The sequence below is a fragment of the Hordeum vulgare genome, chromosome 6H, assembly GCF_904849725.1.
Source record: "Hordeum vulgare subsp. vulgare chromosome 6H, MorexV3_pseudomolecules_assembly, whole genome shotgun sequence".
In the NCBI taxonomy this organism is placed as follows: Eukaryota; Viridiplantae; Streptophyta; class Magnoliopsida; order Poales; family Poaceae; genus Hordeum; species Hordeum vulgare.
Window position 1 is genome coordinate 12,618,489 of NC_058523.1, and position 71,771 is coordinate 12,690,259.

General features: G+C 44.4%; 2 protein-coding genes, 6 non-coding genes and 1 pseudogene across 8 annotated transcripts; 8 read left to right on the top strand and 1 right to left on the bottom strand.

Moving 5' to 3' along the window:
- Positions 1 to 17,748: 17,748 nt before the first annotated feature.
- LOC123404892 lies at positions 17,749 to 20,909 on the top strand (annotated as a pseudogene).
- A 14,961-nt stretch (positions 20,910 to 35,870) lies between these two features.
- On the top strand, positions 35,871 to 39,122 carry LOC123402129 (60S ribosomal protein L37-2-like). The gene is made up of 4 exons (XM_045096010.1): positions 35,871 to 35,980; positions 36,067 to 36,202; positions 38,615 to 38,716; positions 38,816 to 39,122. Exons 1-4 carry the CDS (start codon positions 35,978 to 35,980, stop codon positions 38,854 to 38,856), a joined length of 282 nt encoding a protein of 93 aa, XP_044951945.1. The 5' UTR covers positions 35,871 to 35,977; the 3' UTR covers positions 38,857 to 39,122.
- On the top strand, positions 36,497 to 36,597 carry LOC123406587. The gene has a single exon (XR_006612257.1). It is a non-coding gene; the product is annotated as a small nucleolar RNA R64/Z200 family (small nucleolar RNA).
- Positions 36,729 to 36,810, top strand: LOC123406550. The gene has a single exon (XR_006612223.1). It is a non-coding gene; the product is annotated as a small nucleolar RNA Z199 (small nucleolar RNA).
- On the top strand, positions 37,000 to 37,078 carry LOC123406554. The gene has a single exon (XR_006612226.1). It is a non-coding gene; the product is annotated as a small nucleolar RNA Z199 (small nucleolar RNA).
- On the top strand, positions 37,419 to 37,519 carry LOC123406588. The gene has a single exon (XR_006612258.1). It is a non-coding gene; the product is annotated as a small nucleolar RNA R64/Z200 family (small nucleolar RNA).
- Positions 37,660 to 37,743, top strand: LOC123406553. Its single transcript, XR_006612225.1, has one exon. It is a non-coding gene; the product is annotated as a small nucleolar RNA Z199 (small nucleolar RNA).
- Positions 37,930 to 38,007, top strand: LOC123406555. The gene has a single exon (XR_006612227.1). It is a non-coding gene; the product is annotated as a small nucleolar RNA Z199 (small nucleolar RNA).
- Positions 39,123 to 41,012: 1,890 nt separating the features above from the next.
- Positions 41,013 to 43,206, bottom strand: LOC123402130 (epoxide hydrolase A-like). The gene is made up of 4 exons (XM_045096011.1): positions 42,535 to 43,206; positions 42,263 to 42,439; positions 41,548 to 41,783; positions 41,013 to 41,470 (listed from the first exon to the last, which is right to left on the bottom strand). The coding sequence occupies exons 1-4, from the start codon at positions 42,949 to 42,951 to the stop codon at positions 41,209 to 41,211; spliced, it is 1,092 nt and encodes a 363-aa protein (XP_044951946.1). The 5' UTR covers positions 42,952 to 43,206; the 3' UTR covers positions 41,013 to 41,208.
- Positions 43,207 to 71,771: the final 28,565 nt, after the last annotated feature.

Genomic DNA, 71,771 nt, shown 5'->3' on the forward strand with positions numbered 1-71,771 from the left:
GCTTCTGTAATGAGGGGAACATTCACTGAGGCGGAGCAACTCTAGATACTTGGTAGATAAGAAGGCTGGCGAAAGTCGAAAGAAGTGTATTTGATATACATGATGTTGATGTGTACTTTACTAGTACTCCTAGTAGCATGAGGGTATTGGATACCGGTTCGGTTGCTAAGTGATTAGTAACACGAAATGAAAGCTACGGCATAAACGGAGACTAGCTAAAGGCGAGGTGACGATACGTGTTGGAAGTGTTTCCAAGGTTGATATGATCAAACGTCGCACGCTCCCTCTACCATCGGGATTGGTGTTAAACCTAAATAATTGTTATTTGCTGCTTGCGTTAAGCATGAACATGATTGGATCGTGTTTATTGCAATATGATTATTCATTTAAGGAGAATAATGGTTACTCTATTTTCTTGAATATTCACCTTCAATGGTTTATTGAATCTCGATCGTAGTGTTACACATGTTCATGATATTGGTGCCAAAAGATACGAGTTAATGATGATAGTACCACTTACTTGTGGCACTGCCGCTTGAGTCATGTTAGTATAAATTGCATGAAGAGGCTCCATGCTGATGGATCTTTGTACTCACCTGATTTTGAATCACTAGTGACATGCAAATCATACCACATGAGCAAGGCCTTGTTTTCATTGAGATGAAATAAGATAGTAACTTGTTGGAAGTGATACATTTTGATGTATGCAGTCCAATGGGTGCTGAGGCACGTAGTGGATATCATTATGTTCTTACTTCACTGACGATTTGAGTAGATACATGAGTATTTACTTAATGAAGTTTCAGAGTGAAGTTCGTCGTAACAAGAGGATAAACTGTCTACGATATGATCATGGAAATGAATATCTGAGTTACGAGTTTTGGTACGTAGTTAAGACAATGTGGAAATTGTTTCGCAGTTCATGCCACCTGGAACATCATAGTGTGATGATGTGTCTGAACGTCATAGCCACGCACTATTTGGTATGGTGCATACTATGATGTCTCTTATCGAATTACCACTATCGTTTATGGGTTATGCATTAGAGACAACCGCACTCACTTTAAATAGGGCACCGCGTATTTCCGTTGAGATGACACAGTATAGACTGAGGTTTAGAGAAATCTAAACTGTCGTTTCTTGAAAGTTTGGGGCTTCGACACTTATGTGAAAAAGTTTCAGTGTGATAAGCTCGAACCCAAAGCGGATAAATGCATCTTCATAGGATATCCAAAACAGTTGGGTACATCTCCTATCTCAGATCCGAAAGCAAAGTGTTTGTTTCTAGAAACGGATCCTTTCTCGAGGAAAGGTTTCTCTCGAAAGAATTGAGTGAGAGGGTAGTAGAACTTGATGAGGTTATTGAACCATCACTTCAATTGGTGTGTAGCAGGGCGCAGGAAGTTGTTCCTGTGGCGCCTACACCAATTGAAGTGGAAGCTGATGATGGTGATCATCAAGCATCGGATCAAGTTACTACAAGCCTCGTAGGTTGACAAGGTCGCATACTACTACAGAGTGGTACAGTAACCCTGTCTTGGAGGTCATGTTGTTGAGCAATAGTGAACCTACGAGTTATGGAGAAAGCGATGGTGGGCCCAGATTCCGACAAATGGCTGGAAGCCATGAAATCCGAGAGAGGATCCATGTATGAAAACAAAGTGTAGACTTTGAAAGAACTACTTGATGGTCATAAGACTATTGAGTAAAGATGGATCTTTAAAAGAAGACAGACGATGATGGTGATAAGTCACTATTAAGAAAAGCTCGACTTGTCGCAAAGATGTTTTCGACAAGATCAAACAGTTGACTATGATGAGACTTTCTCACTCGTAGCGATGCTAAAGGTCTGTTAGAATTATGTTAGTGTTGATGCATTATTTATGAAATATTGCACGTAGGATGTCAAAACATTGTTTTCTCGACGGTTTCCTTGAGCAAACATTGTATGTGATACAACCAGAAGGTTTTGTCGATCCTAAATATACTAGCAAGTATGCAAGCTCCAGTGATCCTTCAATGGACTGGTGCAAGCATCTCGGAGTTGGAATATACACTTTGATGAGATGATCAAAGATTTTTGGTTTGTACAAGGTTTATGAGAAACTTGTATTTCCAAAGAAGTGAGTGGGAGCACTATAGAATTTCTGATAAGTATATGTGGTTGACATATTGTGGATCAGAAGTAATGTAGAATTTCTGTAAAACATACAAGGTTGTTTGAAAGGAGTTTTCAAAGGAATACCTGGATTGAGCTACTTGAACGTTGAGCATCAAAGATCTATGGAGATAGATCGAAAGCGCTTAATGGAAGTTTCAACAAGATGCATGCCTTGACAAGTTTTTGAAGGAGTTCAAAATAGATCAGCAAAGAAGGAGTTCTTGGTTGCGTTGTGAGGTGTGAATTTGAGTAAGACTCAAAACCCGACCCCGGCAGAATAAAGAGAATAGACGAAGGTCGTCTTCTATGCCTTAGCCGTAGAATCTAAAGTATGCCATGCTGTGTACCGCACCTGGTGTGTGCCTTGACTCAAAGTATGTTGAGAGGTACAGAGAGTGATCCATGATTGAATCACTAGCAGCGGTCAAAATTTATCCTTAGTAACTAATGGACTAAGGAATTTTTCTCGATTATGGAGGTGGTTAAAGAGTTCGTCGTAAAGGGTTACATCGATGCAAGCTTTGACACTAATCCGAATAACTATGAGTAGTGAAACGGATTCGTATAGTAGAGTAGATATTTGGAGCATTTCCGAATAGCACGTAGTAGCAGCATCTATAAGATGACATAAATATTTGTAAAGAACGCACGGATCTGAAAGTTTCAGAACCGTTGACTAAAACCTCTCTCACAAGCAAGACGTGATCAGACCCCATAACTATATGGGTGTTGGATTCGTTGGAATCACATGGTGATGTGAACTAGATTATTGACTCTAGTGCAAGTGGGAGACTGTTGGAAATATGCCCTAGAGGCAATAATAAATTAGTTATTATTATATTTCTTAGTTCATGATAATCGTTTATTATCCATGCTATAATTGTATTGATTGGAAACACAATACTTGTGTGGATACATAGACAAAACACTGTCCCTAGTAAGCCTCTAGTTGACTAGCTCGTTGATCAAAGATGGTCAAGGTTTCCTGGCCATAGGCAAGTGTTGTCACTTGATAACGGGATCACATCATTAGGAGAATCATGTGATGGACTAGACCCAAACTAATAGACGTAGCATGTTGATCGTGTTATTTTGTTGCTACTGTTTTCTGCGTGTCAAGTATTTGTTCCTATGACCATGAGATCATATAACTCACGGACACCGGAGGAATGCTTTGTGTGTATCAAACGTCGCAACGTAACTGGGTGACTATAAAGATGCTCTACAGGTATCTCCGAAGGTGTTCGTTGAGTTAGTATGGATCGAGACTAGGATTTGTCACTCCGTGTGACGGAGAGGTATCTCGGGGCCCACTCGGTAATACAACATCACACACAAGCCTTGCAAGCAATGTGACTTAGTGTAAGTTACGGGATCTTGTATTACGGAACGAGTAAAGAGACTTGCCGGTAAACGAGATTGAAATAGGTATGCGGATACTGACGATCGAATCTCAGGCAAGTAACATACCGAAGGACAAAGGGAATGACATACGGGATTATATGAATCCTTGGCACTGAGGTTCAAACGATAAGATCTTCGTAGAATATGTAGGATCCAATATGGGCATCCAGGTCCTGCTATTGGATATTGACCGAGGAGTCTCTCGGGTCATGTCTACATAGTTCTCGAACCCGCAGGGTCTGCACACTTAAGGTTCGACGTTGTTTTATGCGTATTTGGGTTATATGGTTGGTTACCGAATGTTGTTCGGAGTCCCGGATGAGATCACGGACGTCACGAGGGTTTCCGGAATGGTCCGGAAACGAAGATTGATATATAGGATGACCTCATTTGATTACCGGAAGGTTTTCGGAGTTACCGGGAATGTACCGGGAATGACGAATGGGTTCCGGGAGTTCACCGGGGGGGGGCCCACCCACCCCGGGGAAGCCCATGGGTGTTTGGGGTGCCGCACCAGCCCGTAGTGGGCTGGTGAGACAGCCCAAGAGAGGCCTATGCGCATATGAAAGAAAATCAAAGAGAAAAGGGAAAAAAAGAAGGAGGTGGGAAAGGGAAGAAGGACTCCACCTTCCAAACCAAGTGGATTTCGGTTTGGGAGGGGGAGACCTTCCCCCTTGGCTCGGCCGACTCCCTTGGGAGTCCTTGGACCCCAAGGCAAGTCTCCCCCCTCCTCCTCCTATATATAGTGGGGTTTTAGGGCTGATTTAAGACAACTTTACCACGGCAGCCCGACCACATATCTCCACGGTTTTACCTCTAGATCGCGTTTCTGCGGAGCTCGGGCAGAGCCCTGCTGAGACAAGATCATCACCAACCTCCGGAGCGTCGTCACGCTGCCGGAGAACTCTTCTACCTCTCCGTCTCTCTTGCTGGATCAAGAAGGCCGAGATCATCGTCGAGCTGTACGTGTGCTGAACGCGGAGGTGCCGTCCGTTCGGCACTAGATCGTGGGACTGATCGCGGGATAGTTCGCGGGGCGGATCGAGGGACGTGAGGACGTTCCACTACATCAACCGCGTTCACTAACGCTTCTGCTGTACGGTCTACAAGGGTACGTAGATCACACATCCCCTCTCGTAGATGGACATCACCATGATAGGTCTTCGTGCGCGTAGGAAAATTTTTGTTTCCCATGCGACGTTCCCCAACAGTTAGCATTGCTAGTTGCAGGTGTAGTTGCTTCCATGTGATTGTTGGGTAACGCAACAGAAATTCAAAATTGTCCTACGCATATTCAGATCTTCCTATGGAGAGACCAGCAACGAGAGAGGGGTAAGAGCATCTTCATACCTTTGAAGATCGCTAAGCGGAAGCGTTGCTAGAACGCGGTTGATGGAGTCGTACTCGCAGCGATTCCGGTCTAGTGCCGAACTACGGCACCTCCGCGTTCAACACACGTGCAGCCCAGTGACGTCTCCCGCACCTTGATCCAGCAAGGAGGAGGGAGAGGTTGGGGAAGAACTCCAGCAGCACGACAGCGTGGTGTCGATGGAGAGACGAGGTCTCCCGGCAGGGCTTCGCCAAGCACCGGCAGAGAGGAGGAGAAAGAAGAGCGGGGCTGCGCCGAGGGAGAGGGAAAAGTCTGTCTCTCAATGGCCAAAAGTGCCCACTATATATAGGGGGAGGGGAGAGGGGGTGCCACCCCTAGGGTTCCCACCCTAGGGGGTGCGGCAGCCCCCCCAGATGGGAGGTGCGGCGGCCAGAGGGGGGAGGAGGGGGTGGTGCACCAACTGGTGGGCCTTAGGCCCACCTGGCTTAGGGTTTGCCCCCCCTTTTCTCTCCCTTGAGCAATGGGCTGAGTGGGGAGGCGCACCAGCCCACCTAGGGGCTGGTTCCCACCCCCACTTGGCCCACCTTACCTCCCAGGGTCGTTGCCCCCCTTCGGTGGTCCCTCGGGGCCACCTCCGGTGGTCCCGGTGGTCCCGGTACATTACCGGTGACGCCCGAAACACTTCCGGTGTCCAAAACCATCCGTCCTATATATCAATCTTTACCTCCGGACCATTCCGGAGCTCCTCGTGACGTCCGGGATCTCATCCGGGACTCCGAAAAACTTTTGGTAACCTCGTATAATAATTCCCTATAACCCTAGCGTCATCGAACCTTAAGTGTGTAGACCCTACGGGTTCGGGAGACAGGCAGACATGACCAAGACACCTCTCTGGCCAATAACCATCAGCGGGGTCTGGATACCCATGGTGGCTCCCACTTTCTCCACGATGATCTCATCGGATGAACCACGATGTCAAGGATTCAATCAATACCGTATACGATTCCCTTTGTCTGTCGGTATAGAACTTGCCCGAGATTCGATCGTCGGTATACCTATACCTTGTTCAATCTCGTTACCGGTAAGTCTCTTTACTCGTTCCGTAGCACGTCATCGAGTGACTAACTCCTTAGTCACATTGAGCTCATGATGATGTTCTACCGAGTGGGCCCAGAGATACCTCTCCGTCACACGGAGTGACAAATCCCGATCTCGACTCGTACCAACCCAACAGACACTTTCGGAGGTACCCGTAGTGCACCTTTATAGTCACCCAGTTACGTTGTGACGTTTGATACACACAAAGCACTCCTACGGTATCCGGGAGTTGCACAATCTCACGGTCGAAGGAAAAGATACTTGACATTAGAAAAGCATTAGCATACGAACAATACGATCTAGTGCTAGGCTTAGGATTGGGTCTTGTCCATCACATCATTCTCCCAATGATGTGATCCCGTTATCAATGACATCTAATGCCCATGATCAGGAAACCATGATCATCTATTGACTAACGAGCTAGCCAACTAGAGGCTTGCTAGGGACACATTGTGATCTATTTATTCACACATGTATTACTGTTTCCTGTTAATACAATTATAGCATGAAGAATAGATGATTATCATGAACAAGGAAATATGATAATAACCATATTATTATTGCCTCTAGGGCATATTTCGAACAGTGATAACATGGGTTCCTTGTTATATCACCATATATAAATGATATTTAATTTAATGCACCTATATACTTGGTAAAAGGTGGAAGGCTCGGCCTTTCTAGCCTGGTGTTTTGTTCCACCTTTGCCCCCTTACTTTCGGCTACCAGTGTTATGTTCCATAAATGAGCGCTCCTAACACGATCGGGGTTGTTATGGGGACCCCCTTGATAATTCGTTTTAGATTAAAGCTGGTCTGGCAAGGCCCAACTTTGGTACTACATTTGACTAATAACTAATGAACTGCATAGGGAGTAATTAACCCGAGGATAATTTAATCAACCCCCGGGCCAGTGCTCCTCATGAGTGTTGGCCCCACGTGAGCGATGTCCGGCGCCCCTCTGGTCACCCGGAGGTTTAGCGATTCCGACGTCTAGCTCATCCACCGTGTCCTGAGAACGAGGTACGCGACTCCTATCGGGATCGTCGACACGTCGGGCGGCCTTGCTGGATTGGTTTTACCTTTGACGGAATATCTTGTGCATCGGGATTCCGGTGATGCTTTGGGTAATCTCAGAGTTGAGGTTTTCCACTAGGGAATCCGACGAGATCGCGAGCTTCGTGATTGAGGATTTCTATGCGGCTTGTGGTAATTTGTGATGGACTAGTTGGAGCACCCCTGCAGGGTTAAATCTTTTCGGAAAGCCGTGCCCGCGGTTATGTGGCAACGTGGAAATTTTGTTTAACACTGGTTCTAGATAACTTGAAGTTAGCTTAATTAAAATATGCCAACTGTGTGTGTAACCGTGACTGTCTCTTTCGTGAGTTCCTTCTCCGGTCGAGGACATGGTGGGGTTATGTCTGACGTAGGTAGGTGTTCAGGATCATTCATTTGATCATCTGTAGTTCACGTCCGCTATGCGTAGATCTTCCCCCTTTTACTTCTTGTACTCATAAGTTAGCCACCAAATATATGCTTAGCCGCTGCTGCAACCTCACCACTTAACCTTGCCTCACCTATTAAGCTTTGCTAGTCTTGATACCTTTGGAAATGAGATTGCTGAGTCCTGTGTGGCTCACAGATTACTACAACACCAGTTGCAGGTACAGGTAAAGGTTACTTGACGCGAGCGCGTTGATTGTTCATTTGGAGTTTCTTCTTCTTCTTCTTCTTCTTCATCGATCTAGGATGGGTTCCAGGCCGGCAGCCTGGGATAGCAAGGATGGACGTCGTTCTTATTTTTTCTCGTTTGTTTTCGTCCGTAGTCGGACCCTGCTCTTACTCTTGATGATTATGTAATGTACTAATGTGACTCTGATGTAGCTTGTGGCGAGTGTAAGCCAATTCTATTATATATCTCTTCTTTTCAGTACATGTACTTGTAACGATATCCATTCTTGCGACATGACGAGATGCGCTTCTATCCCTGACGAGGCCTTTATGCCAAATTGAGGATAGGGTCGCATCTTGTGCGTGGCAAGTTGGTATCAGAGCAGTACCGACCTAGGAGCCCCCTTGATTGATCGAACTTGGCCGAGTCGAGTCTAGTGAAAAACTACTTTGAGTCTAGTTATATATCGGAGAGTAGGATTATTTTTTCTCCTCTTCTATGCTCTGGTGAGGAATCTTGACGTAATAATTTAATTCTACTCCTCTTCTCACTCAAAAAAAATTAGGATCACGCGGATATTTTTGGAATCTATATGATGCCGATATGACGGAGTTCTGTCTTGGTGCCTCCTATCTGCTTTGAGTTTCAGGGGAGTTGAGCTCCAGGGGATTCTTGAGCACATCGTTATCATTCAGATTTCTTAGTATCTCACAACGAAGGATGTTCGTAATTGCTTCAATACTAGTAGTGGTGAGATAACCCCGATGTCCCCAGTACTAGTGCAGATTGTTCGGGAGTACTGCCATACTTTGTATCGTTGTGATCACGAGGGTGTGTTGTAGATGAAGGTCCGAGATGTTGGTTGTGTGTTGAAGGATGTGATACAGGTGACGGGTTAGTATAGGAGTTGTGTGATATTACTCCTTGTATCCGTGTACCAGATTGCATGACCAGAAATTTTGGGAATTCATAGGTGGGAATTCAAGTAGTTGCTTATAGGACAATCTTCCAACAAATCCTCACCCTTTGTTTTGTTGAACTATGGTAATTTGTGTTGCTTCGATGTCAAGTGGTGATTTCAGATCTTTCCTAATCTGTGTTCTCATATTTTTATGTGAGAATGCAAATCCTTTTGCTTAATCAGTTGTCTTGTCAATTCTTGTCTACTGGAGTTGTCATGTTAATTCTTTTCCAACCGGTGTGCTTCTCTTCAGTGAATTCAATCCTCTCAAATTTTTGCAGATCATTCTCTCAATTATTTCCGGAGTTGTCTCATCTAGCCCAAGTTGTCTTTGTTTTTCCCACCCTCCCACCCTTTTCTTCAGTCATTCAATTTTCATCCAAGAGTTTTCTTTTCAGTGTGCTTCCGATGTCTGTTCTTTTCTCTCTTACCCGGTGATTCGTTGTGAAGATTCTCAAGAGCTTCATGTTCATCTTTATTCATTCTTATCATCCTTACCGGTGAATTCATTTCAGTTATCCATGGTTATCATATCCTTTTCAACCATTAAATTCTTTCCGACGTTGGAAATTCTTTCAGCCTATCTTGTTTATTAATTCCTCTCTCTTTCTATCCGGAGTGTTAAAGATATTTCAGTAGTTTCTTGTTTTCAATTCTTTTAATTATTTCGAGGTTCTAACCTCATCTAGTTTTCTTATACCGGTGCAATATCTCTTGTTCTAGCAATTGTTTCAACGGTGATTTCTTTGAGTGGGCCCATAACCCATAGGTTCTTTCCCAGGATCTTTTCCTGGCGCTTTTAATCTTTTCCCGGAGATCATTAAATCTTTTCAACTATGACGTAAGTATGATTTTTATGAGTCATATTCCTTCGTCAAGATCTATTTGAATTAATTCTCATATTGGCTCAACCTTTCATTCTTCATTATTCCGGAGTGTCTCATTAATTCTTGGTGTGTTCCTCGTCATCATTCTCAGCTTGCTATTCGAAGGAGTGTTTCTCTCAGTCTTGTTCCATTCTTGCGAAGATTGTCATCTCAGCTTCGTGTTATCCTCTCATTGTTGTCAATCGTGAGTAATCCCTTTCTTGCTATCCGGTGCATTTCTGAATTGTTTTCATTCTTGTTCCTCCGAAGGCCATCATTTTAGAAGATTCTTCATTCTCAGCTTTCAGCTTTCATCCTCAATTCTTCTCAATTGTTGTCTCTTCGTTTGTCTCTCGATTATCTGGTGCCTTGTTCAAGTTTTCTCTCAGGTGGCGCATGATCTCTTCATTCTCACGTGTTTCCATGCATTCTTGGAATTTCCATTCAGTTGTGAATTCTTACCGGTGCTTCCTTCAATTATGCCTCAAGTGGTGCTTATCTCTCTGCCTCTTCAAGATTCATTTCTAGAGGAATAAGTGTTACGCTAAATCCATTGCTTGTCATCATTTAAACTTGATGAAGGATAAGCATAACATAATTCTTGTTCTTGTTCTTCCTTCTTCCAAGAGATTTCAATTCTTCTTCCGGAGTGGCTCATGATATCAATTCCTTGTTCTCAAAGTGTTCTTATCTTTTCTTTCCGGAGTTCCAAGTTTTGTCAAGTATCTCTTTGTGAAGCTTCATTGAAGTCTTGCAAGGCTTCAATCTTATCCTTTCATCCTTCTTATCTTTGCATCATCCTTTTCATACGGAGGCTCGTCATGGTGATTCTTCAAGGGTGTGATTTTTCTCAAGTGTTCTTCAACATTCCTGTTGGACAACCTCAAGCATTCTTTCCCTTGCATTTCCTATGCGTTTGTTCTCCTTTATTCTTTGAGGTGGTATTATAGCATTCTTGTTAGTGTAGGAGCCTCGAAGAGTTTTCCTTTCAAGAACGATACAATTAAATCCATCAATTCTTTGATCATGAGGAATTTCAACCCATGATTCCTTCATTGAGCTATTTTTGGGTTTGGGATTTTACCTAAAGCTTTTCCTATGGATTATGCTATCATGGTGCTTGTCATTAATCCTAATTCTCAATGTACCCTCTTGGTGTATGAAGTTTTCTTATCTTTGCTCCCAATCTATCCTTGTTTCTTTTAGTGGTTGTTTGTCACCTCATATTTGTTGAGATGATTTTCATAAGCCCACTACTATCTTGTTCTTTCGTTGTTGATTTTCCAACTACTCCGTCAATTCTCTGTCCGGAGGCTCTTCAATTCTATTGTGATGATAGTTGTCATTCTTTTCTTCATTCTCTGCTTCCGTATGAGCTAGTTCATATTCTCTTGTTCCGGAGGCATTGTGTTGTTGCTCTTTTGGGTCAATCATGTTGTTCTATCAAGATAATGGTGTTCCCTTGTTATATTTAGTTGTTGGCTCTGAATGTTGTCTATTTCTTCCATCTTATCGAATTTCTTGTCCCATTTTCCTATCGAAGTACTGCCGAAATTTTCCGTGAATTCTTGCTTCTTTCTCATATCATTCCTCATCGCTTTGCAACCTTCAAGGATCGTTGGTTTCACTCGTTTGTCAAAGAAGCGACTAAGTTTTTACCTCTTGTTCTTTCTCATCCTCTCCCCCTTTCATTCTTGGATCTCGGGGCGAGATCCTCTTGTAGTGTAGGAGAGTTGTGACAGCCCGATGCCGACGCCCGAGAAGATTCCCCCTTCTTTTCTGTTTCCGTCGTGTGGTTAGTTTTATTTGTTGCATCATCATGTAGTTTGCATCATGGCATCATGCATGGCATCGTGTCAACTGTGTTATTTGTCGGTGTTGCTTGTGAGTGCTTTATGAGTGTGGCGTTGTTTGTTGGCGTGATGAGAGTGGGTGCAACAGAGCCGCTTCAAACCCTGTTGCACCGTGGACCTAAAACCTTCTCTCCCCCTCTCTCCTCTTTATTTGTTTTTGTGGTTTTGCTAAAGTTCAGTTTTAACCCCGTCAAAAGATTCGTCTTCTTTTAAAAGATCCTTTTATTAAATGTGGGGGCAACCCTTGGGTTTTTATTTTTATTTCTCCTTGTGTTTTATTTTAAAACCCTCTCATTTCCTTTTCTATTTAAAAGGGATTTTATTTTATTCTTTAAATAAATAGGTTTTATTTCATTCTTTTGTAAAGAGGTTTTAATTATTCTTAAAAAAATGTTTCATTTTTACTTGTTTTAAAAGCCCAAACTATTTCTTATAGTTGGGGTTTATTTTGCAAGGGCCCAAAAGCATTTATTTTATTTCCTTTTCTTTAAGCCTTTTTCTTTTTGCGGTGTGTTTGTTTTATTTAGAAAAAAAGGGGAGCCAAGAGAGGGAGCCCAGCCAAGCCGGCTAAGGCCCAAGCCAGCCCCAGGCCCAGACCCCCTGCCCTAGCGAGAGGGGACTCTCCTCCTGATTCCCCTCGTTCCCCTCGTCCCTCCTAGCGCCGTCAGCCCCTCCCCAGGCTCGAGCCCCCTCGTCAACCGAAGGTCGTCACCTCAAGTCGCCGCCGCCAGCGCAGCAGCTCCCTCCCGCGCGCCCTACCGTGCCCCCGCGCTAGCTCCTCGCCGCGCCGCCTCCCCGAGCCGCCCCTCGCCGTTCCCGCGCTCGCCGTGGCCGCGCCGCCGTCCTGCCAGGTCTGCCATGGCCGTCTCCCTGCCGCCATGCCCGCCTCGCCGCCGGTTTGCCCTGTTGCTCCGCCTCGCCGTTCCTCCCCACGCTACTGACCTCCTCCTCAGGAGCTGCTCGCGAGCTGATAGCTGTGCCGCCGCGCGCCTGTGCCGTTTTGCTACTCCTGCCGCCGTGTCGTGTCGCCGTTCTGCTGGCCTGCTGCTGCTGCCGAGCTCGTCGCCCTGGCCCCGGTCTCCTCCTGCCGCTAGCTGCTCGCCTGATGTCGTGTCTTTGCTGTTGCTGGTTTGCTGCCGATGCATGTGTAACCGCTGCTGCCTTGTGTGTCGTTGTGTTGCTCATGATGTTACTGCTTGCGTGTAGTAGTAGCTCGTTGCCTATTGCTGCCGCCTGTTGTAGATGTGCCTGCTTGCGTGGCCTGCTAGTAGCTTGTTGCTTTCCATTGATGCCGCTTGCCGCCGTTGCTGCCAGCTTGCTGCTGTTGCTATGCCTGCCTGCCGCTATGTTGTTGTTGTTACTTAAGCTGCCGCTGCTGCCGAGGCTTGCTGCTAGTTGTTGTCGTCGCCGCTTGATGCATGCTGCTGTGCTTGCTTGCTATTGCTATGCTGATGTTGTTGTTGCTTGTTGCCTGCCTACTGTTGTCGCCGAGGCTGCTAGCTGTTGCTGCCGTCGCAGGTACAGGTAAATGTTACTTGACGCGAGCGCGTTGATTATTCATTTGGAGTTGCTTTTCTTCTTCTTCTTCATCGATCTAGGATGGGTTCCAGGCCGGCAGCCTGGGATAGCAAGGATGGACGTCGTTCTTATTTTTCTCGTTTGTTTTCGTCCGTAGTCGGACCCTGCTCTTACTCTTGATGATTATGTAATGTACTGATGTGACTCTGATGTAGCTTGTGGCGAGTGTAAGCCAATTCTATTATATATCTCTTTTTTTAGTACATGTACTTGTAACGATATCCATTCTTGCGACACGACAAGATGCGCTTCTATCCCTCACGAGGCCTTCGTGCCAAATTGAGGATAGGGTCGCATCTTGGGCGTGACACCTGGGCCCTGTCAGTCGGCTCCCCGATTCGACATGTATACACGTTTTTTTTTCGATTCGCTTTCTTGTTCTTGGTAGGGGAAACAGGTAGTATGGCATCATCATCCATAAAGTTTGATGTTTTAAAACCGTTGTCCTGGGTAGGAAGTAAGCTTTTACTAATTTGCAGCTGAGTACTACAGTACTAATTTGCGAAATGATTTAAGGGGACGCGCTCCGGTACGGGGATCCTAAAAAATGGCAGCACAAGATTGGAGGAGAAAGTCGTTTTCATTTCCCTACTTTCTTGCCCAAGATAAGCTGCATACGCTAATTTGCTTGCTCTGGCTTTCAAGTTGTTAATTTTTACTAGTAAGAGTGCATGTGCAACACACGTTTTGATCAATATAAATAGTCAAACATTACAATCATTTAAATTATTATTTGTCATGAAACAACTAAGCTCTTTGTCCAAATAGTAAGCGTTAGTCAAACACTGCAAGTAAAGAAAATCAAACTGATGCATATACCAAAACAACAAAGCTATTCAAATACCATGCACTTAGTAGTACAATGAGGTTGTGGGGCTTTTGCCCTGCAATGAAAAAAAACAGCACAAAATTTGTAATTTCCCTTGTATGTATTATATGTCCTTACTCCACACAAGATCCGTCACACACTACCAAGTATGTATATGTTAATGTAGAAACTGTTGTTGTGTCAACACAGAAACCAGAAGTCTTGAGCTACTAAATTCATTTAATAATCACCCCTGACATTTCAATATATGCTACTCCATAAAACATACAATTGTTCCCCACTTTAGAGGAAAGGCGCAACCCAAGTCCGAGAAGGGCTCGAGCATTGCCTGGCTTTGTATTAACAAAGCCATCAACCGGCCAGGATTACAACAAACACAAGCAATACAACCAGGAAAGAAAAGAAAGCAGGGATGCAACCCTACATCGGCCGATACAAGGAGGGAAAGGAAAGCACAAACAGAGCGGACATCAAAAAAAAAGGCTCGCTTGAAGATCAAAGTGCTGGAGGGGAATCGCGCCACCGGAAGGGATCGACCAGCACCGGAAGCCAGCAGAGGGTTGAGTGCATCTGCGTCGTCGACGGAGAGGCAACTGCTCCTCGAGAGCATGCCCAACAAAAGATGTCAAGCCGTCGGAAGGCAGTGGGCAAGACAGACCCAAGCAACATCGAACACAAGCAGCCGCCCAAAGATGAGGCATGTCGTTGACGCAGGTCATGGAACAAGGGCTTCAGAGAAAGACACGGCAATGAATTGAGCAACAGATCCACCAGGAGGAACCAGAGCACGCCAAGGTCACCATCTCAAACCCACTGCCCGTCCTAGTCATCGAAGAGGGAACCCCTATCCCCTCTCGCCCAGGTCGTGAGCCTAGATCCGCCGGAAGCGTACGTCCCAAACAAAAAGAGTCGGGCTCATAGTAAAATGAGTTCACATGGAACACCTACTCTGCCAGATGGCTTTATTCTCATATTGTTTTATATAACACACCGATAAATGGCTCGGTAAAAAACTCAAATATGTTTTACTATAGATTATGATACGTGTGTTGGATCACAAATATGTCACAATTTTGAAAATACAATTTAGAAAAAGTAAACTAAATCAATACAAACATGTATGCCTTCTTGTTAGAGAAAAAGTGCAATTTAGGGGTACGCTCATTGCAAACTTGTACTTGCACGTAGTCATCTCTTCCAACTGAACATTATGTCAGCATTTCAGAATAAGAAATAGGTCATTGTAGAGTTAATGGCACCTGATTAGTGAGCAAGCTAAAAGGGTGGTCCACATGTGTAGCTGACAAGTAAGTTACTTACCAGAACTTGCAAAAATTGAACGTTCTATGCACCACTCCCAGGTGCATTTTGCGAGAAAAACATACGTGAAAATCATTCAGAGGACCTGGAAGACAAACTGAAGCAAATTCAAAAGGAAAATTATGTACACATGGTTTAAGAGCACGCATACCTCCCAATAATAGTACACTGAATTTCGTGACGAAAAAGCATAATAGATCGTTGGTATACAATCGTTCTTGTGTGCCAACTCCTATTCCTGCATTAGAGGTACACATGAGAGGATTTGAATTTGTCATGAAAGAAATCTGGACGTTCGCACTTGTCAAGACGTGCTTGGGGCGGTCGGAGGGGGTCAATACCTGTAGAGTCAAGCATGTACACCTTAGGCCTAGTCAGCGGATGGGCGGCTGCAGGTTGGAGGCACGACAAAGTGTTAGGTTCCAAACTCAAGCCCCAACCATGCGTGAGGGCGAGGTGAGTTTTCCTCTAAACCCTAAAACCCCTCTGGCGATTAGGGTTAGGTGGACTTGACGGCGCCCGTCGATCCCATCGGCGGGGTGCTTGGCCTGGATAGCTACCGGCGATGGCTTCATCGTCCGCGAACAAAGGTCGGCAAGGAAGTGGTGACCTCTCCCCGCGCTCGGCTAGGGCGACAATGGAGGAGGCTTTGGGAAAGCTGGATATCTCAGAGGAGGAGGCAACGCCGCTGGTCATAGACGACTCTGAAGAGGGATCGCAGCCGAAGTGGTTACTCGCGGGCAGGGTTCTGTGTCATAATCTCCTTCATATTCAAACGATTCAGAGCGCCCTGCGCCCGGCTTGGGGAAACCCTAGAGTCTACTCTTTCGATCTCTGGGAGAAAATACTTTCGCAGCGGAGTTTGAGTCTAAGAGAGATCGCGATCGTGTGTGGGACGGCTCTCCATGGCATATCAACAAGCATGCGGTGATCCTGCAGAATCTTGAGGAGCATATGCAGCCATCGGAGTTGGTTTTTGAAACTTTGCCAGTATGGGTGCGGGTGGTAAACCTACCCTATAATCTTCGCAACAACAAGTGGGGGTTGGCGATCGCGCGACAGATTGATAAAACGGCTACGGTGGTGCAGATTGATCCAGTAGGGGGCTTCCTCCGTGCTCGAGTTTCAGTTGATGTAAGGAAGCCGCTACGTAGATGGATCTTGATCGAATCAGCCAAGAGGAAAAGTATAGACAAGTATGATATTGAGTATGAGCATATCCCACACTTCTGCTTTTCGTGTGGAAGATTGGGTCATGCTGATCCTTTCTGTCCCTCACCTGGGACCAGGCATGAAAAGGTTGAATTGCCGTTCAAACCAAGCCTGCGGGCAGGGGAGGATCGCAGGAGGACAAGCTCTGGAGAACATCAACCTAAACCTAGCAATCAAAACAGTACCAGAGAGTCCAGGGCGTCGAGTTCTAAGCAGAAGGAAGGGGTGGAGGTCTCTTCCCCAGTGAAAGTACCAGCTCAACAGAAGCGCAAGGGGGTTCCCCAAGCTACTCACACCTATAGACCGGTTGTGAAACCTTTGCTGGCTCTTACTGAGCATGGAGATGACATGGTTTGTGAGACCGATGAGCTGCCCCGAGAGCAACCTGCTGATGTGGAGGAAGAAGGGGGGCTATAGAGAATCTGGAGAGAGACACCAAGAAGAAGAGGCCTACGCCTCCGTCTTCGGAATCTTCGGCAACGGCTGCTGGTCAGCCCTGCCCGGCCCAATGAGTTGCTTGAGTTGGAACTGCAGAGGGCTTGGGAACCTTGGGGCAGTTCGCGAGCTTCGCAATGTGGTGAAGCAGGAAGTTCCCGGTCTCCTTTTCGTTATGGAGACGAATATCGCAGCGTCTAGAGTGGAGTGTTTGAAAAACGAGCTGGGCTTTACTGGCTGTTTTGCCGTCAGTAGTTCGGGGCTTAGTGGAGGAATTGGTCTGTTCTGGAAGGCTGAGTTCGATGTTGATCTAATGACTTTTAGTGCCGGCCATATTGATGTGATGGTGCGGCGAAAGAGCGATGTTAGCAGAAGTTGGCGTCTCACTGGGATCTATGGAGCTCCCCGGGTGGAGGATCGCCATATTACGTGGAGTTTGCTAAGAACATTGCATGCAGTTCAGCATGATAGCTGGTTATGCATTGGTGATTTTAATGAAACAATGTATGCTTCGGAACACTTCTCGCGATCGCAGCGCTCTGAGAGTCAGATGCGGGCATTTCGTGAGGTTTTGGATGACTGTGGACTGCAAGATTTGGGCTGGTCCGGGATGGCTTACACATGGGATAATGCTCAAGTCGGAGTAGCCAATGTCAAGGCAAGGTTGGATCGTGGTGTTGGCAATCTAGCGTTGCTAAGCCTTTTTACCTCTATCTCGGTCAAACATGTGGGGGCCGTGGAATCAGATCATTGTTTTGTGATGATTAAGATGAGAGATAATGTTGATCAAGGTGTGAGGAGAGCTCGATCATTTTGTTACGAGGATGTTTGGCAGACTCATACGGATTATGATCAACTCGTTCTAGCAAAGTGGAGGTGCGGATAGCAAGGGCAACGGTTGCAAAATGTTACTGACGCCTTGTCAGTGCTCCAGAAGGATCTTGCGTCGTGGGGAGCTAAGGAGTTTGGCTGTCTCGCTAGTAAGATAAGGAAACTACGGGATCGGTTGAACCGTCTCCGTTTACGATCTATGGGGAGGGGTCCGTCAGCGGAGGAGAAGGATCTCTCAGCCCAGCTTAAAACGGCATTGAAGCGGGAGGAAATTTGGATGCGCCAAAGATCGCGGGTGCTGTGGTTGCGCGATGGTGATCGGAACACGGATTACTTTCAAGCCCAGGCATCCCAGAGACGGAGAATTAACAGAATAGAAAGCTTGTTGAAAGCAGATGGATCGAGATGCTCACAACCTGCTGAAATTCAGGAGGAGATCGACTCGTTCTATCGGCAACTTTATACATCGCGTGGACACTATCCGATGGATGAGTTGCTGGACTCGGTCCCTTTCAAAGACACAGGGGACATGAATGTGGCGCTGACAAAACCCTACACAGAAGAGGAAATTTCTTTTTCTCTATTCCAAATGGTGCCCTCCAAAGCACCGAGGGTTGATGGTTTCACGGCGGGCTTCTTCCAGAGACATTGGCAACTTTTAAAGTTTGATATTGTGCGAGCTCTTCTGGACTTTCTAAATGGGGGAGACCTTCCTGAAGGTATGAATGATACTTTGATCACTCTGATCCCAAAAGTACCGTTTCCTCAGCGAATTACTCAGTTTCGTCCTATCTCTCTTTGCCCAGTTCTATATAAAATTGGGGCAAAGGCTATTGCTAATCGTTTGCGGGTATGCTTGAATGAAATTATAGGGGAGGAGCAAAGTGCTTTTGTTCCTGGCAGGCTTATAACTGATAATGTGTTGATTGCATATGAGAGTGTGCATGCGATGAAGCGTCGGAAGAAAAGGAAAAATGCGGTGTGTGCTGTCAAGTTGGACATGATGAAGGCATACGATCGTGTGGAGTGGCACTATCTGGAGGCTATTATGCTCCGGCTAGGTTTTGATGTGGAGTTCGTCCAGCTGATTATGAAGTGCGTCTCCTCGGTGCGCTTCTCGGTATGGGTTAATGGGGATCTTCTTCCTTCTTCACCCCTACATGTGGGCTTCGACAAGGCGATCCCGTGTCGCCATATCTCTTTCTACTTTGTGCAGAAGGTTTCACATCTCTATTGAACTTTTATGGAGGGGCACAAGTGGATAGGGGGATTCGGGTTAGCTATCAGTCTCCCTGGATTAATCACCTTTTGTTTGCGGATGATAGTCTCATCTTCATGCAGGCATCGGTAAACAGTGGATGCAGGTTGAATGAAATTCTGGGGATCTATGAAAAGTGCTCTGGGCAGACAGTGAACAAAGACAAAAGCTCTGTTTATTTCAGCCCTAATACTCTTGATACGACTCGCCAGCAAGTTAAACTTTGTCTAAATATTGGAGTGGAAGCCTTTAGCGAAAGGTATCTTGGCCTCCCAACGGCGGTTGGTCGAATCACCAGTGGCACTTTCGATCACATCCGAGAGCGAATTCGCACAAAACTGCAAGGAGGTATAGAAAGGATGCTTTCTTGTGCAGGTCGAGAGGTGAGACTAAAAACAGTTGCCCAGGCGATCCCTACGTATAGTATGTCTTGCTTCAAGTTGACTAAGAAGGTTTGCAAAGGCCTTGTTTCGCTTATGGCGAAGTACTGGTGGAGTTCTTCTGTGGATCGGCGGTCTCTGAACTGGCTGTCATGGGATGCCTTGTCTGAACCGAAGGGAAGAGGGGGCATGGGCTTTCGTGATTTGAAAAGCTTTAACTTGGCGCTGTTGGGGAAGCATGGTTGGAGACTAATGACAGATCCTACCTCCCTGTGTGCTCATGTTCTAAAAGGTAGATACTACCCGAGGGGTGATTTTATGCACACCACGGTGCCAAAGAGTTCTTCTGCGACTTGGCGTGCTATCATCGAAGGGAGGAAAGTGCTGCAGCTAGGGCTGATTAAGAGAGTTGGGGCGGGGTCTACAATTTCTATTTGGGATGATTGTTGGATCCCTTCCCTGCCAGGAATGAAACCTGCTCGCTCGGACAATCACCAGCTACGGCAAGTTTCTGAGTTGATCGATCCTTACACAGGCACATGGAATATTGATCTTGTTCGGCAGGTATTTCCAACTGTTGAAGCGGATGCAATTCTGAATATTCCCCTCAGGTCGGAGGGAGGGGAGGATGTTTTGGCCTGGGCTCCCGAAAAATCTGGTCTATACTCTGTTAAAATAGCTTACCGATCTCTGATGACACAATTTGAGCTTCGAGCTCGAGAAGAGGGGACGGTAACAACTACTCCATTGTCAGAACAACAGATGTGGGCAAGATTATGGAAGCTCAAGGTGCTTCCAAAGGTGAGAGTCTTTTGGTGGAGGGTTTTACGAGGAATTCTTCCTGTTGAATCCGTCCTCAAGCACAGACATATATCAAATGATAGTGCATGTAAGCTTTGCCTCAACCCAGATGAGACTCTCAGACATGCTTTACTGGAGTGCTCCCATGCAAGGAAATTTTGGGACATTGCCCCAAATTGGTTGGAAGTATCTCGACCTGATGTGAATCCCCAGACATGGAAGATTGATATCCAATGTGACCAGCGGTATTCGGAGTCGGAGAGGGCCAAATTGGTGTCAATCATGTGGTCTATTTGGACTTCGCACAATAACATTACGCATGACAGGGGCCCTGTGAGTCCGAGCCAGTCGATGATCTGGACTAGAGATGCCCTAGCGATGCTGGACATCCCTCGCAACCAGGCGCTTACCTTACCTGGGCATGGATGGAGACCACCAGATCAAGGTACAATAAAAATTAACACTGATGGCAGTATAGCATCTCAGTATAGCAGAGGTGGAGGTGGAGGGGTTGCTCGCTCGCAACAGGCCTTTAACGCCGCTTGGTGCAAACCTTTTGACGGAGTGACAAATCCGTTGGTGGCTGAAGCCTTGGCATTGCGGGAAGGTGTTCGCTTTGCTCGTCTGCAAGGTTTTTCAAGAGTGGTTTTGGAGACAGATAGCTTGGAACTGGTCCGGCTATGGCTTTTGCGCGACAATTCTCGTTCAGTTGTGGCACCGATCATGGATGAAATAGGGGAGAACGTAGCTTTCTTTTCGTCTTTTTGTATTCAGCATTGTAATCGTGGAGCTAACACGCCTGCCCACTTGTGTGCAAAACATGCTAGCACTCGAGAGGTGACGGAGTGTTGGATGCACATGCAACCTAGCTTCCTTGTAACTTGCCTCCAGGCAGATTTTGCCAGGGCTTCTGCTGAATAAATCCCCATATTTCAAGCTAAAAAAAAGGTTGGAGGCACGACAGCTAGGCTCGATCCCGTCAATACCTGTAGAGTCAAGCATGTACACCTTAGGACTAGTCAGACCGTGAGACTGCAATTGTCCGTGCGGTTCTGTGTATGTTTGGCTGGGTGCACTTAGCAATGAATTTGTTGGATTGTTTATTAGTAGTATAGACATAATTTTAACGGTTAGATCAAATTAAGTGGGTCTGATCGTGAGACTGCAATTGTCCGTGCGGTTCTGTGTATGTTTGGCTGGGTGCACTTAGCAATGGATGTGTTGGATTGTTTATTAATAGTATATATATAGATAATTTTAACGGTTAGATCAAATTAAGTGGGTCTGATCCCGATGTTGCAATTGTCCGTGCGGTTCTATGTACGTTTGGCTGTTTGCACTTAGCAACGAATGTGTTGGATTGTCTATTAGTAGTATAGATATTATTTTAATGGTTAGATCAAATTAAGTGGGTCTGATCGTGAGGCTGCAATTGTCTGTGCGGTTCTGTGTACGTTTGTCTGGGTGCACTTAGCAGTGAATGTGTTGGATTTTTTAATAGTAGTATAGAGATAATTTTAACGGTTAGATCAAATTAAGTAGGTCTGATCGTGAGGCTGCAATTGTCCGTGCAGTTCTGTGTACGTTTGGCTGGGTGCACTTAGCAATGAATGTGTTGGATTGTTTATTAGTAGTATAGATATAATTTTAACGGTTAGATCAAATTAAGTGGGTGTGATCGTGAGGCTACAATTGTCCGTGCGGTTCTTTGTACGTTTGGTTGGGTGCACTTAGCAATGAATGTGTTGGATTTGAACGGTTAGATCAAATTAAGTGGGTCTGATCGTGATGCTGCAATTGTCCGTCCGGTTCTGTGTACGTTTGGCTGGGTGCACTTAGCAATGAATGTGTTGGATTGTTTATTAGTAGTATAGATATAATTTTAACGGTTAGATCAAATTAAGTGGGTCTGATCGTGAGGGTGCAATTGTTCGTGCGGTTCTGTGTACGCTTGGCTGGGTGCACTTAGCAATGAATGTGTTGGATTGTTTATTAATAGTATAGATATAATTTTAACGGTTAGATCAAATTAAGTGTTCTGATCGTGAGGCTGCAATTGTCCGTGCGGTTCGCTGTACGTTTGGCTGGGTGCACTTACACTACAGGAAAATCTACGTGTAGAGACGTCATATTCCATAGCTAGAGACGTGATATTTCATCTCTAGGCAATTATAGAGTCGACTTAGTAAAGCGTCTTTGGAGCGTCTCCTCACGGACTGTTTCAAAATATATAGACACGCTGGCTAAGCGTCTGTACATGACATGAGATGCTATATTGGGACGTCCAAATGCGTCTCTAGATATGGCACACTATGTTTGGACGTTCAAAAGCGTCCCTAAATATGTAGAGTCATTCTGTTAGGTGCGTTCGTATCACGTCTCTACTAACAGGGTCATTTCATTCGTCATAGGCCCTAGGCCCATTCCTATACATGCTATGTACATACATTATTTTCGTGTCTAAATACATAAAAACTTGTATAAACCAGTCGTATTTTACTTTATATAATATTTGATTTATTCCAAATTGTACTTCGCCATTTCAAATCCAATAACTTTATCGTGCCATATGTTTTCAGAATGATAAACAAATATTTTATATAAAAGCTTCCATTCATATCACCAATCACATTCATAAACAACAAATATTATTATATGACACCCATATCACCAGTTGTATCCACAACCATCACACTGGTACAATTTCATTTAGTAGGGACAAACACCTTAGGTTGACAACTGAATCAAAGCAAATAACTAATAAGAGGTCATACAAACTAGAACTAAGTTTCCCTATAAAACTAAAATCTTTATATAATACATAAATAATATTTGTCCATCTAAAGACTAATTCTTCTATAGTTGCTCTTGGCTCCTGCAATGCACTCCTTTTCTAAATCTTGAGCTACCCTGCGAAAGAAAGATAACAGAGAAATTTTTAGAACATAGCTTTAAGGCTAGTGTGAGAAGAAATGTACTTTGATGATGTACCATATCATTGTTTGGTGGCTTGTTTCGGGGTTGCGCAGAACTGGTTAATTTTGGTTTTTTACCTAAAAACCACAAAGATCCTTCATAAATAAAAAGCCTTAAGTACGCACATTTGAGCATACAATGATTGCATGAAAGTGTACTTACATGAGATAGAGGCCGTGCAATAACATGTCCAATAACATCCCTTACTGTTTGCAATTTTCCATGTGGTCTAACCAGTGTCTCATCTCCAAGTCTTGAAACAGCGCAAACAGAAACAACTACATATTGCTCTCCAAGCATGTTTCCTCCAACCACGTATGTTTTATCTCTACTCACTAAAGTTCCTTCGGCCACAAATTTATTTTTGCTTCTCGGGTTCAACGAAACCAACAAGATTTTCATTTTTTCCTATTTTTTGAGAAATTAAACATTCATTATCACAAACCATGGAAGATTTCACTTTACACAAAAAAGGGTCAATTGCACATGGAATTAGACCAACTAACTATTCTAACCATAGTTATTCAGATATACATATAATATATATGCTTAGTGATGCGAAGAACCGGTACACTTGGTTCAGGACCACCTTGCTTGGTCGCATTGCTATTTTCAGCATGACCATTCTTTGATTGAGGACCATCATGTGCTTTCTATAGTTGAGGTTCGGTATAGTTGTAAGAAAATTTATAGAAAACATAGACATTGTTTGATAACACAACACAAATTTATGCACGCATGCACACACATCTTAGCAACTGTGTGTTCATCTGGTGAAGATAAACTGGTGCAACCCTCCTTGGCTATTGCGCAATTTCTAGGATGCAATTCCTGGTCAGTCTTGTCCGGTAAAGTTGATTTTGCACAGTCTTGATTGACCCTATAAATTTTTTTAATGTGCGCTTTCTTGAATTGAGGTTTCAGTTGTAAGTAAACATACACAAAGCATAGACATTATTTGACAATGAAGCAAAAAATTATACACACACACACCTTAGCAACCATGTGTGGTAAAGATGAACCAGTGTAATCATGTTTGTTTCTCGAACAGAAGCTAGTATGCAATTCTTGGGCAGTGATACGTTTATCGGGCAATGTTGATTCTGCACTTCCTTGATTGGTATAACCCTCTTTGGTTGATTCTACATAGCCTTGATTAGCCTTATCAAAGTTTTCAACGCATGCCTTCTACATTTGAGGTTCAGTACAGTGCGATATAAGCAAACACAATCATAGGCATTGTTTGATAATGAAGCAAAAAAAAGTTTATGCGCACACACCTTAGCAACCATGTGTGGTAAAGATAAACGAGTGAAGTCTTCTTTGGTTCTCATAGAAAAACTAGGATGCAATTCCTGGTTAGTGATCCGCTCGTCCGGTAAAATAGATTCTGCACTTCCTAGATTGGCCCTATCAAACTTTTCAATGTGTGCTTTCTACAATTGAGGTTCGGTTCAGTTGTAAGTAGACTTATACAAACCACTAGTGGTGGGGGCGCACCCGTGGCGCGCCGCCTGAGCAGAAGCTCGGTGGTGCCAGGTAGCACGCGCCCCTTCCACTATCCTCTTTATACTAAACAATGTGCTTTTGCTTCTGTAGCACAGTCGCATGCAATTATAGCAAAGCATAATACATTATAGTCAAGCTTAATCGCATCAATCTTGTAGAACAGTAGCAAGTAACGAACAATCTTGTACAACTTTTGTACTGCAAAGCAGACCATCGAACATATGTATCCTACACTAGTTGCACGTTTCAACCATGTATGATTACTCAGTTCCCGACACGTCACCACACCCCTCGGCGGCATGATGAGCAGAAGCAGCATGTACTTATCGGCGATCGCCTTATGCACATCGATGGCCAGCCGGACCGGCGGAGATTTCTCATAGGTTGACGACCAGGAGAATCAGCTTGAGGCGCATGGCTACCCGGTGGGCGCTGTAGGAAGCCATTGTTTTGCGGTTGTCGATGAGGAGTCACTACAACTAAAACTAAACTATACGACCCAAATCGACACAAACCAAATACAATAAGAAATATAAAGTTACCGGAAAGCAATAGTTAATACTTGAAACTGCAAAAATAAAGGCCTGCATCTCCTGGGAAGGCCATACAAACAATGAGAGCCATAAAAAAAACTTGTACCGGTATAAATAGCCATCCACTTGCTCAAGGAAATAATTAAAGAGCAAGCAAGAAGAAATGGAAATGATGATGACAGAATATGAAATAACCGCACCAATAGAGAGAAAAGAAAGTGGTCGCTGGTGGTCAACGCACTGAATTTACCAAAGGTGAATGATGCAGAAATAAAAGATATAGGATACCTAAAGAGCTTAAAGAGCTACCAGAGTATCATGGACCATCCTAAGGAGTGTTACGATACCTAATAGAATATACATACATGATGCAAGTTAGCTTGTAGGACAACACTTCTAAATATACCGCGGGATATATTTTGAGAATAAACGCCAAAATTGATGTGGCAACTAGTACACAGAATACATATCCTTATGTGTGGATTAAAACCTGACTGCCAGATACAGGAGTTTGTGATGGACATGTAATTAAAAATGAGTAACAGAACTATGACTTTGTAGTAGTAATAGCAAAGTAAACAACAGCTAGGATGACAAACAAAACAAAGCACTGATGACATGTGACTAACCCTACATATATACACAACTTCAGTGCTATTTGACAATGGATGAAAACTCATTAGACTGAACAAAGTTCCAGGTTAATATTAAATGTTGGACAATACCTGTGTGTGCTAGCATTCATGCCTAGTACACTTTAGAGAAACTCACATGAAGCAATTTCAGGTCTATGCCTAACTTTGTCTAGAGGAATCTCATAATGATGCCGAACTAAACTATGGGTTATTAAAAAACAGCAACATTGGTGCTTCATGAGAGTGAATGTTCATGTTATTCCTAAGCAAGAAATGTTATTATCATGTAATCCAAGGAAACTCTATAGCTGCTCTTTGTTCTGTTGGATGGTTGTACAAAGGCTACTAAAATATAAGTATAGTGCAAAAATACTTTCAGTTATTGAAATGTAATTGTCTCAACCATGTGTCGAGTAGTCCAGCTACCTGATCTCAGAAACAGGGTCAAAGACCATGGTACAAAGAACGTACAAAGATCATAACATCAAACACACTAACACCATCAAACACACTAGCACGCTCTAGTTTATCTTACATGTTGGGCTCCAGTGGAATAAGGTGATCTTGTCATAAATATGACCAATACACGCATGTAACTGAGAAGGCACCCAAAAAAGCAATTCAGAAGTTACTGTAACGCACATAGAAAAGGCACCCGAGTCCCTGCAGGACTGGACCTCAATTCTACACATGCACGCCCACGCTGATGCTCTGGTTCACTGGTTACTGTAATTTGGTTTCAGACTTACAGTAGTGTTTAGCTCGGTTAGGTATATCCAGTATTCATATGTGTGTCCTATGTTTATTATGTGATAGAGAAATGAGAATTGCGAATTGAGACTTTCTTGTATTTTGGATATTAACTCTAGTACTGTATGCAACCAAACACTATCATGTTTTGCGCTCCAGCGTAAATAGAATGTGAGATTATTCGGCCAATCTATATAATACTACTTTTGTGTTTTACCATATAGAATTTGATTGGATCAAACAGTTGTTCACATATATTTAAGAACATCTGCCAGAATTGTTTTTAGGCAAGCAAGCAATTCAACAAACACTTAGAGTGCATTGCCTACATGAAGGAAGGAAGGAGACAAAGGATAAAAGGATCAGGACTTGAGATGCATATAAATGAAGGAGCCCACTTCGGCTGATTTAATGGTAAACTGTAGGGCCTATGGGATTCAAAGAATTACCTGCTTGACGTGGTAGAGGCTGAAGATAGGATGGAGGCGATAGCTGCTTGCGGGCTTTGTACAGACGAAACAGGCACGCAGCTTCGAGTGAAGGCTGAGACGTGCGTGGATTCGGCTTCGTGATGGCGAGGACGACGTCGGGAGGAGGACGGTTTCGTGACGGGCTGACGGCGGGGGCAATGGACACTGACGGGGCTCCAAGTAACGATCTCGTCGATGAAGGAAAAAGGGAATCGGCCGCAGGCGGTGATAAAGGGAGAGGGCAGCGCTAGAGGGTGAGGCTGCCACCGCATCGGATGCAGGAACGGGCGGCGCACGAGGTGGTGATCACGACGCAGATTGGAATCGGAGGTTGGATAAATGAGGAGGTGGGGGAGATGGGGGTGAGTGAAATCCGAAGAAAAATGAGGGACACAGGAAGTATGCGCGGTAAAGAAAATGTAACTGTAGCGTCAAAAAATTATAAGGGAAAAAATAGTCCGAAGATGTCAAATTTGATTAAATGGGTATAGTTTGGGAGCGCTAAGTAATAACATATATAGTTTGGGAGCGCTAAGTAATTATATTTTAGGTGTATCTTTTATTGGATAAATAAATCCCTATGATTTGTTTTTTTAAAGATCAAACTTTATTGAGTAATATAGGTATCCAAGTAATATTGATATAGTTCAATAAAAATAATAAAGGCAGTGGCAGATTAAAGTTGGCCTTCCCCCTCTACCGTGCTCTGCCCGTGTCGACTGCGAACACTGCCCGATATGCCATCCCTTCACATATCCCATGTCGGTGATGGGGCGGCGACGCACAGCGACTCCTTCAAACCGATCTTAACCATCTGGTCACTCATGTGGTGTCAACGCGTCTCCATGTTGTCGATGCCGGATGTGGCGAACGTGGCACGACATTGTGTCGCTCCTGCCACCCTTCCTCCAGCGTCGCCCCTTCGATCGTCGACAAGGTGACGATGAGGGAAAGAGCTTCCTTTATAAGCATATGGGTCAGTTGACCCCAATAAAATTAGAAAATCCTTCAGTAATTAAGTACTAATCACTAATGTTGAGTAATGTGATTGTTTAGAAAATGTAGATAAATGTAGATAAATGTCATCGCCGGCATCATCTCGGACGCTGCCACACCGCCTCCATCAAGCGTCGTACCGGACCTCGCACGCGGTCGGATTGATCACCCACCCGTGTGCGATCCACCTGAGCTTTGTCATGCGACCGATCTACTTTGGCACGCCCCTCCACCAATCGAGCACCGGGTTGCCGCTGCGTCGCCCCATCGGGCCGCAGCGCCGCCGCCCCGTGCCTGTCCTTGCGGCTGCATCGACCCGCGACCCGCCGCTACTCTGCCCTTTCGGGTTGTAGCCCGACGGCACGCGGTCCCCTTCGGGTCCGATCTGGCCCGTCGGGTCGTAGAGCTCCGATTCGACATCGACCATGACATTCTTTGCACGCCTACCTCGACCACGGGCTACACCACCCTACGCTTTCGGCTATCTCGACATCGTGCTTAAATAGTGAACTCTTTTAAAATTCACAATAAATTCAAGCTCGCAATCATTTCCTGAATTTGCAAATTGTTTCCTAATTCATGAACTTTTCTAATTTGTTGCAAAAAAAATTGAACATTTTTAAATTCATTTTTCTGAGTTTGTGGATATATTTGTTTGAATTGGTGAGATTTTTGAAAATTCATTAACAATTTTAGAAGCCATGAACTTTTTTCAAATTCATGTTTTTTTTCAAGATCGCAAACATTTTTTTATTTCCCCCCAAAATTTTGAACTTGTTGTAAAAGTCAACGGCCATATGTGGTCGTTACCAGGATTTTAAGAATAAGAAAAGAAATGCAATGTACGAGTTACTGTAACAATTCACTGATTTCATGAAATATCCTTTATTGCTTTTCATTTTTATGATTTTCCAGTTTTTTCCATTTTTGTTTACTATTTTACAGGGGGCGAGTGGGGGTTGCATGAGATCTATGACGGGGAGGCGAGGGTCGTCAATTTGAGAGCTATGCCTAGGGGCAGACGGCGACGGGAGGACGGGTAGGAGGGCGGCGGCTGGTGCCGAGGTATTGAGCGGCGACGGCATTATGGACGAGCCGCTCCAGAATCAACAGAGTTCTAACTTCATATAAAAAAATCGATCGATGTTTGATCCAGGTCCCACGTACTAGTACTATACTTACTCCTGTAGTATAGCTTGCAAAATACGAGAGGATATATAGACCATTTCATGTAAAATTATTAATAAGTTCAATAAATCAAACCCACGCATCTGGGATGATTAAGGTCCTATTTCCAAGGAGGAGGAATGATTAAAATTATTTTTTAAGATCTTATTACATCCAATATATGAATGTCACAAGATTTTATATTATGGGAAGGACGAAGCTAGCCGTTCAAAACTTTGTTCGGCTAAGCCCGCGTCGTTGGATCGAATGGCCATCGCAGTACATGTGTTGAGCCACCTCATCACGCGCCATCTCCTTGCACAGCCGCATCGCGACTTGCCGTCGTCGACCCCTATAACTGCGAACTACTACAACTTCATGGGCGAGGATGCTAATAATTGGGGTGGTTCTGAAACTCGCAAAAGCGGACAGTCGTCTCGCGCCCCGTGACAGCATGCCCGCGGTCGTGGAGAACTACAACCGATGGCGTCATATGTTATAAACGGCGATGGGATACCGGAATCAGCTTATTAAAATTTTAAAATATAATATTCTACAAACACGACTAATTTCAATAGCCTTTCATGTTGAAAATATAATTATTAGAAATTTTCTCAATAGATACGCATACTAAAGCGTCTCATACATCGTCTCTAAGTTAATTAAAATTATATAGCTATTTTTTAGATGACCAATAATAAGAAAAAGTTTGTGGCGTTTTGTAATCGTCTTAAGAAGCGTCTTTAGCCTACTAGTGTTTATGGGCGTAGACACGAATACAAACAACGTCTCAGAAAAAGCGACTGTACAAGCCATTTTTGTTGTAGTTTTAGCAATTAATGTGTTGGATTATTTATTAGTAGTATAGACATAATTTTAACGGTTAGATCAAATTAAGTGGGTCTGATCGTGAGGCTCCAATTGTATGTGCAGTTCTGTATACGTTTGGTGGGTGCACTCAGCAATGAATGTGTAGGATTGTTTATTACTATTATAGACATAATTTAACGGTTAGATCAAATTAAGTGGGTCTGATCGTGAGGCTGCAAGTGTGTGAGCGGTTCTGTGTACATTTGGCTGGGTTCATTTAGCAATGAATTTGTTGGATTGTTTATTAGTACTATAGATATAATTTTAACGGTCAGATCAAATTAAGTGGTCTGATCGTGAGGATGCAATTGTCCATGCGCTTCAGTGTACGTTTGGCTGGGTGCACTTAGCAATAAATGTGTTGGATTGTTTATTAGTAGTATAGATATAATTTTAACGGTTAGATCAAATTAAGTGAGTCTGATCGTGAGGCTGCAATTGTCCGTGCGGTTCTGTGTACGTTTGGCTGGGTGCACTTAACAATGAATGTGTTGGATTGTTTATTAGTAGTATAGACATAATTTTAACAGTTAGATCAAATTAAGTGGGTCTGATCGTGAGGCTGCAATTGTCCGTGCGGTTCTGTGTATGTTTGGCTGGGTGCACTTAGCAATGAATATGTTGGATTGTTTATTAGTAGAATAGATATAATTTTAACGGTTAGATCAAATTAAGTGGGTCTGATCGTGAGACTGCAATTGTCCGTGCGGTTCTGTGTACGTTTGGCTAGGTGCACTTAGAAGTGAATGTGTTGCATTGTTTATTAGTAGTATAGAGATAATTTTAACGGTTATATCAAATTAAGTAGGTCTGATCGTGAGGCTGCAATTGTCCGTGCGGTTCTATGTACGTTTGACTGGGTGCACTTAGCAATGAATGTGTTGGATTGTTTATTAGTACTATAGATATAATTTTAACGGTTAGATCAAATTAAGTGGGTGTGATCGTGAGGCTGCAATTGTCTGTGCGGTTCTCTGTACGTTTGGCGATGGGTCCTGATGGTATCCCCATCGAGGTATGGAGAGGCCTTGGAGACATAGCGATAATATGGCTAACTAAGCTTTTCAACCTCATTTTTCGGTCAAACAAGATGCCCGAAGAATGGAGGCGGAGTATTTTAGTACCAATCTTTAAGAACAAGGGGGATGTTCAAAGTTTTACTAATTACCGCGGAATCAAGCTGATGAGCCATACTATGAATCTATGGAAGAGTCGTTGAACAACGCTTAAGAAGGTTGACAAGTGTGACGAAAAACCAATTTGGTTTCATGCCTGGGAGGTCTACCATGGAAGCCATCTTCTTGGTAACAGCTGATGGAGAGATATAGGGAGCAAAAGAAGGACCTTCATATGGTGTTCATTGATTTGGAGAAGGCCTATGATAAGATACCTCGGAATGTCATGTGGTGGGCCTTGGAGAAACACAAAGTCCCAATAAAGTACATTACCCTCATCAAGGATATGTATGATAATGTTGTGACAAGTGTTCGAACAAGTGATGGCGACACCGATGACTTTCCGATTAGAATAGGGCTACACCAAGGGTCAACTTTGAGCCCTTATCTTTTTAATTTGGTGATGGATGAGGTCACAAGGGATATACAAGGAGATATCCCATGGTGTATGCTCTTTGCGGATGATGTGGTGCTAGTCGATGATAGCCGAACGAGGGTTAATAGAAAGTTAGAGTTATGGAGGCGGACTCTAGAATCAAAAGGTTTTAGGCTTAGTAGAACTAAAACTGAATACATGAGGTGCAGTTTTAGTGCTACTAGGCACAAGGATGGAGAGGTTAGCCTTGGTGGGCAGGTGGTACCGGAGAGAGACACATTTCGATATTTGGGGTCCATGTTGCAGAAGGATGGCGATATCGATGAAGACGTGGGCCACCGAATCAAGGCTGGGTGGATGAAGTGGCGTCAAGCTTCTGGCGTACTCTGTGACAAGAGAGTGCCACAAAAGCTAAAATGCAGGTTTTATAGGACAGCTATCCGACCTGCGATGTTGTATGGCGCGGAGTGTTGGCCAACCAAGAGACGACATATCCAATAGTTAGGTGTAGCAGAGATGCGCATGTTGAGATGGATATGTGGCCAGACAAGGAAGGATCGGGTACGGAATTACGATATACGAGAGACACTTGGGGTAGCACCGATTGAAGAGAAGCTGGTCCAGCGTCGTCTCAGATGGTTTGGACATATTCAACGGAGGCCACCGGAAGCGCCGGTGCATAGCGGACCGATAAAGCGTGCTGAGAATGTTAAGAGGGGTCGTGGTAGACCAAACTTGACATGGGAGGAGTCTGTTAAGAGAGACCTGAAGGTTTGGAATATGGACAAAGACTTAGCCATGGACAGGGGTGCGTGAAAGTTAGCTATCCACGTTCTAGAGCCATGACTTGGCTTTGAGATCTTATGGGTTTCAACTCTAGCCTACCCCAACTTGTTTGGGACTCAAAGGCTTGGTTGTTATTGTTGTTGTTGTATAGACATAATTTTAACGGTTAGATCAAATTAAGTGGGCCTGATCGTGAGGCTCCAATTGTACGTGCGGTTCTGTATACGTTTGGTTGGGTGCACTTAGCAATGAATGTGTTGGGTTGTTTATTAGTAGTATAGACATAATTTTAACGGTTAGATCAAATTAAGTGGGTGTGACCGCGAGGCTGCAATTGTTCGTGCGGTTCTGTGTATGTTTGGCTGGGTGCACTTAGCAATGAATGTGTTGGATTGTTTATTAGTAGTATAGACATAGTTTTAACGGTTAGATCAAATTAAGTGGGTCTGATCGTGATGCTGCAATTGTCCGTGCGATTCTGTGTACGTTTGGTTGGATGCACTTAGCAATGAATGTGTTGGATTGTTTATTACTAGTATAGATATAATTTTAATAGTTATATCAAATTAAGTGGGTCTGATCGTGAGGCTGCAATTGTCTGTGCGGTTCTATGTACGTTTGGGTGGATGCACTTAGCAATGAATGTGTTGGATTGTCTATTAATAGTATAGATATAATTTGAACAGTTAGATCAAATTAAGTGGGTCTGATCGTGATGCTGCAATTGTCCGTGCGATTCTGTGTACGTTTGGTTGGATGCACTTAGCAATGAATGTGTTGCATTGCTTATTAGTAGTATAGAGATGATTTTAACGGTTAGATCAAATTAAGTAGGTCTGATCGTGAGGCTGCAATTGTTCGTGCGGTTCTATGTACGTTTGGCCGGGTGCACTTAGCAATGAATGTGTTGAATTATTTATTAGTAGTATAGATATAATTTTAACGGTGTTGGATCAAATTAAGTGGGTGTGATCGTGAGGCTGTAATTGTCCGTGCGGTTCTGTGTACGTTTGGCTGGGTGCACTTAGCAATGAATATGTTCGATTGTTTAATTAGTAGTATAGACATAATTTTAAAGCTTAGATCAAATTAAGTGGGTCTAATCGTGAGGCTGCAATTGTGTGTGTGGTTTTGTGTACGCTTGACTGGTGCACTTAGCAATGAATATGTTGGATTGTTTATTAGTAGTATAGACATAATTTTAACGGATAGATCAAATTAAGTGGGTCTAATCGTGAGGCTGCAATTGTCCGTGCGGAACGCTGGATGCACTTAGCAATGAATGTGTTGAATTGTTTATTAGTAGTATAGACATAATTTTAACGGTTAGATCAAATTAAGTGGGTCTGATCGTGAGGCTGCAATTGTTAGTGTGGTTATGTATACGTTTGGCCGGGTGCACTTAGGAATGAATGTGTTGGATTGTTTATTAGTAGTATAGACATAATTTTAACGGTTAGATTAAATTAAGTGGGGTCTGATCGTGAGGTGCAATTGTCCGTGCGGTTGTGTGTACATTTGGCTGGGTGCATTTAGCGATGAATGTGTTGGATTGTTTATTAGTACTATAGATATAATTTTAACGGTTAGATCAAATTAAGTGGGTCTGATCGTGAGGCTGTAATTGTCCGTGCGCTTATGTGTAGCTTGGCCGGGTGCACTTAGGAATGAATGTGTTGAATTGTTTATTAGTAGTATAGATATAATTTTAACGGTTAGATCAAATTAAGTGGGTCTGATCGCGAGGCTGCAATTGTTCGTGCGGTTTTGTGTACGTTTGGCTGGATGCACTTAGCAGTGAATGTGTTGAATTGTTTATTAGTAGTATAGATATAATTTTAACGGTTAGATCAACTTAAGTGGATCTGATCGTGAGGGTGCAATTGTCCGTGCGGTTATGTGTATGTTTGGCTGGATGCACTTAGCAATGAATGTGTTGGTTTGTTTATTAAGTGGGTTTGATCGTGAGGCTGCAATTGTCCATGCGGTTCTGTCTACGTTTGGCTAGGTGTACTTAGCAATGAATGTATTGGATTGTTTATTAGTAGTATAGAGTAGTATAAATATGTGGGACTAGCGTATGACCATGTCAAAATATGCTACTTATAAAGGTTGGCGTTGATGGTGAGTTCACATGTATGACCATACAAATAAACAGATGCACTGCCTATTTGTGGGACTAGCAACCTTTTAGAGGCATAAATAAACAAATGTTACTTTTACTAGATGTGAGACCTATTTCAAATAAACAAATACACTTCTATCCTTATGTCAGAATAAAATTATTAGAAAACCACAAATTATAAATGCAAGTATGCCTCCAATTCAAAATCATAGTCTTAATTTTAGTTTCTCTTCCCAACCAATTCTTTCGGTTCCATGTCATAGCAGAAGTGGGCAAACAAATTACAATTCAATGCGGCGATTGATGTTGTCCTCCTATCTAATCTTTGATCTTGTGCATTTAACTTACTCATGTCAAAATCTTCTATGTCCCAAATTCAAAATGTATCTCATTATAAATCTTGTGAAGGACCTACTATGGTCGCTCGAGACTTGTTAGTGACTACACCATGATCTTTGTTATGTTCATGTTCTCTCTTTAATCGTGAACCTTGCAACAACCGCAAGAAACCATCATTTTATGGTAATCTCCTAAGCGAGTGGTAATGCCTTGTTTGTTATGGCTTCGTAGCAACGCATGGGCATTGTGTTAGTAGTAATAATAGTTCATGTTTCGCTGGACATGTACAAAGGCGGCATGCTTTTTTGTTAATGTCGACTTGATCAAGACGCGTACAAGCATAGCTTATTATCTCCTTGAAGAGCTCGAACATGTGTAAAAACCTCGTGTCCCTGATACCATCGTATGCTTAGCTTGGGATTCTGTACCTCGTGATCTGTCGGATTTACCTCCGCCAGGGGAAGCGACATGATTGGGGACGAGGGTTTGCGACGGGATGCACTTTGACTTAAGACGACGTTGGGCACGGAGAGCATAGTTGATTACAGAAGAATGAAGGGGCCTTTTTGTAAAAAATGTGAGGCCATGTAGTTGATGGGATCTTGAGATGTACTCCATCCATCCCATAATATAATAGCGTTTTCTAAACTACGCTAGAGTGTCAAAGACGCTCTTACATTATGAAACGAAGGGAGCAATAGCTAGGGTTGAGAGTACAGACGTGTCACTTGCGGCGGGGGCGGATCCAGAAACAAAGGGAGTAACGGAAAGTATTCTGCACACCCCCGCGGTCTGGGTCCTGGATCCGTCACTGACTTGCGGCTTAGCATCAAAGACCAATGTGATTTCAATAGTGAAAATTGCTGAGATCTCAAGAAAAAAAACCCATACCACTTCAAAAAAAAAGAAGACATTTATTTCCTTGTTGACATGTTTTTTTTACAAAGTACGTGCGGACGTTTCTTCTTCTTCACGAGAGCACCTTTTTTATAACAACGAGTTCTCTTTTTTTTTTTTGAGGGAGAGATTTGTTTTAGCAGCGAGTTCCTTTTTCTTTTGAGTGGACTTGACGAGGGCACCTGGTTGGGGGCAATTGGGCTTGCATTGAAGCGAGATGGACCAAATGCAGCGTCCTCGTTCTCACGGCCCAACAATCCAGGAGACAAACAAAGCCCACCACGGCGCCCGGCGGCTGCGCCCCCTTATAAAGCGCGGTAGGGTTTCCCCCACTCCGCCTCCACCGCCGCCGCTCCCATTCGCTCGTCTCCTCCAACCCTAAGCGATGGTACGTCCTCCCCTCCCTCCTCGCCGCCGGCTCCGTCGTCGCCTGTCGCTGACCGTCTGTCCTCGCCGTGGTTTTGTTTTTTGCAGACGAAGGGTACCGGCAGCTTCGGCAAGCGCCGGAACAAGACCCACACGCTCTGCATCCGCTGCGGCCGCCGCAGCTTCCACCTCCAGAAGAGCACCTGCTCCTCTTGCGGCTACCCCGCCGCCCGCATCCGCAAGTGTAAGCTACCCCCTCCCACGTCCTCCGTTCTGGATCCCCATGCCTGTTACTGCTACTGCGCCACGTTCTTGATGGTGCCCCTCGTCTCTTGGATGTTACCTAGTGCACATTAGGATGTGGTTGTGAGAATTGAGACGTTAGCGGTTGATTCAGTCACCTCGGTTCGTACTATTTCTGCACGCTCTGATGATGGTTGTCGGATGCTAGTTTGATCTCCGAGCGGGAGTTTTTAGGTACTGTTGATGCATGTATTAGCGGGATTATCGGATTCTCTATGATGTTTCTGCGGTTTGCAAAATGCTGTGATGAATAATGAAATCTACAACGCATGTCAGACTTCGGAGATGCCATTTATTTGGCATTGATGAGAAGATATTTCATACTCTGAGCAAAATAAATTCGTTTTTTTTCTGGATAATTGCCAGACTTTAATGTGTTGCCCTAGCTCTTATTCGTCTTCTGTGTTTCCCTATCTCCATAGTTAGTGGCGCGTACTTGTGTTGTCTATGCATGCTTATGCTTGTGAGGGTCAAGTGATGAGGAATAAACTGCAACAATATGATGGAGCTAAGCTCCTCTGATTCTTAGTATTTAAGTCTCTGATGACACCTCACCCTCATATTGTGTCTTTCTATGATGTCAACATAGTGAGAAAAGTCCTGCATTTTTAACAGTTAATATAATTATATTCCAATTTTGAGTTTTTAAATTGACAATGTGGAAGAGTCTAACTCCCAACCAATTTCTAACTTCAACCTTGGTAGTTCCAATTTTATCTGTTGCCTGATATCATTTGTGGTTCAAGTGATGAAGTGAAACTGCAACAATATGACAGGAGTTACACTCCCGTGATTCGTAGTTTGAAGTCTGATGATTTCTCCATGCTTCCATCTTGTATTTACCATTTTCTTGCGAAATGCAATTCTGTTGACGTTCTTGTCTTCTTAAAGTTGCAGCAATATGATAGGACCACAATTTCTAGTTTTTTTGCCTGATAATTTCTCCATCAGTTATCTTCCTCTGCCTTCTTTTATGCCATCTTATTTACTTATTTTGTCCGACTTGTAACATGCTTAGCTGTGAGTCTTTACTACCACCTCTGTTTGGATGATGGTTGTTGGATGCATAGTTTGATCTCCCAGCGGGAGTTTTTAGGTACTGGTGATGCACGTGCTAGCGAGATTATCGGATCCTCAATGCTATTTCTGCGGTTTGCAAAATGCTGTGATGAATAATGAAATCTACAACGCATGTCAGACTTCGGAGATGCCATTTATTTGGCATTGATGAGAAGATATTTCATACTCTGAGCAAAAAAAATCGTATTTTGTTCTTGATAATTGCTGGACTTTAAGTTGTTGCACTAGCTTTTATTCGTCTTCTCTGTCTTCTGTGTTACCCTATCTCCGTAGTTAGTGGCGTGTACTTGTGTTGTCCATGCATGCTTAAGCTTGTGAGGGTCAAGTGATGAGGAATAAACTGCAACAATATGATGGAGCTAACCTCCGCTGATTCTTAGTATTTAAGTCTCTGATGAGACCTCACCCTCACCATGTGTCTTTCTATTCTGTCAACATACTGACGGAAGTCCTGCTTTTTGCACAATAAATATAATTTTACTCCAATTTTAAGTTCATAAATTGACAATGTGGAAGAGTCTAACTCCCAACGATTTCTAACTTCAACCTTGGTAGTTCCAATTTTATCCGTTGCCTGATATCATCTGTGGTTCAAGTGATGATGAGAAACTGCAACAATATGAAGGAGTTACACTCCCTTGATTCGTAGTTTTAAGTCTGATGATTTCTCCATGCTTCCATCTTGTATTTACCATTGTCTTCTGTAATGCAATTCTGTTGATGTTCTTGTCTTCTTAAAGTTGCAGCAATTTGATAGGACCACAATTTGTAATTTTTCTGTTGGATGATTTCTCCGTCAGTTATCTTCCCGTGCCTGCTTATATGCCATTTTATTTACTTGTTTTGTCCGACAGCTAACATGCTTAGCTGTAAATCTTTACTACCACCTCTGTTCCTATATGTAAGACATTTTAGCAGTTTGTTGAACGGCCCCAATTTCTTATATTTAGAAACGGAGGGTGTATACTTTCTTATGCGTGATCTTAACTACTAATGATCAGACTTTTGGTCATGATTATTGCTTTGTGGTGTTCACTGTTACAATCCATGAAACTTGAGCAATTTAACAAACAGGAAGCTTACTGTATGGTGTTTGCTGCTCATGTTGTTCAGATTGTTTATTACATTTTGTTTTCTTTGATCTGATTGGATAGCCCTTTCTCTGCATTGTCTGGGATTACTGGTCCTGTATTGTCTTATGTTTTATTAGTGATTTTGCCACTTTTGGTGCTTTTGAGTTGCTCAGTGCTAACTTGGTGATTCATATATTCAGACAATTGGAGTGTGAAGGCCATCAGGCGCAAGACCACCGGCACTGGAAGGATGAGGTACATGCGCCACGTGCCTCGCAGGTTCAAGAGCAACTTCAGAGAAGGTAACCTTGTCATCTTTATCAGAAGTTATTAACACTGGGAACATCCTTTTATAACTGAACTTGTTCTGATGCATTTCTGTCTGTTGCTTGTTAATTCAGGTACCGAGGCTGCCCCCAGAAACAGAGCAGCGGCCAACTAGGTCTGGATTTTGCCCCATCTGGAATCCCGTGAAGCTAGAATTTAAAAACTTTTGCTTGGACTGTACCCCCTGCCTAAACTATTGTTGCTATAGAATTGAGTATGGATCTGATATGTTCTGTTGCATTGGTTTGGAAATTGACCTCTGAATCTAAGACCAAGTTTGTCTGAATGTTACAAGTTCTTGATCCGTTCTTCCTCCTTTTTTCTCTTGTATGTTGGATGTAAGGGCATCTGCCCTCCAATCTAGTGAATTTTTTAGTGCTACGTAGCTGTGTGGCATATCTGGTTTCTAATGAGGCTGGCTGCCTGTGTTTTGATAAACCGAACACAGTTCTGAACAACAATATTTTCGTATGGCTGAAAAACGTACAAAATTGGCAGCGAGAGTCGTCTTTAGAGCATCTCCATTTCATGATTCTATTACCAGTACTACCTCTGTACCATAATGTATGCTGTTTTAGCTGCTTAAATGAACTGCTGTTTTAGCACCGGAAATGAACTGCTGTTTTACCATAGTACTACTTCTGTACCATAATATATGATGTTTTAGCAGCTAAAATGTTGTTTGAGCATCATTCCAAATTAAACTTTACAATTAATGTTTTGAAATGATGCTCAAACAACATTTGAACTTCACATGCCGAGAAGCTTGTAGAAGTAGGTGTACTTGTCGCTGACAAGCTTGTAGAAGTAGGTGTACTTGCCGCTGACGTTGTCGTCCTGTGCTACGCCATCGCCCACATGCGTTCCTCATCGTCAAGAAGGAATGCCGGCTCCGTCTTTTGCCTGATGAGGCGTCAAGCTCGTTCTCCTCTAGGAAGGAATCTTCCCACACCCATTTGAGGGTGGTCTCGTCGTCGGCCATGTCGAGGTGTTCCTTCTTGACGGTGAGGAACGCCGGTTCCGTCTTCTGCCTGGCGAGGCGGGGGGTTGCGACAGGCTCGTTGCGGGAGCCGGACGAGGAGGACGGCCCCGTCTCCATCCGCCTCGGTGTCCAGGAGCTGCCGCGACGGCGGGAGAAGACGGGTGGTGGTGGGTACTCGAACTGTGACGAGTTGCCGTCGTCGATGTGCTCGAGGACGGCCTCCAAAGTGCGGCTGGGGACGCCCCACCGTTCGCGTCGCTCCTCGAAGTTGTGGCGACCGCGGGGGTCCACCCCGTTGGTGGCAACGAGCTGGTTGGCGTGCCGGTGTTTGAAATACGCCGTCCGCAGGGCCTCCAAAGTGCGGCTGGGGACGCCCCAACGTTCGCGTCGCTCCTTGAAGTTGTGGCGACCGCGGGGGTCCACCCCGTTGGTGGCAACGAGCTGGTTGGCGTGCCGGTGTTTGAAATACGCCGTCCGCAGCGTGGTGATGTCGGGGGCGTACCTCGGCAGGCTCCACACGTTCCCCGTCAGCCAGACCGGACGCACACGATCTTCGCCCGCCGCTCCGCTCTAGAAGGCGGTGGTGGCACCGGGACTCCGCCGACGCAGAGCCTCCACGAGCCCGGCACCCGCATGTCCGGTGGCGCCGAGTAGTCCTCGTAGAGAAGGCCGTAGAGAAGGCGGGCCTCGTCCTCGCGGAGGTGATTTCGGTCGAAGCCATTGGTCGTCGCTCCATCGTCGGGGAAGCTCTCGGCCATTTTTTAGGGGAGAAAGAGGGGAGAGGAACGCGCCGGCGACGGAAGAGGTGAAGGAGGAAAGGGCGTCGACGGGGAGATAGGTGTGGCCACAGTGGGGGAGGGGCGTCTTATATAGCTGCGGGCGGGCAGGCACGCGGAGCGGTGTGGTGTGAAAGCGTGTTGGGGAGCGACGGGACATGCGTTGCCGCGCCTTCAGTGCACTGCACGTGAAGAATAATGGAAGGCTGACCGACGACGCAACCTTTGCATTGATTCCGGTGGGAAACAAGGCGATGAGAAGGACGACCGTGCGCCGGTCGCTAACTAGGTAGGTCCACGGCTGTTTGGCGCCAAAATCATCTCAGCTGGCATCACTGGGCGGCCCCTAGCGCGCTGGGTTCGGCCTGGGACCGTCGGGGTCAATTTCGTCCCCAACCGGCGAAAATCGGGCTTTTGGGGGCGCATTTGGGCCAATTTTTCCTTGCCGGTGAAAAAAAATGGCCCAAGAAGGACCTGTTAGGGGCGCGACTGGAGATGCTCTTACACAGCAAGGATTCAAAACTTATCTTCTTCGATTGCTGCCTTGCGCTGCTTACGTACCACTTTTCATTGCCTTGACCTTTGCCAGTTCAAGTTTTATTTGAGTACATAGTTGTATGAAATTTTCAGTTTTTCAAATCATGAAAAGTATCTCATTACATATCGAAAGCCAGCTGGTAGACCATATGTTGCTCATTTCTCAGTAAGGTTATTTTGGCGTCTCCTCCCCAAAAAACTTGTCCAGGAAGGACAATATCTCAGAGTTCACCCTCTCAGCCTGCTCTTGCTGGAGGTAATGGTGACCTTCGATGATGGCAACTTCCAAGTCTGGGACACTCAACTTGAAGGCTCCGCTCTCGATATAGTGTTTGATCCCAAAGGACTCGACACCGGTGTCCTTCTCGCCCCCGATAAACTTTGCAGGCACCGTGATCTTTGCGCCATGCCATGGCGCGGTTAGCATCCAGTTCCTGTATCATCCCATAAATCAGTGCTGCAAATTAAGCTAGTTCTAAGAGAAGTCATGGAGAGAAAATGGGAAATTTACGTGTCCATCACGCGGTAGTAGTTGAGTGGTCCAGTGAAACCAGACTTTTGAAACTTCTCGGCGTACCGACACAGTTCTTCGGTCATCCAAGGAAGTGGGGATGATGATGCCTCCAAAAAGTCTATTATCTCCACTCCAGGAGGAGCAGTGAGGTCGTCTAATTCGATGGAGTAGAACTTCTTTAGGACGGTTGCAGCGTCGTACCGATCGAATGCCCTTTCCGCTCTTCCGGGTTCCTACATGAATGATTTTGATTGATACAAGTTGGTCCTTTGCAACAGCTAGAGTGCTCAATACATACATATAATTTGGAGATAATAAAGAGATATGATATGCCTGGTGCCACATGAGCATGAAAATGTAATTCTGGAAACCCCCCCAAAAAATTCAGTAATTTGAAGCAAATGAAGGCCAACTAATTAGTCTATGTCTCCGAATCATCGAATCTCTCTACTAATTTTGGGAAATATTATTTTCCTATTTTGGAGCAAGACTATTACTTGTACAGACATATTTAACATAAGGCGTGGGTTGTTCTAATCATCATCCAAGACATAGAGAATCAATTAGAGTAACAAATTTAAGTTTCTTCTTAGCACAGATGTTAAGAAATTCGTCAGCTAGTATGTGATTGATTTCCATGTCACACGAGTCAATTCACTGCTTCCCGGCCCATGGTGTTGGCAATAAGAAAAAGATGGATGGACATCGTCACCTGGTACTGCGTGATGTAGAAGCCATCGCCGCGCGCCGCGAACATCTCCGTCACGGGTCGAGGTGAGCGTGGGAAGTACGGCACCCCCAGCGCGACGACGGCGCGCACCCGGTCCGGCCGGAACAGGCACAGATGCCACGCCGCCTGCGCTCCCAAGTCGTGCCCCACCACCACCACCTGCGCCGGTGCCGGGCGTTAGAGCGTCACTCGTCCGGCCGAGGGAAGAAGAAAGAACAAGCCACAGCTAGCTGTGCAGAGAAGGGCGCATGCACCTTGGTGAGGCGAAGATGGTCGAGGAGCGCGACGAGGTCGCCGACGACGTGGAGGACGGTGTAGGCGGCAGGGTCAGCTGGGGCGCTGGAGTCGCCGAAGCCGCGGAGGTCGGGGGCCAAGGCGCGGTAGCCGCGTGCGGCGAGGGCGGCCATCTGGTGGCGCCATGACATCCAGAGCTCCGGGAAGCCGTGCAGGAGGAGCACCGCCGGGCCGGCGGCGGGGCCCTGCTCGGCCACGTGGAGGGACACGCCGTTCACGTCGGCGTTCCAGTGCCGCACACCGCCGTTCTCCTCCATGGCTAATGGCCTTGTGCTCTGAGCTAGGTGGAGCTGTGGGTCAGGAGAGGTGGCAATAATGGCCAACCGAGGACGTATTGAAGTTGTACAAGCTCCGGATTGACCAGGGCGCCGCCTCATACCTTTTGAACTCTTCTCGCAAAGAAAGATGGGCTCGAAAACAAAAAAGTAAGGAGTGACCGGTCGACGTTCAAAACACACGACTTACCCAAGTCCAAGATCTTATGGTGAAATGTCTGAACACAATCTCGTCGGAAACACATCAAGACCTTTAAGCTTATCAAACGCCAAATGCGCACGATTCGATATCAGGCTGGCAACCAAATTGTCAGCTAAGACGTGAGGCGCGAGGAGCAGGCGAGCTGAACATCGGCAGATGGCGCGGGAAGGTCTAGTTGATTTGGGCCTGTAGCTAGGGGTTGGGCTGGGCCTGATGTGTGCGTGTGGAGGTCATTCGGGCCAGCTATATATAGCGGAGCCTTGTACTGTGTCGGACATGATTTGAAAAACGAATATTCTCTCCCGCATTCCCTTCTCGCCGTCTTATCTCTTTCCCGTGCGTTCCCTACCTCCCGTTTCCGTTCTCGAGCCCCCCTCCGGTTCCCTCTCTACCGCCGGCCACACCATCGCCGATCCCTGCTACCCACTCCGGCGATCAACCGACAGAGAGGTCGTGACAATCTGGTATCAGAGCCTCCAGGCCGCCGTGCGCTCCAAATTTTTTTCTCCCGAATCGTACCCGGCAAATCCGAGGCGAAGGTTGCAGTTCATCCCTAGGGTTGATCCGCCTAATTCCTGACCTGAGGTGGGTTGATTTAGGGCAGAGCAGCGACGACGGCGAAGTTCAAGCCCAACCCGCAGTCACGCTTCCTCGCGGACGAGATGGAGGCACTGCAGGAGCGGATGCTGCAGGAGTTCGCCGAGATTCGAGCCGCGCAAGGGAAACTCAATCTGGTGGATGGGATTTGCGAGCAGTTGTTGGCCCTCAACGCCAAGCTGTCCGAGCACATGGTACGCCTGGATCAAGTTCAGATGAAGGTAAATCTCTCGTGTGATGCTCTCGGACAGGTGCAGCAACAGCAGCAGTTTCAGGGGGGATAGAGAGCCAAACAACACTTGGGGACGGAGAGTTCCTCACCAACGGCTTCGGATGGATCTGAGGGAATACTGGGAGCAGCTCCTCGCCTCGGTGTTTTACCCTCTCCGCGTCAGGTTCAGGTATCAACAGTACCACCATTAGTGCAGAATGTGATACCAGTTTCTGGAGAGGATGTTGGGGGGAAGAGGCAGTGGATGCCCAAAATGGATTTTCCTAGGTTTGATGGATCTGGGGTGAGGGTGTGGCTGGACAAGTGTGAAGCATTCTTCCAATTGTACCACATTCCTGATAATTTTAAGGTTGCTTCTGCTTCTCTGCACCTTTCTGACAATGCAGCACATTGGTACCAGGCTTTTAAGCAGTTAGGAGGTTTCCACTCTTGGGAACAGTTTGCTGCTGCAGTGATCCAAGAGTTTGATGTGGATGTGTACATGCAACACATGAAGGAATTACTCATGTTGAAACAAACAGATAGAGTAGAGCTGTACAAACAGAAATTCCTGCAGATAGTGTACTCTGTCAGGTCGTATGAGCCTAGTATCAGTGACACCTTCCTGGTCACTAGGTTTGTTATGGGACTTAAGGAAGAACCGAGAGCAGGGGTGGAGGTTCAAATACCTCAAACAGTGCAGATGGCTGCATTTTATGCTTCTGTTCAGGAAGGGTTACTAGCTCCACAGAAGAGCAATAAATTCCAGTACCCAAAACAGGCCTATGCAAAATCTGACATTAGGCAGGGATTGGCACCAGGGGAACTATGGAAGGCTAAACAGTTAAAAGAATACAGGAGATCTAATGGTCTGTGCTTTAAGTGTGGAGAGAAGTTCATTCCTGGCAACTTATGCTCTCAGCGTGGAACCAATAACCCCCAGCTTAAAGCTGCTGAGATGGTGGATCCCCATGAAATAATATCTGATGCTGTATTGGATGCTCTAGTGGGTAGTGCTGCTGAAGAATGTGCTACAATTTTAGTAAATGCACTATCAGGAGCAACCCATCCTAAGACAATTCAATTAAGAGCATTGGTGGAAAACAAAGTGGTACTCATTTTGGTTGATTCTGGGAGCACTCACACCTTTGTGGATCAGTCACTGTTGAGCAAAATTTCAGCACCCACTGTGAAGTTAAAACAACCAATGAATGTGAAGGTAGCTAATGAAACACTTATACCTTGCATTGAGATGGTATCAGCCCTGAATTGGTGGATACAAGGGCATACTTTTAGTAACGCCATGCAAGTGTTGCCCTTAGGGGGCCATGACATCATTTTGGGCATGGATTGGTTAGAACAGTGGGGAGTAATGCAATGCCATTGGGCAGAGAAATGGATCCAGTTCCAACACATGGGACAGGAAGTGAAACTACAAGGGGTTCTGCCTGCACAACAAATTCAACTAGAAGAAGTGTCTATGGAACAGTTGCTGAAATGGGAGAAGGGAAATGATGTGTGGGCCACTGCAGTTCTGAACATAATTATGATGGCTCCAGCTACAGAAATACCTAAGGCAGTACAACAAGTGTTGGAAAGAAACAAGGAAGTGTTTCAGGAACCCAACAAGTTGCCTCCTCACACGGCTTTTGATCACCAGATCAACCTCACTCCTGGAGCTGTACCAGTAAATTGTAGACCATATAGATATTCTCCTCTGTAGAAGGATGAGATTGAGAAACAGGTTAAAGAAATGTTGGAGTCTGGTCTGATTACACCTAGCATGAGCCCTTTTGCAGCCTCTGTGTTGTTAGTTAAAAAAGAAGGATGGCACTTGGAGGTTTTGTGTGGACTATAGAAGGCTCAATGCAGTAACAGTTAAAAGTAAGTTTCCCATGCGAGTAATTGATGAGATTCTGGATGAATTAGGAGGTGCTAAGTGGTTCTCTAAGTTGGACTTAAGAGCAGGGTATCACCAGATTAGGATGAAAGAAGAGGATGAATACAAGACTGCCTTTAAGACTCATCATGGCCAGTTCCAATTCAGAGTGATGCCTTTTGGTTTGGCCACTGCCCAAGGCACTTTTCAATGTGTCATGAATTTTGCTTTTGCAGCATCCAACAGAAAATATGTTTTGATTTTCATGGATGATATACTGGTGTTCAGTGGTACTTTAGAGGAACATGTGGAACATCTCCAGTCAGTATTTGATGTCCTGAAAGAGAACCAACTGTTTGTGAAAGAAAACAAGTGTGCTTTTGCTCAGCAATGTTTAGAGTATTTGGGTCACATCATTTCTGATAAAGGTGTAGCCACTGATCCTGCTAAAGCTGAGGCTATGGTGCAATGGCCAACTCCTCAAGATGTTAGTGAGTTGAGAGGATTTTTGGGGCTAACTGGTTATTACAGAAAGTTTGTGAAAAATTATGGAATACTGGCTAAACCATTAACTGCATTGCTTAAGAAACAGGCTTTTGTTTGGTCACCCGAGGCACAGATAGCTTTTCAAACACTCAAACAAGCAATGGTGAGCACTCCTGTGTTGGCTTTACCAAACTTTGAGAAGCCTTTTACTGTAGAAACTGATGCTTGCAACACAGGAGTTGGGGCTGTCCTGTCTCAGGAGGGTCATCCTATTGCTTTCTACAGCAAAGCCTTGGGGGTCAACAGCCAGAAATGGTCCATCTATGAAAAAGAATTCCTAGCAATAATGATGGCCATTGACAGGTGGAGATCTTATTTGTCCAGAGCTCATTTTGTGATAAAGACTGATCATCAAAGCTTGTGCCACTTGGAAGATCAGAATCTAACTTCTGATTTACAAAGAAAAGCTATGACCAAGCTAGTGGGACTACAGTTCTCTATCCAGTACAAGAAAGGAGTAGAAAATGTGGCGGCTGATGCTTTATCCAGGGTAGCTCATTTGTTTTCCATTCAGCAAACATCCTCCAGCAAACCTGTCTGGGTGCAAGAGATTTTGAATTCATATTCTGTGGATCCTGTGGCTCAGTTAATGTTGCAGAAACTGTCAGTTCATGCAGATGCTTGCCCTGGATTTCAGTTGATGGATGACCTTATTAAACAGGATCAGAAGATTTGGGTGGGAGCTAACTCTGGACTGCAAACTAAATTGATCCAAGCTTTTCATTCCACTCCTGTAGGAGGGCAATCAGGGGTTTTACCCACTTATCACAGGGTCAAGTAGCTGTTCAGTTGGCCAGGGATGAAAAAGGATGTGGAGAACTTTGTGAAACAATGTGCAGTGTGCCAACAGGCAAAACATGAGCTGTGCAAGAAACCTGGTCTGCTGCAACCTTTGCCTGTTCCTGACAGTCCTTCGCAGGAAATTAGCATGGATTTTGTGGAAGGATTACCTAAGTCAGAAGGATATTCTGCTATTCTGGTAGTGGTGGATAGACTGACTAAAGTAAGTCATTTCATTCCTCTAAGACATCCTTTCACAGCTTCTTCTGTAGCTAAGGCTTTCTTACACAACATAGTCAGATTACATGGGTTGCCTCTGGTGATAGTGTCAGATAGGGACAAGATATTCACCAGTACCTTTTGGAAAGAGCTGTTCAGAACTTGGGGCACTGAATTGCACATGAGCACAACATATCATCCTCAGTCTGATGGGCAAACAGAGAGAGTGAATCAGTGTCTGGAGATGTACCTGAGATGCGCAGTGCATGATTTTCCTCATAAGCGGGCAGCATGGATACCTCTAGCTGAATTTTGGTACAACTCTACTTATCACTCTGCTCTAGGCTGCACTCCTTACAAGGCTCTGTATGGGCATGATCCGAATATGGGACAACTGCTGGGTCACCCTACTTCTCTAAATCCTGATGTCAACACTTGGTTAGCATCACATGCTGATCATACTGCAGTGATTAAGGAACATCTGGCAAGGGCACAATGCAAATACAAACAGTTTGCTGACAGGAAACGAGTGGACAGGGTGTTTACTGTGGGGGAAATGGTATACTTGAAACTGCAACCATATGCCCAGCCCTCTGTGATCAATCGTCCTTGCAGGAAGCTAGCTCTGAAATATTTTGGACCATTTAAACTACTGGAGAAGCTTGGGATGGCGGCCTATCGCTTGGAGTTACCCAGAGGGAGTCAAGTTCATCCTGTGTTCCATGTGTCTCAACTAAAGGAACATATACGTGATCACACTCCGGTTTTTACGACCTTACCAGCACCAATTGATCTATCGGCGCCAGGGCTGGTACCCGAGGAGATCCTGGACAGAAGATTGGTGAAGAAAGGCAACGCCTCGCACTTGCAGGTTCTGGTGAAATGGGCTACGTTACCAGCGGAGTTGGCCACCTGGGAAGATCATAGCGTGCTCTGGCGCGTTTTCCATCTGCACCAGCTTGGGGACAAGCTGGTTCTTCAGGGGGAGGTACTGTCAGCTAAGCTGTGAGGCGCGAGGAGCAGGCGAGCTGAACATCGGCAGATGGCGCGGGAAGGTCTAGTTGATTTGGGCCTGTAGCTAGGGGTTGGGCTGGGCCTGATGTGTGCGTGTGGAGGTCATCCGGGCCAGCTATATATAGTGGAGCCTTGTACTGTGTCGGACATGATTTGAAAAACGAATATTCTCTCCCGCATTCCCTCCTCGTTGTCTTATCTCTTTCCCGTGCGTCCCCTACCTCCCGTTTCCGTTCTCGAGCCCCCCTCCGGTTCCCACTCTACCGCCGGCCACACCACCGCCGATCCCTGCTACCCACTCCGGCGATCAACCCACACAGAGGTCGTGACACAAATTAAGTCTTCCAATGAAAGAGTAGAATAGTAGAACATGAGGGGGGTAATAGGAATAAAAGAAGAAGACAATACTTTCTATATTGTGATGAAAAGAATTGAAGAGGGAATGGACTCACTAAGGCATTAGGGCTATTGATCTTGCCGGGGAAAGTTAGCGACTATTGATTCCGTCGTCATGGCTAGAATGAACTCACCTAGCATCGCGGGTTTAGATTAATGATCTCGTCGTCCTTGAAGGCGTCTACGTGGATTCATAGTAGGCGAACAAATGATCCGACAATGGCAACGCTAAACTCAAGATGTGGGGGCCATCATGGGCCGCACTCAGCTGAACTGCTGCCGCCTACCGTGTGGTGGTCAAGGTTAGCGGATGACAGGGAATATGCGCCCTGCGCCGCCGCCACCGTGGGGCGTCTTTTTGGGCTTCTGCCGCGGAGCGTCACCCGACGTAGTATGGGGAAAGATGTAAGGATAGAAGGAAGGTGAGAATAATTAGTGCGGTTTTTTTAAGAGAATGGCAAGAAGGTGAGAAGAAAACGGCGACGATTCATTATGGTCGTCAAAGATGTTTCCTCGTCCTCCTCCCCTGTTAATAGCTAGTTAGAGTCCGCATATTGATTCTCATTGTAATCAAAATCCTCATATTCCTCCCGTGTAAATAGCAACAGTAAATGGTAGTAGAAAATTTTGCGTGTGATCATGTATGACTATCCATAGAATCATTGATGCACGTATTAATTGTCGCTTATTTGTGCATGGCTAGCCAATGGATGACTGTTGCATGTGGGCTAAGGTGGAAGGTTGTGATATGCCGAGTGGTGGATAGAAAATTGCCGACGTGATAGGCTGAAATGAGCTAGTGGTTGTTTAGGGAGACTTTGAGGTGGACATTTTGCATGTTAAAAGAATTGAAACCAACTTTTTAAGTAAGATTTCAATTGACCGACACAAATAGACACTGTTTTTGTCTATTTTTTTTTCGTTTAGGTCGATTTAAGACGCGGTATCCTTCCATGTTCGTTGAAATCAGGCAGGTGCGCCCGATGGGCCAACCATTTGGTCCACTTTCCAGATAAAACACAAATTCGGCAAACAATACAGAATTCTTGACTAGCGGCCATAGTTCCACAAAGGACAAGCATCATATTCAACATGTCCACATGGACGGAGCTGCCTTGTATGCAAAAAAACAGAAAACCTTCACTAATTTAATACTCTTCGTTTCAAAATAAGTGTCGCTGCCTTAGTATTAAATTGTACCAACTTAGTACTAAATTTACGACACTTATGTCAGGTTTAGCACAAGTGCGAGCGAGTAGCAGAAACAGAGTTCAGTGAAGTTCAGTTATCCAACGGTGCAGACCCTCTCCTCGCGTACCGCTTCGTCGATAACCGTAGGATAATTACTGTAGTAAGTCCATTGTCGGGCTGTAGCGTTTCTTACCCTTTTCGGTAAAACCTCTTAGCCTATTAATAGCTGCCGGGATGTGGCTAGCTGGATATGTTGATTATTTCCTCCTTGTCTTAGAACAAGAATATACTCGGAATATACGCTAGCTCGGGAGAACTTCCCCTTTTCCTCACAAATACATCTCCCTAGTTCATCCGGTCCTGACAAATTGGTATCAGATGCTATCGATCCTCGGCCACAAGGTGATGGAGTGACGGAGTTCTTCCCCGATCCATGAGCCCCACCTTTTTCCCACCCTTTTTGAGGAAGATCGGCAGAATTGTAGCGGCGTAGGCGGCGGTGTTAGAGCTTAAATCAGATTCTGGTGGCGTTGGTGGCGGTGTGTAGTTTGGGCATAGATCAGTCGAGTAGGAGTGGTTGATCGAACACACTGTTTGATCGGTAAAACCCCATGTCCTTGCGCTGATTTGTATGCTTCTGGAGGCGTGGATCTAGGCGGCGACAGGATCTGAGTTGCCGGAAGGGTTGCTGATTGTTCAGTGGTAAAATTCCTAACCTGTGACTTAGATCGAGGCGATGGGACGCAAAGCAGCTTTAGATGAAGCTGATGTGCAAGAAATTCTGTCCCTAAGGGATGAATTTGGTGTTCTACAAAAGGATAATGCTAGCTTGCGCAGTGATGTGTCCAAGTTGCAGGCAGACATGCACTCCATCGATTCCAAGCAAGGTGACATCTCAGCACATGTAGGCAGTATTGAGAAAGCAGTGTTAGATTTGAGTAAACAACTATCAGCTATCAGCCAGTCCCTGCAAACTTTGATTCCACCTGCGGGACAGATGGGAGGAGTCACTAATCTGGCCAGTTCTAGTCAGACAGTTCGTTCCCCTACTCTGCATCAAGAAGATATACAAGAGCAACAGTTGAGAAAAGAGTTCTTGAGGAAGCAGCTGGAGCTAGAAAAAGAAAAAACAAAACAGCTGGAAGAGATTCAGACACAACATCTCCCATCTCTGAAGGTTCATAGGCAAGCTTTTCCTCGTGGTTATGACAATCAACAGAGGACAAATCATTTGAGTGCTGTGGGAACACCTGCCACAACAAGAGATGGTGGTAACACTCCTGTTTTCAACAAATATTACCAAACCAACAGAGATAGACAGATGTGGAAGGGCTATTCTAGAACTTATGAGCAAGAAATGCAAACTCAGTTCATGAAATCTATGACAAAAGGCCCAAAACTGGATTTCCCTAGATTTGAAGGAACAGACCCAGTGGGGTGGATCAGGCAGTGTAACAAGTATTTTTAGATGTCAGCAGCTCCTGAAGAATACAAAGTTTCTCTAGCTCAACTATATGTTATAGGTGAAGCTGATACATGGCTAAGGAGATCTGGTATCCTCAAGAAACAACTGACCTGAAAACAATTCTGTGTTGAACTGATAAAGAGATTTTCTGAGCAAGGGTCTTATGATCTAACACAGAAGTTTAATTCTGCAAAACAGGGGAATATCACTGTATCTGAATATACCAAGGTGTTTGAAGATTTAATGGCTGATGTCCAAGAGGAAAATCCTGAGCTGAATGAATTATGGCTTTTGAGATGCTATGTGAATGGTCTCACAGAAGGGATCAAGTTCCAAATCAGACCACTAAGACCACAATCCCTCACTGATGCTTATTGGCTAGCCAAGGATGTGGAACCTTGTCACCCTCCTCTTCCTAGTTTCCCTAAGAGAACTGGAGTAGCATATTCCAACTTCTATCAAAAACATAACATCAACAATGTGGCACAAAAATTTTCTACTGTGTCAACTGCTTCTGGATCACAGACCATAACAAAGCAACCTGATACTTATCAGAAGATCAGGAAGGTGGGAGAGTGTTGGGGATGTGGAGATAAGTGGATGCATGGACATAAGTGCAAATTAGTACCTAATCTACACTTGATGCAACCAGAAACAGAGGAGCAAGTGCCACAAGAAATGGATGAGATGCAAAATCAGGAGCCACCAGAAACTTTATCTGAAGGAGAGCAAGCTATGTTTATCTCTGCTTTTGCTATGGGTCATCAGATGACTGTCCCTACCCCTACTGTGGTGATTTACATCAATGGGAAAAGAGCTGTTGCATTGCTTGACTCTGGTAGCACATTTTCTTTCCTCAACCAAGATTTTGCAATCAAGGCTAATTGTCAGTTATTACTAGTTAAACCAAGGACTATATCTCTAGCTGGACACTAGTGGGGACAGGGCCTATAGTCCCGACCCGTAAGGGGCTTTAGTCTCGGTTCACCAACCGGGACCAAAGAGGCGGGACTAAAGGCCGGCCCTGTTCCAAGCCGGGACCAAAGGTGCTCCACGTGGGCGCCTCGGAGCGCCCTCAGGGGCAGGCCCTTTAGTCCCGGGTCTTAACACGGACCGGGACTAAAGGATCCGTCTGTTTATTTTGTTTGTTTGACCCAAAAAGGTACATTTTTTATTTATTTTTCAAATTTTATTTTTGAATATTCTTTGATTTGTTTTTATGTTTTATTTCAATTTTTAAATATTTGATTTATTTGACAATTTAATCTCTAATCACCCATCCTCACTGCTCTAGCGTAGATTACTCATTTCAAATCGTCTAACTTCTCGGCCGGTCACCCATCCTTTCACTGCTTCAGCCCGAGCATGCTTAACGTCCTGGTTCTATCGCCCCTAGTTGTCAAGTCTGCACTTGTTGTTCTCCTGACAATAGTAAGCTATCAATCCTAAACAACCTAGGGTTTGATGTCATGTCACATGATTTAATTTTTTGAATTCAAACAATTATTAAAATAAACAAAATAAGTAATAATAATAGTGAATTTCAATGAAAACAACCTAAAGATTTTAAATAAAATTATTTTTTCTTATTTTGTGGAAAAAACTTCTTTTTGCCATAACTTTTTTTACATTTGGAATTTTGAGCATCTCAGAAAACTTCACCAGGCAAGCCCCGGTGAAATCGATTCCCAATTTTCTCTAGTTTTTTTTGATATATTAAACTTTTTTCCCCTTTTTTGACGTCGTATGCAAAAGTTATGGCCGTTTTACATTTTTCCCTTTTTTGAAAAAACGGGTAAAATTCATATATAAAAATTTGTATACCAACTAGGCACTAAAACCTAACTACATCTCAAAGGATTTTATTTTTTGAAGATTTTAGCATTTTTGTTTATTTTCTACAAAACTAAAAAAGATGGTCCAGGGAGGGTAGAGTTTGAAAATTTCAGAATCCCCTTTAGCCAAGAGTCCAATCATACCCGTCGACTACATTTGCTAGCACCGTCCCCTCCAGAATCACAACTAAGGTTAACCAAGCCAGAGTTAAACCTTTCTAACTTTAATTGCTATGTTGAGCTAAATGACCCTGAAATTGAAAAGAACTATAATGAACTCTGAAAATGTTGAAACTTGGCATGGTATCATCATTTCATCCACATAGCTTGTGCTAAAAAGTTGAGAGGGTTACGACAAAAACTGGATGCACTTCGTGTACAAACTCGACCATCTCCTTCGAAGTATCACGGTTTCGGACGAAAACCCATCTGCTAGAAAGATATTTTATTTTTTTACTTATTTCAACTTCAGACATTTTATGCATTTTGTGCATTCAATATAAACCATTCAAAACCACATCCTAAATTTCGACCCTTTATAACTTCATTTGCTATTTTTCATGCATTTAATGATTTTTTGACCTAAATGACCTTGAAATTGAAAAGCCTGACAAATGAACTCTGAAAAGGTTGAAACTTGGCATCGTATCATCATTTCTCCCACATAGCATGTGCTAAAGAGTTGAGAGGGTTACGTCAAAAACTGGATGCACTTCGTGTACAAAATGAACAATCTCTTTCGAAGTATCAGGGTTTCGAACGAAAACTCATCTATTGCAAAGGGATTTCATTTTTTGAACTTATTTGAACTCCATACTTTTTGTGTCTTTAAAATACACCATTTAAAGCCACATCATAAATTTTCAATATTTTCTGACTTCATTTGGTATTTTTCATGCATTTACTTACTTTTTTGAGCTAATTGACCCTGAAATTGAAAAGCACTACAAATGAACTCTGAAAAGGTTGAAAGTTGGCATGGTATCATAGTTTCACCCACATGGCATGTACAAAAAAGTTGAGAGAGTTACGATAAAAACTGGATGCACTTCGTGTACAAACTGGATCATCCTTCGAAGTATCAAGGTTTCAGACGAAAACCCATCTGCTACAAAGGCATTTTATTAAAATAATTTTAATTCCATACTTTTTATGCATTCAATATGCACCATACTATAACATGTTAAAATCTATAGAAAGTACTAACTAAAAATAATAAAAAATAACAATTAAATGAGTAAAACAACTATATAAGCAAAACAATATTGTTTTAATTAAAATCCAAATTTAAATTATTCTAAAAATAACCAAATAAATCTTACTGTGATAACAATCTAACAGATGACTAGGAAAAAAAAGAATTAAATTAAAAACTATTTGTAAACTCAAGTTATTCACAATTTGGGTTTGAAGCAAATATGAACAAATTCAAATTTAAACCATTCAAATTTAAAAATCAATTGCACAAACAGAAACTAGACAAAATTTTGAATCTAATGCAAAAAGAATCACTAAAAAAATGAAATATCCTAAAAAATATAAGCAATTTAAAACAGAAACTACAAACAGAAATAAAATTTAAAAACAGGAAAAAATAAAAATACAAAACCTCTTTAGTCTCGGTTCGTGTCTCGAACCGGGACTAAAGGTCTACCCTTTAGTCCCGGTTCAAGACACGAACCAGGACTAAAGCCTCCAAACCCTTTAGTCCCGGTTCGAGACATGAACCGGGACTAAAGGTCCCTTTTGAACCGGGACTAATGACCGACCGGCGCCCTTGCCGTTCGAACCGGGACTAATGCTAACATTAATGTGTAAATTGAGCTGGGACGGAAGCCCCTTTTTCTACTAGTGGGAGGAGGAACATTGATCTCAGATGCAGTATCACCAAAGTGTAAGTTTCAGTTGGGCAAACTTAAACTTCAACACAATTTCAGAATTATATCACTTCCTAGTCATGATGCTATCCTAGGATGTGATTGGTTTACAGCTGTGAGTCCTGTTTCTTTTGATATACCCAAGCAACAATTCAGTTTTACTATGCAAGAACAACAAACTGTTACTACTGCCATGTTTACAAATGCTGCAAATGTTAAGGAAGTCAAATATGAGAAAATGAACAAACTGTTGGACAAAGGAGTGGAAGTGTTTTTGCTGCAAATTCAGAATATCATGATGAATGCACCAGAGGGATGCAAAACTCCACCACAAGTGCAAACGCTGTTGCTGGAGTATGCTGATCTATTTGAAGAACCTAAAACACTCCCCCCTCATAGAACAATGGATCATACTATTCCTCTAGTTCCTGGGGCTACTTCTCCTCAGTGCACGCCTTATAGAGTGCCCCAACACCAGAAGCAAGAAATGGACGAACAAATTAAGAAGTTACTAGCTGCTCACTTTATCAGGCATAGCCAGAGTCCTTATGCAGCCCCTGTCATTCTAGTTAAGAAAAAGGATGGATCTATGAGACTCTGTACTGATTTCAGAAGACTCAATGCATTAACAGTTAAAAACAAATTTCCTATACCTGTGATAGAGGATTTGTTAGATGAGTTACATGGAGCTGCCTACTTCTCTAAGCTGGACCTCACGTCTGGTTATCATCAAATCAGAATGAATCCTGAAGATATACACAAAACTTCATTCAGGACCTTTTTGGGTCATTTTGAATATTTGGTGATGCCTTTTGGATTATCAAATGCTCCTGGCACATTCCAAGAACTAATGAACACCATTTTTTGCTCCATACATGAGGAAATTTGTGTTAGTCTTCTTTGATGATATTTTGATATTCAGCAAAGATCTCAAGGAACACTTGGAACATATAAAGATTGTTTTGGAAACACTAATGGAACATAGCTTGTTTGCCAAACTAACTGAATGTGTTTTTGCTGCTAAACAAGTGGAATACCTGGGCCATATCATCTGTGCTCAGGGAGTAGCCACTGATCCAAAGAAAATATCTTTTATTGCAGAGTGGCCTCTACCTGATACAATCACTAAGATCAGAAGTTTCTTGGGACTGGCTGGGTATTACAGGAGATTCATAAAAGGATATGGATTAATATGTAGACCCCTGCATGATGTTCTCAAAAAGGGCAACTTCTCCTGGCAATCAGCACAAAATGCAGCTTTCAAACAATTGTAGCAAGCATTGATTTCTGCCCCAGTATTAGCACTGCCTGATTTCTCTCAACCTTTTGTATTGGAGACTGATGCTTCTGGTAAAGGTATTGGAGCTGTGTTAATGCAACAAGACAGACCCATTTCTTACTACAGTTCTGCATTATGCCCTAGAAATGCTGCACTATCCACCTATGAAAAAGAGGCTTTAGCTATTCTGGAAGCTTTGAAAAGATGGAGACACTACCTATTGGGAAATACTCTTACTATCAAAGCTGACCAGCAGTCCTTAAAGTTCATCACTGATCAAAAGTTGACTGAAGGAATTCAACATAAACTGATGATGGAGTTGTTAGAGTTCAATTTGACCATTCAGTACAAGAAGGGAGTGTACAACAAAGTAGCTGATGCTCTGTCTAGAGTACTTCCTGGATGTATGACTATTTCTGCAGCAACTCCAATATGGGTGAGGAATTGTTGGACAACTATCAACAAGATGAGGACAGTAAGAAACTGTTGGAAAAACTACTCTTACAACCTGATCATAAAGAAGGAGAATATTCTCTTCATTCACGTATCATCAGATATAAAGGGAAAATACTCATTGGGAATATTCCACCCTTAAAAAGCAAACTGTTGGCTGCATTAGATAGCTCCCCTGTAGGAGGGCACTCTGGAAACAGGGCAACTTACCAGAGAGTGAAATCAATCTTGTACTGGCCTGGACTTAAAAAAGCAGTGGAAGAATTTGTTGCTGCATGTCCTATATGTCAAAGAGCAAAGCATGAGAACTGCCTCTAACCAGGATTACTTGATCCTTTACCTGTGGCAGATTTGGCTTGGCAGCACATATCTATGGATTTTGTGGAAGGGTTACCAATATCAAAAGGTTATGATGTGATCATGGTAGTGGTGGACAGATTTACAAAATATGTTCACTTCATTCCAATGTCACACCCTTATACAGTCCTAAGTGTAGCTCAGGCATTTGTGGATCAGATTATTAGGTTACATGGTCCACCTAAATTGATTATATCTGATAGAGATAGGATCTTTACAAGCAAGTTATGGAAGGACATATTTGCTGCCTTGAAAGTGGAGCTGAGATATAGCACTGCTTATCATCCTCAAACAGATGGACAAACAGAAAGAATTAATCAGTGTTTGGAAACATATTTGAGGTGTATGTCTACTACTGCTCCTAGCAAGTGGGCTTCTTGGTTAGTATTAGCTGAGTTTTGGTACAATTCCACCTATCATACCAGTCTCAAAATGCCACCATTCCAAGCTCTGTATGGCTATCCTCCTCCTCTCATTAGTGAGCTGGCTATTCCTGGTCCTGAAGATGGGGAGGCACTAGATTTTTTGACAGCAAAACAACATATGTTGGATCAACTAAAAAACAATATGGTGCAAGCTCATAACAGAATGAAGAAATATGCTGATATGAAAAGAGTGGAGATATCCTTTGAAGTGGGAGATATGGTTTATCTCAAGATGGCCCCTTACAGGTTGGCAGCCTTTGGCTTCACAGGAGCACTTAAGCTACAATACAAGTTTTATGGTCCTTTTCTTGTCATACAAAAGGTGGGCAAGTCAGCTTATAAATTGCAGTTTCCTGATCATGTCAAGATCCACCCTGTCTTTCATGTCAGTCAACTAAAGAAACATGTGGGTTCTCAGTCCATCCCTAGTCCCAATCTACCTATGGTCAATCAAGATGGGACAATCAAAACAGGGCCTGCTGGAGTTCTTCAAGTCAGACAGATTCCAAGGCAGAACCAACCTGTAGTACAGTGGTTAATCCAGTGGGAGAACTTGTCGCCAGAAGAAGCAACTTGGGAGGATGCAGATTTTATCAAATATACTTTCCCTGAATTTTTCAAAGCAACAACCCTACAGTGGCGCCGAGATGCTACAACACCATGAGGACACGTTGTGTTCAAGAAGGGGGCAATGTCAGGTTCATCACAAGTGCGAGCGAGTAGCAGAAACAGAGTTCAGTGAAGTTCATTTATCCAACGGTGCAGACCCTCTCCTAGCATACCGCTTCATCGAGAACCGTAGGATAATTACTGTAGTAAGTCCATTGCCGGGCTGTAGCATTTCTTACCCTTTTCGGTAAAACCTCTTAGCCTATTAATAGCTGTCGGGATGTGGCTAGCTGGATATGTTGATTATTTCCTCCTTGTCTTAGAACAAGAATATACTCGGAATATACACTTGCTCGGGAGAACTTTCCCCTTTTCCTCACAAATACATCTCCCTAGTTCATCCGGTCCTGACAACTTATTTTGGGACGGCCGGAGGGAGTACTAATCACTGTTTTTAATAGAAGACGCTCCGTGTCATAGACATGACCCTGTCATACTTTCTTGTAGAGGCCGCATTTTTTGCATCTTGCCAAATGGGTCCTGGTTTTTCTTCTTGGCTTTAATGAATGTCTGGTGTGTATAACATTAATATGTCAAACACAGGTATAACCGGTCAGTTTCCGTACTGGTTCTCTACAACACTTGCACTCGCTAAAGGCTTGATCATGTCTGACAATCAAATCAATGGAAGCTTGCCAAAGAAACATGGAAATCATGTCATTGGAATATCTCTAATAAAAACCAAATAGTCGATAAAATACCTTCATTGCCGAGAAACCTCACTAGTTTTTCCATCTCAAACAATGACTTGTCCGATCATGTTTCAGGATCTATCTGCAATTCCAGAGAGTTGATGAGGTTAGATTCGTGCAACAACAGTTTGAATGGAGAATTTCCTCAATATGTCGAGATGACGCAAATAGTTAATCTTTTTTTAGGTGATAATACATTTGCAGGCAAGTTCCCATCTTTTGTGCAACGGTGCAATGGTATAACTATTCTAGATCTATCAGGAAATAAGTTATTTGGGGCATTGCCTACATGGTTAGGGGACCTTAATAATATGCAATCTCTATAGCTAAGTTACAATTTGTTCTCGGGGAGCCTACCATTGAGCATTACCAATCTAGGAGAAATGTATGATTTCAATATAGCAAGCAACAAACCATCAGGTGTCGTACCTCGGAATATGTCAAATTTAACAAGCATGAAGAGGAAGAATGATAGTATGGAGCTATTTTATAATTTGCATGTGATCACGAAGCGTGAGGAACATTATTATGGAGTTTGACATTCCAAGATGGTGACCACTGACTTATCCTTGAATTTCTGAACTAGGGAAATTCCGGAAGAAATTGCTTCCCTTGGCCAACTGACGAATCTGAATTTGTAGTCTTCCTCTTCTTTTTTGGTGGTTCTCTATACGAGCAATAAGAAAGTAGTTCACATGCATAGTTGATTACAAAACAGTAATGCAAGAAAGTAGTTAATATGCAATAAGAAAGTAGAATGCATAGCTGATTACCTGACATCCATCAAAGCAGCAATGTCATCTTTGTTCTCCTTCTTGCACTTGTTCCAATGGTGCTCGTATTCCTTACAAATAGGGCATAAGTGCTAGCCACTTTTCCTCTTATTCTCACCACAATCCTTATGCCTCTCTGTTTTGGGCCGACCAGCTACGACTTTTAGCAAGAGTGGATGCATGAAGAATCCATGGTTAGATTCAAGCCAGTGGGTATTGTCACACATAACAGAGATTAGTTGGCCATAAGCTGCTCTAAACTTGTCAACGAAGTAATACGAGTCCACAAAGTTTTGTATATGTGCGTTGGCAAGCGATGTGATGAATGCTAGAGCATGTCTGTAAGGATGTGACAGCCCGAGACCGACGGCCCAGAAGATTCCCTCTTATTTCGTTCTCGTGGTGTGATTCGTTTGGTAGTTGTGTTGGAATTATGCCCTAGAGGCAATAATAAATATAGTTATTATTATAATTCCTGTATCAAGATAATCGTTTATTATCCATGCTATAATTGTATTGAATGAAGACTCATTTACATGTGTGGATACATAGACAAAACACTGTCCCTAGCAAGCCTCTAGTTGGCTAGCCAGTTGATCAAAGATAGTCAGTGTCTTCTAATTATGAACAAGGTGTTGTTGCTTGATAACTGGATCACGTCATTAGGAGAATCACGTGATGGACTAGACCCAAACTAATAGACGTAGCATGTTGATCATGTCATTTTGTTGCTACTGTTTTCTGCATCTCAAGTATTTGTTCCTATGACCATGAGATCATATAACTCACTGACACCGGAGGAATACTTTGTGTGTATCAAACGTCGCAACGTAACTGAGTGACTATAAAGATGTTCTACAGGTATCTCCGAAGGTGTTAGTTGAGTTAGTATGGATCAAGACTGGGATTTGCCACTCCGTGTGACGGAGAGGTATCTCGGGGCCCACTCGGTAATACAACATCACACACGAGCCTTGCAAGCAATGTGACTTAGTGTAAGTTGCGGGATCTTGTATTACGGAACGAGTAAAGAGACTTGCCGGTAAACGAGATTGAAATAGGTATGCGGATACTGACGATCGAATCTCGGGCAAGTAACATACCGAAGGACAAAGGGAATGACATACGGGATTATATGAATCCTTGGCACTGAGGTTCAAACGATAAGATCTTCGTAGAATATGTAGGATCCAATATGGGCATCCCGGTCCCGCTATTGGATATTGACCGAGGAGTCCCTCGGTCATGTCTACATAGTTCTCGAACCCGCAGGGTCTGCACACTTAAGGTTCGACGTTGTTTTATGTGTATTTGAGTTATATGGTAGGTTACCGAATGTTGTTCGGAGTCCCGGATGAGATCACAGACGTCACAAGGGTTTCCGGAATGGTCCGGAAACGAAGATTGATATATAGGATGACCTCATTTGATTACCGGAAGGTTTTCGGAGTTACCGGGAATGACGAATGGGTTCCGGGAGTTCACCGGGGGGGGGGGGGACCCACCCCGGGGAAGCCCATAGGCCTTGAGGGTGGCGCACCAGCCCTTAGTGGGCTGGTGGGACAACCCAAAAGGGCCCTATGCGCATTGGAAGAAAAATCAAAGAGAAAGAAAAAAAAGGAGGAGGTGGGAAGGGAAGGAAGGACTCCCACCCACCAAACCAAGTCCAACTCGGTTTGGGGGGGGAGACCTTCCCCCCTTGGCTCGGCCGACCCCCTTAGGGCTCCTTGAGCCCCAAGGCAAGGCCCCCCTCTCCCACCTATATATACGGAGGTTTTAGGGCTGATTTGAGACGACTTTTCCACGGCAGCCCGACCACATACCTCCACGGTTTTTCCTCTAGATCGCGTTTCTGCGGAGCTCGGGCGGAGCCCTGCTGAGACGAGATCATCACCAACCTCCGGAGCGCCGTCACGCTGCCGGAGAACTCTTCTACCTCTCGTCTCTCTTGCTGGATCAAGAACGCCGAGATCATCGTCGAGCTGTACGTGTGCTGAACGCGGAGGTGCCGTCCGTTCGGTACTAGATCATGGGACTGATCGCGGGATTGTTCGTGGGGCGGATCGAGGGACGTGAGGACGTTCCACTACATCAACCGCGTTCACTAACGCTTCTGCTGTACGGTCTACAAGGGTACGTAGATCACTCATCCCCTCTCGTAGATGGACATCACCATGATAGGTCTTCGTGCGCGTAGGAAACTTTTTGTTTCCCATGCGACGTTCCCCAACAGTGGCATCATGAGCTAGGTTCATGCGTAGATGTCTTCTCGAGTAGAACACAAAAATTTTTGTGGGCGGTGATGTGCGTTTTGCTGCCCTCCTTAGTCTTTTCTTGATTCCGTGGTATTGTTGGATTGAAGCGGCTTGGACCGACATTACTCGTATGCTTACGAGAGACTGGTTTCATCGCTACGAGTAACCCCGTTGCTCAAAGATGACTGGCAAGTGTCGGTTTCTCCAACTTTAGTTTAATCGGATTTGACCGAGGAGGTCCTTGGATGAGGTTAAATAGCAACTCATATATCTCCGTTGTGGTGTTTGCGTAAGTAAGATGCGATCCTACTAGATACCCATGGTCACCACTTAAAACATGCAACAACAAAATTAGAGGACGTCTAACTTGTTTTTGCAGGGTATGCTTGTGATGTGATATGGCCAACGATGTGATGTGATATATTGGATGTATGAGATGATCATGTTGTAATAGATAATATCGACTTGCACGTCGATGGTACGGCAACCGGCAGGAGCCATAGGGTTGTCTTTATACTAATGTTTGTGCTTGCAGATGCGTTTACTATTTTGCTAGGATGTAGCTTTAGTAGTAATAGCATGAGTATCATGACAACCTCGATGGCAACACGTTGATGGAGATCATGGTGTGGCGCCGGTGACAAGAAGATCGTGGCGGTGCTTTGGTGATGGAGATCAAGAAGCACATGATGATGGCCATATCATGTCACTTATGAATTGCATGTGATGTTAATCCTTTTATGCACCTTATTTTGCTTAGAACAACGGTAGCATTATGAGGTGATCTATCACTAAAAATTTCAAGACGAAATTGTGTTCTCCCCGACTGTGCACCGTTGCTACAGTTCGTCGTTTCGAGACACCACGTGATGATCGGGTGTGATAGACTCAACGTTCACATACAACGGGTGCAAAACAGTTGCGCACGCGGAACACTCGGGTTAAGCTTGACGAGCCTAGCATGTGCAGACATGGCCTCAGAACACATGAGACCGAAAGGTCGATCATGAATCATATAGATGGTATGATTAGCATAGGGATGCTTACCACTGAAACTATACTCAACTCACGTGATGATCGGACTTGAGCTAGTGTAAGTGGATCATGAACCACTCAAATGACTAGAGAGATGTACTTTTTGAGTGGGAGTTTAGCGTATAATTTTGATTAAGTTAAACTCTAATTATCTTGAACATAGTCTAAGTCCACTTTGAATATATTTGTGTTGTAGATCATGGCTCACGCGACAGTCATCCTGAATTTTAATACGTTCCTAGAGAAAGCTAAGTTGAAAGATGATGGAAGCAACTTTGTAGACTGGGGTCGTAATCTTAAGCTAATCTTACAAGCTGGGAAGAAGGATTATGTCCTTAATGCTGCGCTAGGAGATGAACCACCCGCTACGGCTGATCAGGATGTTAAGAACGCTTGGTTAGCACGTAAGGAGGACTACTCAGTAGTTCAATGTGCAGCTTGTATGGCTTAGAACCGGGACTTCAACGTCGCTTTGAGCGTCATGGAGCATTTGAGATGTTCCAGGAGTTGAAGTTTATCTTTCAGAAGAACGCCCGGATCGAGAGGTATGAGACCTCCGATAAATTCTATGCTTGCAAGATGGAGGAAAACTCGTCTGTCAGTGAACATGTGCTCAAAATGTCTGGGTACTCAAACCGTCTAGCTGAGCTGGGGATTGAACTCCCGCAAGAGGCTATCACTGACAGAATCCTTCAATCACTGCCGCCAAGCTATAAAGGCTTTGTGTTGAACTACAACATGCAAGGGATGAACAAGTCTCCCGGCGAGTTGTTTGCGATGCTGAAAGTCGCAGAGTCTGAACTCCGTAAAGAGCATCAAGTGTTGATGGTGAATAAGACCACTAGTTTCAAGAGAAACGGCAAATGCAAGAAGGGTAATTCAAAGAAGAGCGGCAAGCCTGTTGTCAATCCGACGAAGAAACCCAAAGCTGGACCTAAGCCTGAAACGGAGTGTTACTATTGCAAGGGTATGGGTCACTGGAAGCGCAATTGCCCCAAATATCTGGCAGATAAGAAGGCGGCCAAAGAAAAATCAGGTATATTTGATATACAAGTTATTGATGTGTACTTAACCGGCTCTCGTAGTAGTGTCTGGGTATTCGATACCGATTCTGTTGCTCATATTTGCAACTCGAAACAGGAACTGCGGAATAGACGAAGGCTGGCGAAAGATGAAGTGACGATGCGCGTAGGAAATGGTTCCAAGGTTGATGCAATCACCGTCGGCACAGTTTCACTTCAGTTACCATCAGGATTAGTTATGAACTTGAATCATTGTTATTTAGTGCCTGCGTTGAGCATGAACATTATATCTGGATCTTGTTTATTGCGAGACGGTTACTCTTTTAAGTCAGAGAATAATGGTTGTTCTATTTCTGTGAGTAACATCTTTTATGGTCTTGCACCCAATGTGAGAGGATTGTTCATATTGAATCTTGATAGCGATACACACATACATAACATTGAGACCAAAAGAGTTAGAGTTAACAATGATAGCGCCATATTTTTGTGGCACTGCCGCTTAGGTCATATTGGTGTAAAGCGCATGAAGAAACTCCATGCTGATGGACTTTTGGAGTCACTTGACTTTGATTCACTTGACACGTGCGAACCATGCCTCATGGGCAAGATGACTAAGACTCCGTTCTCCGGAACAATGGAGCGTGCAAGTGACTTGTTGGAAATCATACATACTGATGTGTGTGGTCCGATGAGCGTGGAGGCACGCGGCGGGTATCGTTATTTTCTCACCTTCACTGACGATTTGAGTAGATATGGTTATGTCTACTTGATGAAGCACAAGTCTGAAACATTTGAAAAGTTCAAGCAATTTCAGAGTGAAGTTGAAAATCATCGTAACAAGAAGATCAAGTTCCTACGGTCTGATCGTGGGGGTGAATATCTGAGTTTCGAGTTTGGTGCTCACTTAAGACAATGTGGAATTGTTTCACAGTTGACACCGCCTGGAACACCACAGCGTAATGGTGTGTCCGAACGTCGTAATCGTACTTTATTAGAGATGGTGCGATCCATGATGTCTCTTACCAATTTGCCGTTATCGTTTTGGGGTTATGTATTAGAAACAGCTGCATTCACTTTAAATAGGGCACCATCAAAATCCGTTGAGACGACACCATACGAACTGTGGTATGGCAAAAGGCCAAAGTTGTCGTTTCTTAAAGTTTGGGGATGTGATGCTTATGTCAAAAAGCTTCAGCCTGAAAAGCTGGAACCCAAAGCGGAAAAGTGCGTCTTCATAGGTTACCCAAAAGAGACAGTTGGGTACACCTTCTATCTCAAATCCGAGGGCAAAGTGTTTGTTGCTAAAAACATAGCTTTTCTCGAGAAGGAGTTTCTCTCGAGAGAGTTGAGTGGGAGGAAGATAGAACTTGACGAGGTTGTCGAACCTCTCATCCCTCTGGATGGTGGTGCAGGGCAAGGGGACACCTCTGTCGTTGCGACGCCGGTGGAGGAGGAAGTTAATGATGATGATCATGAAACTCCGGTTCAAGTTTCTGTCGAACCACGCAGGTCGGCGAGACCACGTGCTGCTCCAGAGTGGTACAGTAATCCCGTCTTGTCAATCATGTTGTTGGACAACAATGAACCTGCAAATTATGAAGAAGCAATGGTGGGCCCAGATTCCAACAAATGGCTAGAAGACATGAAGTCCGAGATAGGATCCATGTATGAGAACAAAGTGTGGACTTTGGAGGTACTGCCTGAGGGCCGCAAGGCTATTCAGAACAAATGGATCTTTAAGAGGAAGACAGACGCTGACGGCAATGTGACCGTTTATAAAGCTCGACTTGTGGCAAAGGGTTTTTCACAAGTTCAAGGAGTTGACTACGATGAGACATTCTCACCCGTAGCGATGCTTAAGTCTGTCAGAATCATGTTAGCAATAGCTGCATTTTTCGATTATGAAATCTGGCAGATGGATGTCAAAACGGCGTTCCTTAACGGTTTCCTTCAGGAAGAATTGTATATGATGCAACCCGAAGGTTTTGTCGATCCTAAGAATGCTAACAAGGTATGCAAGCTCCAGCGATCCATTTATGGACTGGTGCAAGCATCTCGGAGTTGGAACAAACGCTTTGATTTACACAAGTGGTTGGAGAATCTTGTATTTACAAGAAAGTGGGTGGGAGCTCTGTGGCATTTATAATATTATATGTGGATGACATATTGCTGATTGGAAACAACGTAGAGTTTTTGGAGAGCATAAAGGATTACTTGAATAAATGTTTCTCTATGAAGGACCTAGGAGAAGCTGCTTACATTCTAGGCATTAAGATCTATAGGGATAGATCAAAACGCCTGATAGGACTTTCACAAAGCACATACCTTGATAAAGTTTTGAAGAGGTTCAAAATGGAATAGTCCAAGAAGGGGTTCTTGCCAGTTTTACAAGGTACGAGATTGAGTAAGACTCAGTGCCCAGCAACTGATGAAGATAGAGAGCATATGCGTTCCGTCCCCTATGCTTCAGCCATAGGTTCTATCATGTATGCAATGCTGTGCACTAGACCGGACGTTAGCCTGGCCATAAGTATGGCAGGTAGGTTCCAGAGTAATCCAGGAGTGGATCACTGGACAGCGGTCAAGAATATCCTGAAGTACCTGAAAAGGACTAAGGAGATGTTTCTCATGTATGGAGGTGACGAAGAGCTCGCCGTAAAAGGTTACGTCGATGCAAGCTTTGACACAGATCCGAACGACTCTAAGTCGCAAACTGGATACGTATTTATTCTTAATGGGGGTGCGGTAAGCTGGTGCAGTTCCAAGAAAAGCGTCGTAGCAGATTCTACATGTGAAGCGGAGTACATGGCTGCCTCAGAGGCGGCTAAGGAGGGTGTCTGGATGAAGCAGTTCATGACGGATCTTGGAGTGGTGCCAAGCGCACTGAATCCAATAACCTTGTTCTGTGACAACACGGGTGCCATTGCCTTAGCAAAGGAACCACGGTTTCACAAGAAGTCCAGACACATCAAACGACGCTTCAACCTCATCCGCGACTACGTCGAAGGAGATGACGTAAATATATGCAAAGTGCACACGGATCTGAATGTAGCAGACCCGCTGACTAAACCTCTTCCACAGCCAAAGCATGATCAACACCAGAACTGTATGGGTGTTAGATTTATTACAATGTAATTCGCATGATGATGTGAGGGCTAGATTATTGACTCTAGTGCAAGTGGGAGACTGTTGGAATTATGCCCTAGAGGCAATAATAAATATAGTTATTATTATAATTCCTGTATCAAGATAATCGTTTATTATCCATGCTATAATTGTATTGAATGAAGACTCATTTACATGTGTGGATACATAGACAAAACACTGTCCCTAGCAAGCCTCTAGTTGGCTAGCCAGTTGATCAAAGATAGTCAGTGTCTTCTGATTATGAACAAGGTGTTGTTGCTTGATAACTGGATCACGTCATTAGGAGAATCACGTGATGGACTAGACCCAAACTAATAGACGTAGCATGTTGATCGTGTCATTTTGTTGCTACTGTTTTCTGCATGTCAAGTATTTGTTCCTATGACCATGAGATCATATAACTCACTCACACCGGAGAAATACATTGTGTGTATCAAACGTCGCAACGTAACTGGGTGACTATAAAGATGCTCTACAGGTATCTCCGAAGGTGTTAGTTGAGTTAGTATGGATCAAGACTGGGATTTGTCACTCCGTGTGACGGAGAGGTATCTCGGGGCCCACTCGGTAATACAACATCACACACAAGCCTTGCAAGCAATGTGACTTAGTGTAAGTTGCGGGATCTTGTATTACGGAACGAGTAAAGAGACTTGCCGGTAAACGAGATTGAAATAGGTATGCGGATACTGACGATCGAATCTCGGGCAAGTAACATACCGAAGGACAAAGGGAATGACATACGGGATTATATGAATCCTTGGCACCGAGGTTCAAACGATAAGATCTTCGTAGAATATGTAGGATCCAATATGGGCATCCAGGTCCCGCTATTGGATATTGACCGAGGAGTCTCTCGGGTCATGTCTACATAGTTCTTGAACCCGCAGGGTCTGCCCACTTAAGGTTCGACGTTGTTTTATGTGTATTTGAGTTATATGGTTGGTTACTGAATGTTGTTCGGAGTCCCGGATGAGATGACGGACGTCACGAGGGTTTCCGGAATGGTCCGGAAACGAAGATTGATATATAGGATGACCTGATTTGATTACCGGAAGGTTTTTGGAGTTACCGGGAATGTACCGGGAATGACGAATGGGTTCCGGGAGTTCACCGGGAGGGGGGGGGGCAACCCACCCCGGTGAAGCCCATAGGCCTTGAGGGTGGCGCACCAGCCCTTAGTGGGCTGGTGGGACAGCCCAAAAGGGCCCTATGCGCATTGGAAGAAAAATCAAAGAGAAAGAAAAAAAGGAGGAGGTGGGAAGGGAAGGAAGGACTCCCACCCACCAAACCAAGTCCAACTCGGTTTGGGGGGGGGGGGGGAGACCTTTCCCCCTTGGCTCGGCCGACCCCCTTGGGGCTCCTTGAGCCCCAAGGAAAGGCCCCCCTCTCCCACCTATATATACAGAGGTTTTAGGGCTGATTTGAGACGACTTTTCCACGGCAGCCCGACCACATACCTCCACGGTTTTTCCTCTAGATCGCGTTTCTGCGGAGCTTGGGCGGAGCCCTGCTGAGACGAGATCATCACCAACCTCCGGAGCGCCGTCACGATGCCGGAGAACTCTTCTATCTCTCTGTTTCTCTTGCTGGATCAAGAAGGCCGAGATGATCGTCGAGCTGTACGTGTGCTGAACGCGGAGGTGCCGTCCGGTCGGTACTAGATCGTGGGACTGATCGCGGGATTGTTCGCGGGGCGGATCGAGGGACGTGAGGACGTTCCACTACATCAACCGCGTTCACTAACGCTTCTGCTGTACGGTCTACAAGGGTACGTAGATCACTCATCCCCTCTCGTAGATGGACATCACCATGATAGGTCTTCGTGCGCGTAGGAAATTTTTTGATTCCCATGCGACGTTCCCCAACAAGTTGCATTCATCATCGCATCATGCGCATCATCTGCATTGCATCGGCACTCCGTTGCCACCAGTTTTCTAAACTTGCATCCGCTATTAGTTGCCGGTTCTCTCCGTGTTCGTTTTTGCCCGTTGTGAGTCCAACCACACACGCACGCGCCAGCGACATCGTCAAACCCTTTTTTTTAAAGTGTGTTTAAAAATTTCTCTGATTGGGTTGAAACTTGGCGTGCGGTCTTATTTAGATATAGGTAGGCCGCCTGCCAAATTTCGTTGCAATCGGAGTCCATCTGGTACCCGAACGGTCGACCGTGGCGGCACCGTATCCGGTCTATCGTCGGACGTTTTTCGGCATTTTAAATCGCGTTGCTGTGCCGCACCATTTCCCTCTCATCCCCGGCTAGCCTACTCTACACATCCACTTAGCCTTTCCTTCGTTCAAAACCGGCCGATTTAGATCGCGTGGTTGAAACCGGGGCGAAATTCTGCTAAACCTAGCCCCCCATTGTTATAAATAGACCCCCATGCCATTTTAGGCAGCCACACTCTCTCTCCCTCGTTTCCCGTGCTAACCCTAACCCTAGCCGCGCAGCCATTCCCACCTCCTCCAGCCGCCGGCCCATGGGGCCCGATTTGAGCCCGCCCGAGCCCATCTGGACCCGGGTCAACCGCCGGCCTCCCCGAGCTTCCCCTCGCTGCAGCTTCATGCACGTCGTGCTGGACCACGCCGGAAGACCGCCGCCCCCTTGCCGGAGATCCAGCCCGCGCCGGCCGGCCTCTCTGGAGTAGGGCCACTGCGCGGCCGACTCCCGTCGCCTGCCGCCGCGCCACCTCGGTTTTCCTCCGCGCCTCCGTGCATCTCCCTGAGCCGCCGCCCGTCGGAGACCCCCGCAGTGCTCGCCGCCGCCCTTGCCACCTCGCCGCCGACCAGTTCCGACCGTTCCGAGGCCATTCCCTGCGTCCAATCCCCTCCACCGTCCCGGTGTTGCGCCGCCGCCGCCGCTCCCCCTCGATCCCGATCTGGATCGGGAGGAGCAGGTCCTCGGCAGCTGGCACGCGCCTCTTCGCCGGCTCGGCCAGGCCAGGCCCGAGCCGGCGTGCCACGCCTCCCTTTGCCTCGGCCTAGGTGCGCCCCAGCCGAGGCCGCCTCCACCACCTTCCTCTCAGGCCGACTCCTCTCAGGCCCAAGGTGAGATTTGCACGCGCCCTATCGTGCGCCTAGGCGCCAAATAGTTATTATGCGCCTGCAGATTCGGCCCGTTAGTCTTTTTCCTATTTTTCGGCGATATAATTATTTCAGGAAAATGTTAGATATTAAAACGCCCGTAGAATTTAACCCGTATGTCGGATCGGAGCAATTTATATATCAAACTTGATTAGTTTTCGCGTAGATTCATAATTTGCAACTTGCATGCATGTTTGAAGTGATTTGACTTGCCATATGCCTAGAAATGCGTGCTATCCTATAATGCTAATTGTCCCGTATTAATTTTCGTGCGTGTCCGGATTGCTCAAATCCCATAGTTTAAATGTTTATGTTTTTAGGGACCTTTTGCCATATATTTTAGAGTAGTTGTTTGTATTTTTGCATGTAGGATTCCGTCGCTAGTGTGTTATATCGTGTTTAGGACATAATCTCGCATATTCGTGTGGCATTATTTTTATTTTTCCAACCCCTCATGTTATATATATTTTCGGGGTAGAAAAATCCATAGAATTTAACTGTGCATTTAGTTTTACCTTTTGAGCAAGTTAGTGCGCGTGATATTTTGCCATGTTGCCCTCTTGTCTATTTTGTGTGATTTAATCCGTGCATGATATGAATGAGCTGTCAACTAGAGATTTGCCCTTGGATGTGTAGGCTAGCCCCTGGTAATTTTGGTTGCAATAGAAATCCATGTTTAGGTGTTGTTTGCTTGCTCTCAATATGCTAGGAAATAGTGCTTATTTGGAGATGCTGAAATATTTCTAAGTCTGAAATCTGCTATATTTTGTTGCTGTCTTGTCATGAGTTTATCTGGTGATCTGTAGCTCTTTTGGGGTTGGTGCAATGGAGTTAGTTGTAGACCTTAAGATTCTCTAGCGTTCTGTGAATTTTCATGCTATTTGGATTCCTGTAACATATAGTTTTGCTTCTGTCAATATGCTTTCAGATCGAAAACTGCCATTTTGTGAGTTCTTTTCCTAGTGATCCATGCTCCCATGCTAGGTGTTATTAGTTGCACGTTGTAGTACATCTTGCCCTATACGGTCTCATGCCTTGTTTGAGCATTTTGGATTTGTGTAGCTTGTTGTTCGAAGGTGTAGAAAATGCTATGTGGCTGTTTTGGACAGATTATAGTGATTTCTTGTTTAGCTCGTAGTTGTTGAACCGTTGCTCCGTTTTGATCGTGTCCTATATGAAACTTGCTTAGAATCTCGTGTAGTTTCATAATATATTGTTCACTTCTTGTTTTGAAAATGCTTGTGACTGTCGTTGCACACATATTGCATTCATGCCATAATATCTTGCGGTGTTCGTATCTTTTGAACCGTAGCTTCGTTGGAGATGTTCCCTATGTGTAAATTGATTGTAACGACGCGTAGAATCACGTGAACCTATTTATTTTGCTGTTTAACAAATATTAAAACATGTTAGTTCAGATCTGGACAGAATTATAAATTAACGTATGAGGTCATCTCGGAGATGCTATATGTCGTTTCCGACCTCATTAAAAATGCCTAGATAGGTAGATTAATTACGC

Coding starts and splice junctions, on each gene's coding strand:
- LOC123402130 (XM_045096011.1), bottom strand. CDS start 42,951: ATGAGGCGGCGCCCTGGTCAATCCGGAGCTTGTACAACTTCAATACGT. Junction 42,440..42,534: donor ACCATCTTCGCCTCACCAAG/GTGCATGCGCCC, acceptor GCACCGGCGCAG/GTGGTGGTGGTGGGGCACGA. Junction 41,784..42,262: donor TCTACATCACGCAGTACCAG/GTGACGATGTCC, acceptor TCATTCATGTAG/GAACCCGGAAGAGCGGAAAG.
- LOC123402129 (XM_045096010.1), top strand. Junction 36,203..38,614: donor CGCCGCCCGCATCCGCAAGT/GTAAGCTACCCC, acceptor TCATATATTCAG/ACAATTGGAGTGTGAAGGCC. Junction 38,717..38,815: donor CAAGAGCAACTTCAGAGAAG/GTAACCTTGTCA, acceptor TTGTTAATTCAG/GTACCGAGGCTGCCCCCAGA.